Below are 72,089 nucleotides of genomic sequence, written 5' to 3' on the forward strand. Positions count from 1 at the left end.
TGAAGTCAATTCCAGTCTATTTTCGACAGTCAACTTGCAAGGCCCAAAACGTATACTTGTACTGCTCAGATGGGAATACATTCTTCATAAACGTTGTTCCAATGGGTGTCTATTATGACATATCCAAATTTGAGCCGCATTGGATACATATTGAAATCTCAGGCCTTCCTACACCAAGCCTGGTTCAAAAGAATCTTTTTTTTCCAGCAACCAAAAGAAAACCCACATGGGTTGGCAGCAAAAGGCAGCCACAATTGAACACCTTTGAAACCTATGTGAAGAAAGCTTGAGGTGCAGCAGCAAAAGAAGTATGGGATGGAATTAATTCCAACCACACTAACATAGACAAGATTAAGTGGGAGTTATGAATTGTATTAAAAGAGGAATGGTGGTGTTGGAATTCATCATGAAGTCTTCAAGCTTCAAAACACACCCCCAAGGGGGGGAGCTCTCAACCACTTCTCTAGAGCTCCCCTCCCTTCTCTCCCTCAAATTCTCTTAGTTTCTCTTTCTAGTTTTCAATTGTTGTAATGAAATCTTTGTGCTGAAATTCTCCTTAAGTTTTTTTTTAGTTCCACTTTAGTTTTCATTGTTATGTAAATTCTTTTCTTTAGTTTCAAGTTTGATTAGTTTCAAGTTTCAATTATGGTTTTTGTTCTTATTCATTATGCTTATAAGTTAATATGCTAGTTTGAATGATTGATCACCATTTAGGTTTGCATGTTAGCTATCTTGGTTTGAATTAAGAGTAGACACCATGCTTTAATTCGAATTGAACTATGAATATGAAGAGTATGTATGGACATTCGACAACAGGGATTAGATACATACTTGGTTGTTTAAAATGTTCTTCTATGCTTAATGGATTCCTAATGCTTAGTTTAGGTTAGACAACAGATAATCAAATTATAGGGAATTAGGAATACAAGGTTAGGACCAGACACCATGGCATAATCATACTTTAGCTAGAATCAATCCGTTAATCTAATTGAACTTGGGAACTTATCTGCTTGAGTTATTTTCTTTTCTTTCTTTCTTGTTTTATTTATTTATTTTCTTGTTTTTTCTGTTTTTGTATAGGAAAACTGAATTGGATTATTCAATCACCAATCCCTGTGGAATCGACCTCGCACTTACATATGCTATACTACCGAACGGCTCGTGCACTTGCGAGTATCAAAAGTTGAGGATGCAGCTGAATCCAATGTGAGTATTACTAGGATAGAACTAGATGACGACGATACTTAACTTGTTGCATGGCTTCTTGCAGAATGATGCACCCATGTGGGGAGTTGTAAAGCTTGTTTCACAACTCTGTCCAAGTGATGGTCATTGAGTTGTAAATCTCTTACTATTAAATACTTGGAAGATCATTCACCAAAAATAAATCCTTCAAAGCTCCTCTCTGCTTTCTATTTGGTGAAGTGTTCCTTTCATCGGCAAAAGGTTTTCCAACATGACGTGGCTTTTCCTCTTTTCCTAGCAATAGAAGAAATATGTTTAATTGTTGGTCAATTTTAGACAACAAGAAGCATATTTCTAATATCTTCAATCTCTTGATGTTCTAATCTCTGCATTGGGAGCTAACATCCGTTTATCTGCACTACTTTTGAGCTGAAACATTTGTCCACAAAATGCATGCCTCTGGAGCTGAAAGAAAATGGATATACCAAAGAATTTGGATGTTAAATTTTCATCACACATGTTGAATTGATTGTTTGTAGTGTTATAGTTTGAAATATGAAGGACTAAGAATAGCAAGGGAAACAGTACTTATGCTTTGGCATAGTGCTACCTTTTTTCTTACTAGGTACTTGAAATGCTTCTAGTGCATAAGCTTTTTGGTTGAAGTGTTGCTCTGGAAGCATACAACTTATTTTGGCCCCCTTGATTTGAGTTCTTTTGTCTTTTAGTGAAATAATTTCAGAATGATATATTTATTTATTTGTAATAGCAGTTGGTGAAATTGACATTTGAAAGATAATATGCTCACTGGTGACTTCTGAAATGGGATCATTATACTTATAAAATTTACAAAGTCAACATTTTTTAGGACAAAGTCAACTGGGTATCTTATTATTTTTTCACCATAGATTCTTTCACTATATTTCCAGTTTCAAAGTGCTAAATATTTGGTTGTTGATCAGAACTAAGCAATCATGAGCTAACTCCTCCCAAATATTAATATAATTGAATTAATGTTTGTATTTTTGGAAGGAAAAAAAAAATGGTTTGTAGTTAATTTAGGCTTAAAGTCACTTTTTGTACATATAAGGCACATCACCCCTTCTCTGTTGGTCGATGTGAGATCTTACATGTTTAGTGCGATCGTGTTGAAATGGATTGTGTGCAATGGATATTGCGGCCTTGTTGTAACAATGCAAGTGCATTTTTGACGTAGGTGCATATCAAATTTTTGTAAGCAATTTCTTTAATTACAAGTAGGTAGATTGCTAACCAAGAAGCAAGCTTGCTAACCAAGCTCAATATTAATTACAATTAGGTAGATTACAGTTGGTCTTGAGCTCCTAATCCTTGAGCCCCTAATCCTGGAGACTGTAGTAGCCTCCCAAAGTCAAGCCAACCACATTAATGTAGCCAACCTCATTAATGCAGCCAACCTACAACTAGTCTAGCTAACACTTTCTTCTTTTGCTATACTGTAACAGGCCTTTAATTATTCTTTTGTTATCGGACATGTTTTTTTTACCGCAAGTGTAAGACCCCTGTTTTGGGTATAATGCAATCAAATTTGATGAAAAAAAAATAAGCACTCAAATGTTCATTGTGAAATAGCAACCAGATTTAACAATCATAATAGAAAGATACTAAATTCTTGGTTGTTTTTATTTATTTATTAATTTTATAGAAAAATACTTCATTAGAAAAGCCCCAGAAAGGCCAAAGGAGGAAACAAGACAGAGATAAACAATCCTGCATAAATACAAAACAGAACCACCAGGCGATAGCAACTAAAGCCAAAGCCAAAGAAAACCGTAAGTAAAAGTACATAACACCAGCAAAGCCCTCCAACCATAGAAACAAGAGCGGCCACTATCTCCTTCAATTGCTATAGTTGCTATAGCCTGGGGTTTTGGTCTAACAAAATTGCCCCACCACATGGCTGCTCTATTAAAGAAGTGCCAAACTATCGCCGCCAAACTATAGGACCAAAAGACTTTTGGTCTTTAATTTAAATCCCAAATGGCTATGTATATAGAACCATGAGCACACATCTAAGCATCCACACAAGAAATGCAGTTCTTTACCAAACAAAACTTGAGCACACAAATTTGTCAATGGATTCTTCCGTATCCGAGATGCTTCAATTGCCATCCTTTTTTGTCTTCTTAGCTTCTCTTTTCTTCTTATTGATGCTTTTCAAATATTGGAAGAAATCTCAAGCCAAAGGCCTGAGCAAGTTGCCTCCTGGGCCAAAGCAGCTGCCTATTATAGGGAACTTGCACCAGTTGATTGGTGCCCTACCACATCATGCTATCACTGACTTGTGCAACAAACATGGTCCTGTCATGAAACTGCAACTGGGGGAAATTTTTGCCGTGATCATTTCATCACCGGAAGCAGCCAAAGAGGTCTTAATGACGAGCGAGATCAGCTTCGCGCAAAGGCCGAAAGACTATGTAGTTGAAATGATGTCATATGCTCATTCAAGCTTCGTGCTTGCTCCTTACAATGAGTACTGGAGACAACTGCGAAAGATATCCGTGATGGAGCTCTTAAGCGCTAAACGTGTCCGATCGTTCAGATCAATAAGGGAAGAGGAGGTGTGGAATCTTGTTGAGTTCATCGCCGCCTCTGAGGGACATACCATAAATTTGAGTGACAAGATATACACCATGACAAATAATGTGGTTTCTAGGGCAGCATTTGGTAACAAGTGCAAATCCCAACAAGAGTTTACATTATTGCTTGGGGAAATTGTACTTCTTGTTGGAGGCTTTAACATCGTTGACTTGTACCCTTCTCTTACATTTCTTCGTTCCATGAATGGGATGAAGTCTGCATTGATGAAAATTCAGAAAAAATTTGACGAGATTCTTCAAGATATTGTGAGGGAGCATAAGATGAAAAGAGAAGCTACTAGAAAAGGCTTTGGTAGGCTTGGTGAAGATGAGGAAGATCTGGTTGACACGCTTCTGAATTATGAGGAGGCCAATAAGCATGAGTTTCATTTGACAATCGATCAAATCAAAGACGTCACTATGGTACCATCTCTGCACTCTAGCACTAATTGTTTTTATTGAGTAGTGGGCTTGTACCTCGATTCGATAATAGAAATTATTTGTGCATTTGAGTTTTTGTGTCCGAATCCCTCCCCCAATATCTCTTGTATTTCTATACTCCTAAGTTGCCTAAAACATACTAAATCATCTAATACACTCACACAAGCTCTAATGAGCCTAAAAATTATTAAACAAGAACAAGGTGTCTAGAGATGGTGTGCTTAGTGGTTGTTTTTTTTTCTTCTTGGCGTATTGTGTTCTCTGTTGGATGCTCTCACTGTCTTGTGGCCGTGCAAAGGATTATCATTTCATAGCAGGACTCTTTTGACAGTTGGATTGTGTTGTAGTGTTCTCGTTGGAGGTCTTTGAAGGTTTATGTGTTAGCTTGATGTTTTATTTTATCTTGCTCTAGCATTGATCCTACGTGATTGTTTCAAACTCTTTTGTTAGTCTATGACATTTGTGGTACTCTTTCCCATTACAATAATGGTGCGATCTAACATCCAAATTAAGACAATCTGAGGCTCTTTCCACTAACGATCACGCATTATCGAAGAAACTCTTGCATAGGCATCCCAACTAAGAGTGCAAACTCAGAACCAATAGATAAAGCTTGAAAAAACCAAACCATAACAATACAAATAAAACTCTAACAATACAAAAGCCCTAAAGTTGCTTTTTAATATGTACTAACAAAACCTAATATTATTGTACAAGCATATAATTCATTGCAACTTCACAATGATTTCAGGATATATTTTCAGCAGGAAGTGAGACTTCAGCAACAACAATGGAATGGGCAATGTCAGAGCTTCTGAAAAACCCTAGAGTAATGGGGAAAGCGCAATTGGAGGTGCGACAAGTATTCGAAGGAAAAAACAAAATCGAAGAGGAAGATGTTCAAAAGCTACATTACTTGAAATTAGTCATGAAGGAAACTTTTCGGTTGCACCCTCCGGTTCCTTTAATCCCGAGAGAGGCAAGGGAAAGATGTGAAATTGGTGGATATACAATACCAGCCAAGGCCAAAATCCTCATCAATGCCTATGCAATAGGGAGAGATCCAAAACTTTGGGCTGATCCTGAATGCTTTCAACCAGAGCGCTTTGAAGGTTCTTCCATCGACTTTAAAGGCAACAATTTTGAATTGCTTCCATTTGGTGCAGGAAGGAGGATGTGTCCAGGCATCTCATTTGCTACTACAGACATTGAGCTTGGACTTGCTCAACTATTGTACCACTTTAACTGGAACCTTCCAAATGGGACTAAACTAGAAGCCCTCGACATGGCTGAGAATATTGGAGTAACGGCTAGAAGAAAGAACAATTTGCATTTGATTGCCACTACTTATATTCCTTTCAACAAATGAGACACTATCTAAAAGAATGATGTAATAAATAGAAGAATGATGTAATCTTATTTATCTTGTCCAAAGTATCAACTTATGTGATCCCCAAAGAGGAAAGTACAAACCTATTTGGTTAGAATTAAGAAATCAAATTGATGATCGGTTGCAGAAGCCAAATTGTGGGGTAAGCGAGTTAATTTTTTAAGGCTAATAATTGAAAAGCCGTTTGGATTTTACTAATTCTATATCTGTATGTAGAACAATAACCACATCTTGCCGTTTGCATCCACAACAGAGTTGGAGTTCTTTCCAATAAAAAGAGTGCTGCTATTTCCACCCACCTTATCTTTCCACCCACAACATAAATTTTAAAAAATACAATCTTATTTTTCCACCCACCATTATTCCTAAAATACCCCCTATTTCAGTGTTTTCTGAATACACGGAATGCATCCCAGCTACGCCAGCTCTCTCTCTTGACAACCGAGAAAACCATCATGAACAACACCCATCTCCTAGGACTCAGAAAAAATTAGGACCAACTCCAATGAAAACCAGCACGAACTCTTTTCACTTTCTCTTTCCACATCATCACAATTCTTTGGTGGAATAGCAGATTTGACATGCAGATTGAGAACTTTTTATCCCTCTATTTCATTGCTTTGTTTTTGCCGAAAAAGACCAGAAAATTTATCAGAGAATTGAGAGGCACTATAAATCTAGAGATTGCGACCAACAAACTCACTACCAAATTGGGCGGTGCAAGTTGGATATCACTGTGAAGCTTTGATAATGATAAAAAAGAAGAAAAGAAAAAAGGTTTCCTATGAGACCTGAGTTGTTTAGACGGAGAAAGTGAAGAGAGAGAAGATGAGACTTTCTTAATTTGTTTGGTTTAATTTTCTTTTACTGTTATTAATTATTGAAACGTGAAAATTTTTTGTTGGCCGGTTATGCATAGGGGGAAAAATGTACGATTTCTTCTTTAATTTCTTTTTCTTCTTTTTGTCAAACCCTAGAATAGATGGGATATGTTAGTTGAGTTTTTTTTCTTAAGTCCTTAAAAGTCATTGTACAAAAGAGTAAATTGTTTTTAAAATTTTGAAGATAAGGTGGGTGGGGAAATAGGATAAGGGGGTGGAAATAGTAGCACTCAATAAAAATAATACAAGTTTAATTCGGATATGCTATTTGAATTATTACGTTACATTTCGAGGGTTAAAATGAAGGAAACCAGACCATGCACACTCTTAATTTAAAGAAATACCTTATACAAACTAAAATGGGTTTACGATGCCCTAATGCGAAGATTGATTATTATTAGTTGTACATAACACGTACATCAACATCAACCGTCTATTTTGTTGTACACATGACATATATTATAACCTCTAGATTAGACTTCAGAATACAACTGATAATCTAAACTATAATGGGAGGAGGTTTCATCTCACAACCAATCAAATCAAAGCAGTCGCCATGGCAAGACCTGTATACAGTCAAACAATAAAACCTTTTTATCGTACAACAGTATAATCTATTGTAACTTCACCATGTTTTCTGGACATTTACTCTGCAGGCAGTGAATCTTCAGCAACAACAATCGAATGGGCAATGTCAGAGCTACTAAGAAACCCGAGAGTAATGGAGAAGCCACAATCCGAGGTGTGACAAGCATTCAAGGGAAAGAACAAAATTGAAGAGGAAGACGTTCAAAAGCTAGATTACTTGAAACTAGTCATCAAAGAAACATTTCGACTACACCCTTCGGGTCCTTTCATCCCAAGAGAAGAAAAGGAAAGATGCAAAATTAGTGGATATATAATAGCAGCTAAGGCCAAAATCCTTGTCAATGCATAGGCAATAGGGAGAGATCCAAAAAATTGGGCTGATCAGGAATGCTTTCAACCAGAACGTCTTGAAGGTTAGGCTTCAAAGGGAACAGTTCCGAGTTGCTCCCATTTGGTGCAGGTACAGGATTTGTCCAGGCATCTCATTCGCTACTTCAAACATTGGACTTGCTCAACTCTTGTACCGCTTCAACTGGAAACTTCCAAATGATACTAAATCAGAAGCCCTTGACATGGCTGAGAATTTTAGAATCACAGAGAGAAGAAGAAACAATCTGCATGTGATCGCCACCACACATATTCCTTTCCATAAATGAGACAAGCAATATTGGGGGAATCGAACCTTGGACCTCACATGCAGGGGTATGTCTTAACCACTTCAGCTACAAGCCCCTTGCTTTGTATGCACCTTCATTAGTATATGCAATATTAGAAAACATTTATTACTTGGCTTATTATCACAAAACGTCCCTAAGGTTTACGAAACTATCTTATTGCATCCTTAATATTTTTTTGTGTCATTCATGATCCTCAAGGTTAGTATGTGTGATCACAAATGGTCCCTGCTGTTAGGTTCCGTCAAAAACTTTGTTAGTTTGCTGATGTGGCATATATATGTATCACAAAACATCCCTTAGGTTCACGCACCTATCACAAATGGTCCCTGCAAATTTTTTTAATTTAAAATTCATAAAATTTTGGGTTTCTTTTTTAAATCTTATGAATTTTTAATTATTTTAAAATATATATTGTATTTTAAATACACATGACACTATATTATTGTAGATGTGGGCTCCACATATATGCCACATCAACAAACTAATGAAGTTTTTAAAAAATAATTTAAAAATCATAAAATTTAAAATTGAAAAAACCAAAGGTTTAGGGTTCATAAATGGTCCTCAAGGTTAAAATCCATCTATAAATGATTTTTTCATTTTTAAATTTTATGAATTTTAAATTATTTTTAAAATACTTCATTAGTTTGTTGATGTGGCATATATGTGGAGTCCACATCTTCAAAAATATAGTGCCATATGTATTTAAAATACAATATATATTTTTAAATAATATAAAAAAGAAAACCAAAATTTTATTAATTTTAAATTAAAAAATTAAAAAATTTCCCAGGGACCATTTGTGATAGATGTGTGAACCTCAGGGATGTTTTGTGATATATATACATGCCACGCCAGCAAACTAACAGAGTTTTTGACGGAACCTAACGGCAGGGACCATTTGTGATCACACATACTCACCTTGAGGACCATGAATGACACAAAAAAACATTAAGGATGCAATTTGATAGTTTCGTAAACCTTAGGGACGTTTTGTGATAATAAGCCTTTATTACTTAGCATTGATGTTCTTGTACATGAGAAGTTATTGCTCATAATAATAAACAAAGAAATAATGTGTTATCAGTTCTCTATTTACATTGAGCTCTCATTCTTGATTCATTAAAAGAAACCTCAGGGTAATAACAATTGCTGGAAACTATGTAAAGTCATTATGCAACTGCCAATGCCATTGCCATTGCTGGTGCAGCAGCTGCTGTTTGTTTTACAGAATATTCATCCATTGACTGCAAGAGCTTGGTACAATGGAATTCAATTTGTAGCCGATGATGAAGAGGTGTTGATGCCATCAAACCCTTCTTAAGATCCGCCAGCAATTCCCTTATACTGATAGCAGCCAAAAAGCTCTTAATATAATCTTTGCAAGCTTCTCTTCCTTTGCATACAACCTCCTCTTTCACATCACTGTTTTCAAAATCTTTCTGGCTCGATACAAGAGCCCCTTCAGCTTTAGTTTCCTTACAGTTGTTCGGTCGCACCTGATTTCCAGATTTCTCATCTGATGCGTTAGCCTCACTTGGTAATCTTTGGATTGTTGTGTCTTTGTCAAATTTCAGGATATAGGCCTGGTTGCAACCTTCATACAACCTCTCCCCTACTGTGTCAATTATGTAAAAAGCATCCTGCTCTACCTTTAGTATGAAGAAATGGTCGTTCCAACTCACAATGTAGACCAGAGGTTCACTATTGCATGCACATTCTGATGCAGATTGACTGATCTCATCCCATATGCTATCGAAGGACATGGCACCCTGAAGGAAGTCAAAATCCCTGTGTTCTAGTTCTTCAGGATGGAAGAATCCTATCAAAGTGCTTATCAGGGAAACGCTCTATGTAGGCCTCGTTATCTTATCACAGAGAGTTCTCCACTCTGATGATCCACCTCTAATGAGACTATCACATTCACACTTGATAGGCATCTCATTTCTGTTGGATTTCAACCTATCTGCAATGACTGCAACTAGGGCCGTGCATGCACTCTCTCCAGCAGCACATTCACTCCGCTGATCAATTGAAGTAAAAAATACATGAGTTTGAAGCTTCATATGTCCATCACGGCTTATTGATCGGTGCATATTTACATATCATTTTGTACCCTTCTAGCTTATGATTTGGTTATGTTTTTGAGTTAAACTTGTGCTTTTAATCTTTTTTGTGTTTATCTTTCAGTTCATTGAGCTTTAGGTAATAATGAGGGCTTTGGATAGTAAATGATGCAATCCATGCATGTTAGGGCCTAATTTGGATGAATGGATGAAGAGCTTAAAGACAAACTCAATTTTGGCTACAGTCCCCTGCCAGCCCAGTTTCGTAGGTCATATTGCAAGCTTTGTTTCAGCAACCTACATAGCTCGGATGAGGCCACATTCTTCATGAAAGTTGTTCCAATGGGTGTGTAATATAACATATCCAAAATTCAGCCCCATTGGATAAATATGGAGTCTGTTACCTAGCAAACACAGAGCCATGCTCAGGATGGATTTTATCAGCGCGCAAAATGAGTTAGCAATTTGTTTTGGCCTTAACTTCCTCCTCCGACCTTGGATTGGCCCAAATGATATATGGCTGGAAAGAAGACATTCTGAACTTCAATTTAGAGTGCTTAAAGTCCTAATTTGATTAAGAGAAGCCCAAGTTGTAAGCCCTTGAAGTTGCTGGTCATGCTGACCTCAGCATGTGCTGGTTGGATGCTTGGTCATGGTGAGCTAGGTATGAGCTATCATTTCTGGTTGGAAGCTTGGTCATGGTGACATGAAGATGAGCTAGGGCTGCTGGTGGGATTTAGTGGTGAAGTGCATCAACCAATTCAAGATTTTCTAATACAAGTGCATCACCCATTTCAGATTTTCTAATACAAGTGCATCAACCATTTCAGATTTTATAAAACAAGTGTTGTATGCATTAGCCATATTGAATTCAGATTTTCACTTCCCCTAGGCCTATAAATAGGGAAGTTCTCTAAGCTTGTAAAAACACCCCAAGGGGGGGAGCTCTCAAACACTTCTCTAGAGCTCCATTCCCTTCTCTCCCTCAAATTCTCTTAGTTTCTCTTTCTAGTTTTCAATTGTTATAATGAGATCTTTGTGCTGAAATTTTCCTTTAAGTCTTTCCAAGTTCTACTTTAATTTTCATTGTTATGTAAATTCTTTTCTTTAGTTTCAAGTTTGATTAGTTTCCAAGTTTCAATTATGATTTTTGTTCTTATTCATTATGCTTATAAGTTAATATGCTAGTTTGAATGATTGATCACCATTTAGGCTTGCATGTTAGCTATCTTGGTTTGAATTAAGAGTAGACACCATACTTTAATTCGAATTGAACTATGAATAGGAAGAGTATGTATGGACATTCGACAACAGGGATTAGATACATGCTTGGTTGTTTAAATTGTTCTTCTATGCTTAATGGGTTCCTAATGCTTAATTTTAGGTTAGACAACAAATGATCAAATTAGGGAATTAGGAACACAAGGTTATGACCACACACCATGGCTTAATCATACTTTAGCTAGAATCAATCCATTAATCTAAATTGAACTTGGGAACTTATTTGCTTGAGTTACTTATTTCTTTCTTCCTTGTTTTATGTTCTTTGTTTTTGTTTCTATTTTGTGTAGGGAAACTAAATTGGATCATTCAATCACCAATCCCTGTGGAATCGACCTCGCACTTACATATGCTATACTACCAACGGTTCGTGCACTTGCGAGTATCACAAGTTGAGGATGCAACTGAATCCATTTTGGTGCAGCTGTATCTACGCAACAAGTTTTTGGCGCCGTTGCCGGGGATCGGTAACATTGTTTGATTCTATTTAGCTTTCCTACTTTTTTTTTTTTTTTTTTCTTAACTAGACAATTTCAAGTTTTAAAGTTAATGACGTTAATGGACAAGTTGTGTTTGTAGTCCAACAGAAAAGGACAATTGCCCAACAAGCAAGAGAACTGGGTTTAAGTCCCAGCTTACACAACCCATTGGTGCTTGTTGCTTTGAAGCATGGAATTGGACTTGTGTTGATTTTTCCTTTTCATTTTTAGTTTTTTTTTATATTTCGTAATCCTTTAATTCCGTTTCAAGTTTTTGTGTGTGTTTGTTTTAGCAATGTAAATAGCTCAATAAAAATGGAGAGAGATGGCAACTTCAAAGATAGGAAGTGTGGAGTAGTGGGAGAAGTCGCGACCTCCAAATGCATCATGCTCGACCTAATCGCTTCAAGGGGAAGCATTTCAATCCTTTCTCTTCTTTGAATTCTGTTTATTTCCGTAGTTGTTTTTGCCTTTTGGTCCGCGATGAGTTCTTTGTTTTTCTATGCTGAATCCAACCATATAAAGAACATAAACTTTAGACTTACGGTTGGAAAGTTATAGCCTAAAAACTGAACATAGGTCGAAGCTGAAAAACATAGAAACGAATCTGTCCAAATGGTGATAAACGGGTGATAGAAAGTGCTGTTTGTTTTTTTTTTCTTTGGTTTCTTGGTTTGTTTCTTTTAGTACAACAATTTATGTTGTTTGTTTAAATTTGTTTACAGTACTTAGTTCATTTTCGTTTATGGTTTGTTGTTTCATTTTATCTTAATTTGTTTTTTTTTCTTATCTTAAAAATTTTTAAAAAAAGATTTTTCATATGAGCTGACTTATGGTAACCCCAGTGAGCACTTCCATTAATACAGTGTCTAGGAGTTCTTTAGGCGACACCTTCGGTGTCTAAGAAGTTTGGGTTTTAAGCGGGACCATTGTGACCCCTCCAACCTTCCCGGATCCCCTGGCTGTGTTTTCTGAGGCCCTTAACTGGTCATCCGTGAGTTGCTTGTATATTGTGTGTTTTTAAATTAAGTTTTTTTTTATTTTCTTTTCTGTTGAGTCTTTGTTTTTGTTTTGTTTCTGTTTTTGTGTTGTTATGTTAGTTTATTTATTTATTTACGTGGTATGGTTAGTTAGTTTATTTCTGAGTGTTAAAACACATTTTTATTTCAAACATTGCATAAAAAAAAATTAAAAACAAAACAAAAACAAAAATAAAAACAATAAAAATAAAAAACATCATCATCATCATCTTCTTCATCATCTTCTTCATCTTCTTCATCTCCATCATCATCATGGCTTGCCTCTATTTTCTCGCACTTGTAGAATCTGCAGCAGCTCCACATGGTCCTCATTTTTTCTCTGCAGTGCTTCCACGTGCTGATTGGCACAGTAGAGCCGCTTCTGCAAGTCCGCCACCATAGTCTTCAAGGAAGCTACTTCCTCGCTCAGCGCGGCACACTCACGTGTCCTCGCCAGTAATCGCATGCCCAAATTGGTAGCCGAGACCGCATGGAGCACAGATAAAGTGTGGGACTCCTCCACTGCCACCTTGTCCGACCGCTGTGCCACATGCAAATGATCTGCCGGTGTGAGTATACTGCCAATCATGCCACCCAGCAGCACTGCTCTGTTCGGCCTTCCCTCAACAAAGTTCGGTATTGCCTCAGCAAAGTTTGAGGCCGTGCCGTGATGATATGTGGAGTTTGGAAAGACAGTGTTTGGAGGAGCCCTTGTCTGGGCATTCGGTGGTGCAAGTGAGAGCTCAAGGTTGAGATCATCAAGGTAAGTGCATGAGGATGCCATTTGTTTTGCTTCTGAATTTTTTGATGTTTTTCCTTGAGTTTGCAGGAAGAAATGCTGGGTATCATCCGCTTGCAGAGGTGTGGTTTAAATAGACATATGCTGATGAGAGAGAGAGCCAACACCATTTCGGATTTCCCGGGCATGCTCGACCTAATCGCTTCAAGGGGGAGCACCTTTACTTTTACTTTACTTTTCTTTTTTCCGTGTTTTCTGGTGTTTAATGTTTTTGCCCGTTACTTTCATTTTCTAGAGCTTTGTGTTTTTGCTTTTCCCTTTCGGCTATCATCTTTATCTTATTTTAGTTAGGGAAATGTGTTTTCTTTTCCGTTTGTCGTCTTTGTTTTCTTTTTCTTTTTCTTTTTCTTTCTGCAACCTTACTCTTTTATTTCCGAAACAAAATAACGAAAATACAAAAACAACAAAATAAAATAAAAACAACAATAATGCAGTAGGAAATCATTTCTTCTCAGTGCTTGGTGTCTCGACCATTGGAGCTTTGAGTTTGGCCCTCTGGCTGTCCTCTTCCGGGGCTTCACGCACAGCTTCTTGGGGCTCATCACTTGAGCTCCCAAAGATCGCAATCTTAGCTTGAGCGTAACTACTCTCGCGATCTGCTTGTTTGCGTTTACCCGGTCGGTCTAGGTCTTCTAGCTGTTTTCGCATGTCGCGAGAGTACAACTCTACCATCTTTGATAGGTTTCTATTCTCGTCCCGCAATACTTCTAGCTGGTGTCGATTCACCTCCACTATCCTTGACCTCTCCCTTTTCAAGCTTTTTATAGCAGTCTGACACTCCTCAACCATACTTCGCTCCGCCGCCAACTGACCTTTCAGCACCTCTACCTCATGGGACTTCGCAAGTAGGCGATGACCCAAACTTGCGACTGTTGCCGTACTCTGCACGCTCAGTGCCAGGGCATCGCTCACGACCCGGTTGTCATCCCTTGTCCCCAGAACACGTATATCTTTAGGAGTCACTAAATTTCTAGCCACTCCAATGGCAACATCGTTGTCCAGGAGTATTGAGTCAGTTACTGTCACAGGCCCCCGTGCGGAAGCAAAGTAGGGCATCCATACTGGTGCCGCTGCTTGGCCTCGTGTCTGAGTCGGTGGAGCTAGGTTGAGATCCAACGAAAATGGGTAGTTAGAGGCCATTTGATTTCTCACTCTCTTTTCTTCTTTCTTTCTTTTCTCTTTTGTGTGTTTCTGAGTTTGCGTTTTTTTCACCCTTTCTTATAGACTTAGTATTTGACAAACCCTAGCCATTACAGCATCTGAGCATTTTCTGAATCTCCAGCATTCCTTGAGTCCCACAACCTTCTCGCCTTCCAACCATACCCAACTCATTTATCACGACGTGTCTTTTCTGAACGAACGCGTTCAGTAAAGTCTTCGCGCCTTTCCATGAGTCCGTAATTTTTGCTTGTGGAGTCTGCGGCGCCTCTATGCGTTGACACGTGTCTCACCCTGTCTGTTGGTCCCTTACACTGAACCGAGACATCATGACCCATGTTAAAATCCCGCTCTTTGTGTTGCTAATCACGGTTCGATAGTTTGTTTTTACAAAACTAAATAATAATAAAAAGCCGGAAATGAAAACAAATTGTGGGTCGGGTTTCACTTTAGTTTGGGTTTCAAAGTGGGTTAAATTCACCGTGGTTTGTGTTTCGAAATTGTGGGCTTTGGGCTTCAAAAAAATTTTTGGGTTTCAGAATTGTGTGATTAGGGTTTACTGTTTCATTTTTTTGTTTGTTTGTTTGTGTTGTAATTTTTATTTTATAATTATTTTGTTTTTGTTTTCTTTTGTGATTTTGTGATTTTTTTTTATTTGCTTTAATACCTTTCATTTGTTGTTATGACATTGTTTGTGGCTAATTTTTAAACATTGAGGACAATGCTCATTTCTAGGTTTGGGGGTATTGGAGTTTAGCAAGTAAACTTGGTTTTTCTTAAAATTTAAAAAATTAAAAAAAAATTAAAAAAAAATTAAATTTTTTTTTTTTTTTTTCTTTCTTGTTTTGAATCTTGTTTTGTTTAGTCACTTTCCGAACACATTTGATGAGATTGTGATAAATGTTGCATGACTTAAATAAAAAATTGAAATTTATTTATTATTTATTTTTTTTCCTTGTAAATTTTTATTGTAAAAAAATAATAATTAATTAATTAATTAATTTGGCATCGTTCTAGCATGACATGTTCGAAACCTTCTTTGCACTTGCCATTTGTTTCATAATTCTCCAATTAAAGGATTTGCATGACCCAAAGAATTGTATCAAGCATAAATTAGACTTATATAACCATAAATGTGAGCTTTTGAGCCTTGTGCTTCATTTCATGAGTGTTATACACATACTCTTATTTTCTTGTCATCAAAGTTGTTGTTTGATCTCATTATTCATTGATTTGGTTGAATACTTAAAAGTCATTCATTCTTTTGCAATTCGATTTCATGACATTTAAGAAATGATATTAAGGCCCTCTTTGGATCGTTTGTACCTTTCAAGCTAACCTTATGCATGCTTAAGCATGATTTTCCATTGTTAACCATTTTGAGCCTACATGTAAACCTTTTCTTTCATTTTACCAATTATATTTCCCCGCCTTAGCCCGAAAAACAAGAATTTACCTTTCTAAGGAACTCATGAGCTCTAATTCGGATGTGTTTTTCATGCTAAGTTTGGGAAGGGATATTACATAAAGAAAAAAAAAAAATTCACTCAATTGGTGAAAGAAAAGAAAAGAAAAGAGAAAAATTGTGATTAAGTGGTGGTTGAATGAAATTTCATTTTTGGGTTTCATTTTTGGGCCTTCTAAATAAATTGGTGTTTGTTCAATTCAAGGAAAGGAGTATGAATAATTGTAAATGAAGGTATAAGGAGTTTTGATCGTGTAAAAGAAAAAATCTAATCGTGATGATTCGAAGTCTTGTAAACAATTGTTTTATGCTCTTATATTTTGAGTTTCTTGGACTTTGTTTTATCCATACCCTTCATTTCTTACTCACCTTACACCCTTGGCCCCATTACAACCTATGTTAAAGACCTAAATTGATCTTAAATGTCATGTGGTTGAATTGCATTCATTTTTCTACTTTTAAGTGCTTGGCATCCTTCTTGAGATCATATTAATGCAAGTTCTTCATCTTTCTATTTCGAGTTAAGTCTTTATGGTTTAACTCTAATCTCATGTTTATAACTGAGTGTTGCATTATAGCCCTCTTCCGAGTGATTCATTTGTGAGAGGACAACTTTGGTGAGATTTGAAGTTGAACTTGTGCTTTGTATGATTTTTGAAATTGTGTGAAAACTAAGATTGGGGAATTTGTTGCATTTGGCTATCACACTACCACACTTTGAGCATATTATGTTTTGAACTTTGCCGCTTTGTGAATAATGTTTAAAATTGAGCTTTTATTGTTAAAACTTTTGAGTCATGTGCATGAGTCATTTCTCTTCAGAAAATGTTCGGAAAGATTGTTTTGAGTTCTTTTTATTTTTGTAATTTTTTTTGTTTTGTTTTGTTCTGTTTTTGTTAATGTAATTATTATTATTTTTATTTATTATTATTATTTTTTTTTTTTGCTTAAGGACTAACAATCTTTTAAGTTTTCTAATTACCTTGTTTTACAGAGTCAGTAAAACGTTTGTGGGTATCGTATCTGTTAAACCCTCAGGAGACACAACTCCTCCTACTAGGGATGCCTAGAGGTTTAAAGGCTTGTTGCATATGCTCAATGCAAATCGAGTTACCTACGAAAGTGGTCTAGTTAACTTCTTGTTTGTTTTTATCTTTGTTTTCCTTTTGTTTTGCTCGAGGACTAGCAAAATCTAGGTTTGGGGGTATTTGATCGGTGCATATTTACATATCATTTTGTACCCTTCTAGCTTATGATTTGGTTATGTTTTTGAGTTAAACTTGTGCTTTTAATCTTTTTTGTGTTTATCTTTCAGTTCATTGAGCTTTAGGTAATAATGAGGGCTTTGGATAGTAAATGATGCAATCCATGCATGTTAGGGCCTAATTTGGATGAATGGATGAAGAGCTTAAAGACAAACTCAATTTTGGCTACAGTCCCCTGCCAGCCCAGTTTCGTAGGTCATATTGCAAGCTTTGTTTCAGCAACCTACATAGCTCGGATGAGGCCACATTCTTCATGAAAGTTGTTCCAATGGGTGTGTAATATAACATATCCAAAATTCAGCCCCATTGGATAAATATGGAGTCTGTTACCTAGCAAACACAGAGCCATGCTCAGGATGGATTTTATCAGCGCGCAAAATGAGTTAGCAATTTGTTTTGGCCTTAACTTCCTCCTCCGACCTTGGATTGGCCCAAATGATATATGGCTGGAAAGAAGACATTCTGAACTTCAATTTAGAGTGCTTAAAGTCCTAATTTGATTAAGAGAAGCCCAAGTTGTAAGCCCTTGAAGTTGCTGGTCATGCTGACCTCAGCATGTGCTGGTTGGATGCTTGGTCATGGTGAGCTAGGTATGAGCTATCATTTCTGGTTGGAAGCTTGGTCATGGTGACATGAAGATGAGCTAGGGCTGCTGGTGGGATTTAGTGGTGAAGTGCATCAACCAATTCAAGATTTTCTAATACAAGTGCATCACCCATTTCAGATTTTCTAATACAAGTGCATCAACCATTTCAGATTTTATAAAACAAGTGTTGTATGCATTAGCCATATTGAATTCAGATTTTCACTTCCCCTAGGCCTATAAATAGGGAAGTTCTCTAAGCTTGTAAAAACACCCCAAGGGGGGGAGCTCTCAAACACTTCTCTAGAGCTCCATTCCCTTCTCTCCCTCAAATTCTCTTAGTTTCTCTTTCTAGTTTTCAATTGTTATAATGAGATCTTTGTGCTGAAATTTTCCTTTAAGTCTTTCCAAGTTCTACTTTAATTTTCATTGTTATGTAAATTCTTTTCTTTAGTTTCAAGTTTGATTAGTTTCCAAGTTTCAATTATGATTTTTGTTCTTATTCATTATGCTTATAAGTTAATATGCTAGTTTGAATGATTGATCACCATTTAGGCTTGCATGTTACGCGGGTGACCCGGGTTCGGTCCCCGGCAACGGTGCCAGAGTCATTTCTCTTCAGAAAATGTTCGGAAAGATTGTTTTGAGTTCTTTTTATTTTTGTAATTTTTTTTGTTTTGTTTTGTTCTGTTTTTGTTAATGTAATTATTATTATTTTTATTTATTATTATTATTTTTTTTTTTTGCTTAAGGACTAACAATCTTTTAAGTTTTCTAATTACCTTGTTTTACAGAGTCAGTAAAACGTTTGTGGGTATCGTATCTGTTAAACCCTCAGGAGACACAACTCCTCCTACTAGGGATGCCTAGAGGTTTAAAGGCTTGTTGCATATGCTCAATGCAAATCGAGTTACCTACGAAAGTGGTCTAGTTAACTTCTTGTTTGTTTTTATCTTTGTTTTCCTTTTGTTTTGCTCGAGGACTAGCAAAATCTAGGTTTGGGGGTATTTGATCGGTGCATATTTACATATCATTTTGTACCCTTCTAGCTTATGATTTGGTTATGTTTTTGAGTTAAACTTGTGCTTTTAATCTTTTTTGTGTTTATCTTTCAGTTCATTGAGCTTTAGGTAATAATGAGGGCTTTGGATAGTAAATGATGCAATCCATGCATGTTAGGGCCTAATTTGGATGAATGGATGAAGAGCTTAAAGACAAACTCAATTTTGGCTACAGTCCCCTGCCAGCCCAGTTTCGTAGGTCATATTGCAAGCTTTGTTTCAGCAACCTACATAGCTCGGATGAGGCCACATTCTTCATGAAAGTTGTTCCAATGGGTGTGTAATATAACATATCCAAAATTCAGCCCCATTGGATAAATATGGAGTCTGTTACCTAGCAAACACAGAGCCATGCTCAGGATGGATTTTATCAGCGCGCAAAATGAGTTAGCAATTTGTTTTGGCCTTAACTTCCTCCTCCGACCTTGGATTGGCCCAAATGATATATGGCTGGAAAGAAGACATTCTGAACTTCAATTTAGAGTGCTTAAAGTCCTAATTTGATTAAGAGAAGCCCAAGTTGTAAGCCCTTGAAGTTGCTGGTCATGCTGACCTCAGCATGTGCTGGTTGGATGCTTGGTCATGGTGAGCTAGGTATGAGCTATCATTTCTGGTTGGAAGCTTGGTCATGGTGACATGAAGATGAGCTAGGGCTGCTGGTGGGATTTAGTGGTGAAGTGCATCAACCAATTCAAGATTTTCTAATACAAGTGCATCACCCATTTCAGATTTTCTAATACAAGTGCATCAACCATTTCAGATTTTATAAAACAAGTGTTGTATGCATTAGCCATATTGAATTCAGATTTTCACTTCCCCTAGGCCTATAAATAGGGAAGTTCTCTAAGCTTGTAAAAACACCCCAAGGGGGGGAGCTCTCAAACACTTCTCTAGAGCTCCATTCCCTTCTCTCCCTCAAATTCTCTTAGTTTCTCTTTCTAGTTTTCAATTGTTATAATGAGATCTTTGTGCTGAAATTTTCCTTTAAGTCTTTCCAAGTTCTACTTTAATTTTCATTGTTATGTAAATTCTTTTCTTTAGTTTCAAGTTTGATTAGTTTCCAAGTTTCAATTATGATTTTTGTTCTTATTCATTATGCTTATAAGTTAATATGCTAGTTTGAATGATTGATCACCATTTAGGCTTGCATGTTAGCTATCTTGGTTTGAATTAAGAGTAGACACCATACTTTAATTCGAATTGAACTATGAATAGGAAGAGTATGTATGGACATTCGACAACAGGGATTAGATACATGCTTGGTTGTTTAAATTGTTCTTCTATGCTTAATGGGTTCCTAATGCTTAATTTTAGGTTAGACAACAAATGATCAAATTAGGGAATTAGGAACACAAGGTTATGACCACACACCATGGCTTAATCATACTTTAGCTAGAATCAATCCATTAATCTAAATTGAACTTGGGAACTTATTTGCTTGAGTTACTTATTTCTTTCTTCCTTGTTTTATGTTCTTTGTTTTTGTTTCTATTTTGTGTAGGGAAACTAAATTGGATCATTCAATCACCAATCCCTGTGGAATCGACCTCGCACTTACATATGCTATACTACCAACGGTTCGTGCACTTGCGAGTATCACAAGTTGAGGATGCAACTGAATCCATTTTGGTGCAGCTGTATCTACGCAACACTTATCACTTCCTTATGCTCCCAAATGCCAACAGAAAAATTATCATCTCCGAATTCAGATATGGAACTTTCTGTGTGATGTGATTTCCAAAGTAAAAAGAAAAGTTTTAAAAAATCAATACAGAAATGAAGACAAGCAAAAACATGTACAGAAAACAACAGTGAGAGGTTGCATACGTACCCCAAAACTGGATTCATCAGAGGAACTAAGCTGCCTGCGATCAAAATCAATATCATCTCCATAATGTTTCTTCAGAAGAGACTCCCCTTTGGCTTTAGGAGATCTGAAGCTCAATTTCCTCTTCTTCCATGGTAGGATTCCTCCCTTGCATCATCATCAAGTGAATCTGTGTCAAATGGATAGTTGGACGCAGCATCTTCACTTCTAGCAGAACTCCTGCTATCACTGCTATCTTCCTCGACACATGCCTTCTTTGATTTACCAAATGAAACATAATCTCTAAGGATTTTCACCTTTCTTAGTCCTGCTTTAAAAGGAGACAACTCATCCTTTTCTGTGGAAATAGCTTCGTCAGAAAGCAATGATCTCGGCACTGTCTGAGAAAGTTCTTGAGTGGCTCTCATTTCCAATATGCTCAGAGATATCTGCGGTTATCAAGGAACTTAACATAAGACAAATTATTCAAATTTAGAAAAGGCAAAACGTACCTTGTTGCGTCGATTCAGCTGCACCAAAATGGATTCAGCTGCATCTTCAACTTGTGATACTCGCAAGTGCACGAGCCGTTCGGTAGTATAAGATATGTAAGTGCGAGGTCGATTCCACAGGGATTGGTGATTGAATAATCCAATTCAGTTTTCCTACACAAAACAGAATAACAAGAAAGAAAATAAATAAAACAAGAAAGAAAGAAAAGAAAATAACTCAAGTAGATAAGTTCCCAAGTTCAATTAGATTAACGGATTGATTCTAGCTAAAGTATGATTAAGCCATGGTGTTTGGTCAAAACCTTGTGTTCCTAATTCCCTAATTTGATCATTTGTTGTCTAACCTAAAATTAAGCATTAGGAACCCATTAAGCATTGAAGAACAATTTAAACAACCAAGCATGTATCTAATCCCTGTTGTCGAATGTCCATACATACTCTTCCTATTCATAGTTCAATTCGAATTAAAGCATGGTGTCTACTCTTAATTCAAACCAAGATAGCTAACATGCAAGCCTAAATGGTGATCAATCATTCAAACTAACATATTAACTTATAAGCATAATGAATAAGAACAAAAACCATAATTGAAACTTGGAAACTAATTAAACTTGAATACTTAAGAAAGAATGTACATTACAAATAAAAGTAAAGTAGAACTAAGAAAACTTGAAGGAAAATTTAGTAAACTCATTTTGTTACAACAATTGACAACTTGAAAGGAAACTAAGAGAATTTGAGGGAGAGAAGGGAAGGGAGCTCTAGAGAAGTGTTTGAGAGCTCCCCCCCTTGGGGTGTGTTTTGAAGCTTGAAGGCTTCTCTATTTATAGGGCTAAGAGGGAGGAACATCATGATGGATTCCCACACCATCCTTCATCTTTTGCTGCTGCACCTTGTTGCGTAGATTTAGCTCCACCAAAATGGATTAAGCTGCATCCTCAACTTGTGATACTCGCAAGTGCACGAACCGTTGGTAGTATAGCATATGTAAGTGCGAGGTCGATTCCACAGGGATTGGTGATTGAATGATCCAATTTAGTTTCCCTACACAAAATAGAAACAAAAAAAAAAAAAAAAACATAAAACAAGGAAGAAAGAAATAAGTAACTCAAGCAAATAAGTTCCCAAGTTCAATTTAGATTAATGGATTGATTCTAGCTAAAGTATGATTAAGCCATGGTGTGTGGTCATAACCTTGTGTTCCTAATTCCCTAATTTGATCATTTGTTGTCTAACCTAAAATTAAGCATTAGGAACCCATTAAGCATAGAAGAACATTTTAAACAACCAAGCATGTATCTAATCCCTGTTGTCGAATGTCCATACATACTCTTCCTATTCATAGTTCAATTCGAATTAAAGCATGGTGTATACTCTTAATTCAAACCAAGATAGCTAACATGCAAGCCTAAATGGTGATCAATCATTCAAACTAGCATATTAACTTATAAGCATAATGAATAAGAACAAAAACCATAATTGAAACTTGGAAACTAATTCAACTTGAAAACTTAAGAAAAGAATTTACATAACAAAGAAAAATAAATTACAACTAAGAAAACATTAAGGAAACTAAGAGAACTTTGAGGAAGAAAGGAAGTGTTTGAGAACTTTGAGGAGGGAGAAGAAAGTGTTTGGGAACTTTAGAGAATTTTGGAAGAACATGTGTTTAAGACATGGGGAATTTGGAAGAGACTGTTTGAGAACTTGGAGGATTTGGAGAAGAAAGTAGAGAGGTGTTTTGAGAGCTTTGTGGATTTTGGAAGAGAGTGTTTAGGAACTTTGAGAATTTGGAAGAGAGTGGTTGAGAACTTGGAGGATGTTTGTGAACTTGGAGAATTTGAGAACTTAGGGAAGGAAGAGAAATGTGTTTGTGAAGTGTTTGAGACATGAAGACTTTTGGAAGAGAAGGGAAGTAGAGAGATGTTTGATATTTAGTACAAAGAAAATTTAATAGAATGATCTTATTACAACAATTGAGAACTACAAAGGGAAACTAAGAGAATTTGAGGGAGAGAAGGGAAGGGAGCTCTAGAGAAGTGCTTGAGAGCTCCCCCCCTTGGGGTGTGTTTACAAGCTTGGGAAACCTCACTATATATAGGCCTAAGGAAACTGAAAATCTGAATTAAGTATGGCTAATGCATACAACACTTGCATTATAAAATCTGAAATGGTTGATGCACTTCACTAATGCATACAACACTTCCATTATAAAATCTGAAATGGTTGATGCACTTCACTAATAAATCCCACCAGCAGCCCTAGCTCATCTTCATGTCACCATGACCAAGCTTCCAACCAGAAATAATAGCTCATCCTGAGGTCAGCATGACCAGCAACTTCAAGGGCTTACGAATTGGGCTTCCCTTAAGCAAATTAAGACTTTAAGCACTCAAACTTGAAGTTCAGAATGTCTTCTTTCCAGCCATATATCATTTGGGCCAATCCAAGGTCGGAGGAGGAAGTTAAGGCCAAAACAAATTGCTAACTCATTTTGCGCGCTGATAAAATCCATCCTGAGCATGGCTCTGTGTTTGCTAGGTAACAGACTCCACAATTATCCAATAGGGCTGAATTTCGGATATGTTATAGTATACACCCATTGGAACAACTTTCATGAAGAATGTGGCCTCATCCGAGCTATGTAGGTCGCTGAAACAAAGCTTGCAATATGACCTACGGAACTGGACTGGCAGGGGGCTGTAGCCATAATGAATTTGTCTTTAAGCTCTTCATCCATTCATCCAAATTAGGCCCTAACATGCATTGATTGCATCATTTACTATCCAAAGCCATCATTATTACCTAAATCTCAATGAACTGAAAGATAAACACAAAAAGGATTAAAAGCACAAGTTTAACTCAAAAATATAACCAAATCATAAGCTAGAAGGGTACAAAATGATATACAATTATGAACCGATCAAATACCCCCAAACCTAGATTTTGCTAGTCCTCGAGCAAAACAACACAAAACAAAGTTAAAAACAAAACAAGAAGTTAACTAGACCACTTTCGTAGGTAACTCGATTGCATTGAGCGAATGCAACAAGCCTTTAAACCTCTAGGCATCCCTAGTAGGAGGAGTTGTGTCTCCTGAGGGTTTAACAGTTACGATACCCACAAACGTTTTTCTAACTCTACAAAACAAAATGGTTAGAAAACTTATTAGATTTGTTAGTTCTTAAGCAAAACCAAAACCAAAAACAAACATAAAAATAAAAACAAAACACAAAACACAAAAAACAAAAAAAATCAAAATCAAAATAAAAACTCAAAACAATCTTTCCGAACATTTTGTGAAGAGAAATGACTCATGCACATGACTTAAATGTTTTGAAAATAAAAGCTCAATTTTAGACATTATTCACAAAGCGGCAAAGTTCAAAACATAATATGCTCAAAGTGTAGTAGTGTGATAGCCAAATGCAACAAATTCCCCAATCTTAGTTTCCACACAATTTCAAAAATCATACCAAGCATAAGTTCAACTTCAAATCTCACCAAAGTTGTCCTCTCACAAATGAATCACTCAGAAGAGGGCTATAATGCACACTTAGTTATAAACATGAGAATAGAGTTAAACCATAAGGGACTTAACTCGCAATAGAAATATGAAGAACTTGCATTAATATGATCTCAAGAAGGATGTCAAACACTTAAAAGTAGAAAAATGAATGCAATTCAACCACATGACATTTAAGATCAATTTAGGTCTTTAACATGGGTTGTAATGGGGCCAAGGGTGTAAGGTGAGTAAGAAATGAAGGATATGGATAATACAAAGTCCAAGGAACTCGCAATGTAAGAGCATAAAACAATTGTTTACAAGACTTCGAATCATCACAATGAGAATTTATTTTTCTTTTACATGATCAAAACTCCTTATACCTTCATTTACATTGATTCACTCCTTTCCTGAACAACCACCAATTTATTTTGAAGGCCCAAAAATGAAACCCAAAAATGAAATTTCATTCAACCACCACTTAATCACAACTTTTCTCTTTTCTTTCACCAATTGTGTGATTTTTTTTTTTTTTCCTTCAAAATGTAACACCAATTCCTAAACTTAGTATGAAAAACACATCCCAATTAAAGCTCATGAGTTCCTTAGAAAGGTAAATATTTGTTTTTCAGGCTAAGGCGAGGAAATATAATTGGTAAATGAAAGAAAAGGTTTACATGTAGGCTCAAAATGGTTAACAATGGAAAATCATGCTTAAGCATGCATAAGGTTAGCTTGAAAGGTACAAACGATCCAAAGAGGGCCTAATATCATTTCTTAAATGTCATGAAATCGAATTGCAAAAGAATGAATGACTTTTAAGTATTCAACCAAATCAATGAATAATGAGATCAAACAACAATTTTGATGACAAGAAAATAAGAGTATGTGTATAACACTCATGAAATGAAGCACAAGGCTCAAAAGCTCACATTTATGGTTATATAAGTCTAATTTATGCTTGATACAATTCTTTGGGTCATGCAAATCCTTTAATTGGAGAATTATGAAACAAATGGCAAGTGCAAAGAAGGTTTCGAACATATCATGCTAGAACGATGCCAAATTAATCAATTAATTAATTTTTTTTTTTTTACAATAAAAATTTACAAGGAAAAAAAATAAATAATAAATAAAATTCAATTTTCATTTAAGTCATGCAAACATTTATCACAATCTCATCAAATGTGTTCGGAAAGTGAATAAAATCAAAATCAAAATAAAAGCAAGACTTAACAAAATAAAATAAAAATAAAAACAAGCAAATAAAAAAAAATTAAATAAAATTAAGGAAAAACCAATTTTACATGCTAAACTCCAATACCCCCAAACCTAGAAATGAACATTGTCCTCAATGTTTAAAAATTAGGAACAAGCAATGTCATAACAAGAAATGAAAGGTACTAAAGTAAATATAAACCACAAATAAAATAAAAAATAAAAAAAACACAAATAAAATAAAATAATTACAAAAATAAAAATTACAAAACAAACAAACAAATAAACAAAAAAGAAAAAAAAAAATGAAACAGTAAAACACTCGAAACAGAAAGCCCTAAACAGACAAAACAGTAAGCCCTAAACAGACAGTCTTACGCAAACCAAAACCCAAACAATTGAAAGCCCAACCCAAAAGAAAGTTAACCCACCTTGAAACCTAAACAACGGTGAAAACCCGACCCACAATGAAATCCGAAGCCCACACGTTTTTTTATTATTATTTTTTATTTTTAAGAGAACATGGGTCATGATGTCTCGGTTCAGTGTAAGGGACCAACTGACAGGGCGAGACACGTGTTGACGCGTAGAGGCGCCGCAGACTCCACAAGCAAAAATTACGGGCTCATGGAAAGGCGCGAAGACTTTACTGAACGCGTTCGTTCAGAAAAGACACGTCGTGATAAATGAGTTGGGTATGGTTGGAAGGCGAGAAGGTTGTGGGACTCAAGGAATGCTGGAGATTCAGAAAATGCTCAGATGCTGTAATGGCTAGGGTTTGTCAAAGACTAAGTCTATAAGAAAGGGTGAAAAAAAACGCAAACTCAGAAACACACAAAAGAGAAAAGAAAGAAAGAAGAAAAGAGAGTGAGAAATCAAATGGCCTCTAACTACCCATTTTCGTTGGATCTCAACCTAGCTCCACCGACTCAGACACGAGGCCAAGCAGCGGCACCAGTATGGATGCCCTACTTTGCTTCCGCACGGGGGCCTGTGACAGTAACTGACTCAATACTCCTGGACAACGATGTTGCCATTGGAGTGGCTAGAAATTTAGTGACCCCTAAAGATATACGTGTTCTGGGGACAAGGGATGACAACCGGGTCGTGAGCGATGCCCTGGCACTGAGCGTGCAGAGTACAGCAACAGTCGCAAGTTTGGGTCATCGCCTACTTGCGAAGTCCCATGAGGTAGAGGTGCTGAAAGGTCAGTTGGCGGCGGAGCGAAGTATGGTTGAGGAGTGTCAGACTGCTATAAAAAGCTTGAAAAGGGAGAGGTCAAGGATAGTGGAGGTGAATCGACACCAGCTAGAAGTATTGCGGGACGAGAATAAAAACCTATCAAAAATGGTAGAGTTGTACTCTCGCGACATGCGAAAACAGCTGGAAGACCTAGACCGACCGGGTAAACGCAAACAAGCAGATCGCGAGAGTAGTTACGCTCAAGCTAAGATTACGATCTTTGGGAGCTCAAGTGATGAGCCCCAAGAAGCTGTGCGTGAAGCCCCGGAAGAGGACAGCCAGAGGGCCAAACTCAAAGCTCCAATGGTCGAGACACCAAGCATCGAGAAGAAATGATTTCCTACTGCATTATTGTTGTTTTTATTTTATTTTGTTGTTTTTGTATTTTCGTTATTTTGTTTCGGCAATAAAAGAGTAAGGTTGCAGAAAGAAAAAGAAAAAGAAAAAGAAAACACACTTCCCAACTAAAATAAAACAAAGACGATAAACGGAAAAGAAAACACATTTCCCTAACTAAAATAAGACAAAGATGATAGCCGAAAGGGAAAGGCAAAAACACAAAGCACTAGAAAATGAAAGTAACGGGCAAAAACATTAAACACCAGAAAACACGGAGGAAAAAAAAAAAGAAAATTAGAGTAAAGGTGCTCCCCCTTGAAGCGATTAGGTCGAGCATGCCCGGGAAATCCGAAATGGTGTTGGCTCTCTCTCATCAGCATATGTCTATTTAAACCACACCTCTGCAAGCGGATGATACCCAGCATTTCTTCCTGCAACTCAAGGAAAAACATCAAAAAATCCAGAAACAGAAAAAAAAATGGCATCCTCATGCACTCACCTTGATGATCTCAACCTTGAGCTCTCACTTGCACCACCGAATGCCCAGACAAGGGCTCCTCCAAACACTGTTTTTCCAAACTCTTCATATCATCACGGCACGGCCTCAAACTTTGCTGAGGCAATACCGAACTTTTCTGAGGCACTGCCGAACAGAGCAGTGCTGCTAGGAGGCATGATTAGCAGCAAGCTCACTCCGACAGATCATCTGCATGTGGCACAGAGGTCTGACAAGGCAGCGGTAGAGGAGTCCCACAATTTAACTGTGCTCCACGCGGTCTCCGCTACCAATTTGGGCATGCGATTACTGGCGAGGACAAGGGAGTGTGCCGCGATGAGCGAGGAAATAGTTTCCTTGAAGGCTATGGTGGCGGACTTGCAGAAGCGGCTCTACTGTGCCAATCAGCACGTGGAAGCACTGCAGAGAAAAAATGAGGACCATGTGGAGTTGCTGCAGATTCTACAAGTGCGAGAAAATAGAGGCAAGCCATGATGATGATGGAGATGAAGAAGATGAAGAAGATGATGATGAAGATGATGATGATGTTGTTATTTTGTTATTTTGTTTTTTTTGTTTTTGTTTTTTTTTGTTTTTTTTGTTTTTTTTTTTTTTTATGCAATGTTTGAATTGAAATAAAGTTTGTTTTTAACACTCAGAGAAAAAAAACTAACTAACTAACCATACCACGTAAATAAATACATAAACTAACTTAACAAAACAAAAACAAAGACTTAACAGAAAAGAAAACAAAGAAAATAAAAAAAAAAAAAAAAAAAAAATAAAAATAAAAATAAAAAAAAAAAAAAAAAAAAAACTTAATTTAAAAACACACGAATATACAAGCAACTCATGGATGACCAGTTAAGGGCCTCAGAAAACACAGCCAGGGGATCCGGGAAGGTTGGAGGGGTCACAATGGTCCCGCTTAAAACCCAAACTTCTTAGACACCGAAGGTGTCGCCTATAGAACTCCTAGACACTGTATTGACGGAAGTGCTCACTGGAGTTACCATAAGTCAGCTCATATGAAAAATCTTTTTAAAATTTTTAAGATAAGAAACAAAAACAAATTAAGATAAAATGGAACAACAAACCATAAACGAAAATGAACTAAGTACTCTAAACAAATTCAAACAAACAACATAAATTGTTGTACCAAAAGAAACAAACCAATAAACCAAAGAAAAACACAAACAGCACTTTCTATCACCCGTTTATCACCATTTGGACAGATTCGTTTCTATGTTTTTCAGCTTCGACCTCTGTTCAGTTTTTAGGCTATAACTTTCCAACCGTAAGTCCAAATTTTACGTTCTTTATATGGTTGGATTCAGCACAGAAAAACAAAGAACTCGCGCGGACCAAAAGGTAAAAACAATGACGGAAAGAAACATAATTCAAAGAAGAGAAAGGATTGAAATGCTCCCCCTTGAAGCGATTAGGTCGAATGTGATGCACTTGGAGGTCGCGACTTCTCCCATTGCTCCACACTTCCCATTCTTATGATTGAGGTTGCCATCTCTCTCCATTTTTATTAAGCTATCATAAATTGCTAAAACAAACACACAAACTTGAAATGGAATTAAAAGGATTAGGAAATAAAAACTAAAATGAAAAGGAAAATCAACACACATCCAATTCCATGCTTCAAAGCAACAAGCACCAATGGGTTGTGTAAGCTGGGACTTAAACCCAGTTCTCTTGCTTGTTGGGCAATTGTCCTTTTCTGTTGGACTACAAACACAACTTGTCCATTAACGTCATTAACTTTAAAACTTGAAATTGTCTAGAAAAACATGAAAATGAAAAATAAAAATAAAACAAGTAGGGAAAAGAAATAGAACCAAACTATGTTGCCAATCCCCGGCAACGGCGCCAAAAACTTGTTGCGTAGATTTAGCTCCACCAAAATGGATTAAGCTGCATCCTCAACTTGTGATACTCGCAAGTGCACGAACCGTTGGTAGTATAGCATATGTAAGTGCGAGGTCGATTCCACAGGGATTGGTGATTGAATGATCCAATTTAGTTTCCCTACACAAAATAGAAACAAAAAAAAAAAAAAAAACATAAAACAAGGAAGAAAGAAATAAGTAACTCAAGCAAATAAGTTCCCAAGTTCAATTTAGATTAATGGATTGATTCTAGCTAAAGTATGATTAAGCCATGGTGTGTGGTCATAACCTTGTGTTCCTAATTCCCTAATTTGATCATTTGTTGTCTAACCTAAAATTAAGCATTAGGAACCCATTAAGCATAGAAGAACATTTTAAACAACCAAGCATGTATCTAATCCCTGTTGTCGAATGTCCATACATACTCTTCCTATTCATAGTTCAATTCGAATTAAAGCATGGTGTATACTCTTAATTCAAACCAAGATAGCTAACATGCAAGCCTAAATGGTGATCAATCATTCAAACTAGCATATTAACTTATAAGCATAATGAATAAGAACAAAAACCATAATTGAAACTTGGAAACTAATTCAACTTGAAAACTTAAGAAAAGAATTTACATAACAAAGAAAAATAAATTACAACTAAGAAAACATTAAGGAAACTAAGAGAACTTTGAGGAAGAAAGGAAGTGTTTGAGAACTTTGAGGAGGGAGAAGAAAGTGTTTGGGAACTTTAGAGAATTTTGGAAGAACATGTGTTTAAGACATGGGGAATTTGGAAGAGACTGTTTGAGAACTTGGAGGATTTGGAGAAGAAAGTAGAGAGGTGTTTTGAGAGCTTTGTGGATTTTGGAAGAGAGTGTTTAGGAACTTTGAGAATTTGGAAGAGAGTGGTTGAGAACTTGGAGGATGTTTGTGAACTTGGAGAATTTGAGAACTTAGGGAAGGAAGAGAAATGTGTTTGTGAAGTGTTTGAGACATGAAGACTTTTGGAAGAGAAGGGAAGTAGAGAGATGTTTGATATTTAGTACAAAGAAAATTTAATAGAATGATCTTATTACAACAATTGAGAACTACAAAGGGAAACTAAGAGAATTTGAGGGAGAGAAGGGAAGGGAGCTCTAGAGAAGTGCTTGAGAGCTCCCCCCCTTGGGGTGTGTTTACAAGCTTGGGAAACCTCACTATATATAGGCCTAAGGAAACTGAAAATCTGAATTAAGTATGGCTAATGCATACAACACTTGCATTATAAAATCTGAAATGGTTGATGCACTTCACTAATGCATACAACACTTCCATTATAAAATCTGAAATGGTTGATGCACTTCACTAATAAATCCCACCAGCAGCCCTAGCTCATCTTCATGTCACCATGACCAAGCTTCCAACCAGAAATAATAGCTCATCCTGAGGTCAGCATGACCAGCAACTTCAAGGGCTTACGAATTGGGCTTCCCTTAAGCAAATTAAGACTTTAAGCACTCAAACTTGAAGTTCAGAATGTCTTCTTTCCAGCCATATATCATTTGGGCCAATCCAAGGTCGGAGGAGGAAGTTAAGGCCAAAACAAATTGCTAACTCATTTTGCGCGCTGATAAAATCCATCCTGAGCATGGCTCTGTGTTTGCTAGGTAACAGACTCCACAATTATCCAATAGGGCTGAATTTCGGATATGTTATAGTATACACCCATTGGAACAACTTTCATGAAGAATGTGGCCTCATCCGAGCTATGTAGGTCGCTGAAACAAAGCTTGCAATATGACCTACGGAACTGGACTGGCAGGGGGCTGTAGCCATAATGAATTTGTCTTTAAGCTCTTCATCCATTCATCCAAATTAGGCCCTAACATGCATTGATTGCATCATTTACTATCCAAAGCCATCATTATTACCTAAATCTCAATGAACTGAAAGATAAACACAAAAAGGATTAAAAGCACAAGTTTAACTCAAAAATATAACCAAATCATAAGCTAGAAGGGTACAAAATGATATACAATTATGAACCGATCACACCTCAAGCATCTTCACATGGGTTCAAAGGTGATCAGATGTGGCTGCCTTTGCTGCCAACCCATGTGGTTGCCTTTTGGTTGATGAAAAACGAGTTTTCTGAACCAGGCTTGGTGTAGGAAGGCCAGAGGTTTCAAAACGTATCTAATGGGGCTCAAATTTGGATATGTTATACTAGACACCCATTGGGACAACTGCTATGAAGAAAGTATTCCCATCGGAGCAGTAGAAGTGGGTGTTTTGGGCCTTGCAAGTTGGCAGCCGAACAGAGACTGGAATTGACTTCATTTCATCTTTTCTTTCCTTTTTGATTCACATGCATGCACATGCTTCCTCTTTCAATTAAAACCTGATTTCCAGCTCCAAAGTGATCTGCCAATTCAATTCCCATGTTCAAAGGCTGAAGTAAAATGCCTCTCATCATTCCTCATTCTTCTCTCTCTCCTTTCTCTTTGCTTCCCATGCATGCACATGCTTTCTCTATAATAACTCCAGCATGTACCAACTTGCTCATTCAGAAATTCATAGCTGGAAAGCCTCCCAACTTCACTCATTATGTTGGGTACAAAGTCAGTTGTAGCTGGGGTGAGGCACATGGCTAAAAGGAGGCACATGACTAAATGCTGGCAGCTGCAAATCTTGCTGAGCAAGGTTGGGTGTTGGACGGGCTGAGCACTCCACAAATGTCCAATTGGGCTGAAATTTGGATATGTTGTAGTAGACACCCATTGGAACAAGTTTCATGAAGATCTTCACCTCATTCGAGCCCCATAGCATGCTGATCCAAGACCAAGAAGTTGACCTACGAAATTGGGCTGGAAAGGGGTTGTAGCCAAAATTAGTTTGTCTTTAAGCTCTTCTTCCATTCACCCAAATCAGGCCCTTAACATGCATGGATTGCATCAAATGTTATCTCTTGCTATCTTAACCTACAAAACACACAAACATAGGTAAGTGACTCAAAATAAAGAGAAACTAAGCAAAATCACTAAGTAAAGAAGGCATGCAAGTGTATGAAATTATGGACTTATCAAAATAGAAAATGAATTAAAAGCACAAGTTTAACTCAATAACATAACCAAATCATAAGCTAGAAGGGTACAAAATGATATACAATTATGAACCGATCAAATACCCCCAAACCTAGATTTTGCTAGTCCTCGAGCAAAACAACACAAAACAAAGTTAAAAACAAAACAAGAAGTTAACTAGACCACTTTCGTAGGTAACTCGATTGCATTGAGCGTATGCAACAAGCCTTTAAACCTCTAGGCATCCCTAGTAGGAGGAGTTGTGTCTCCTGAGGGTTTAATAGAAACGATACCCACAAACGTTTTACTAACTCTACAAAACAAGGTGGTTAGAAAACTTATTAGATTTGTTAGTCCTTAAGCAAAATAAAATAAACAGAAAAACCAAAATAAAAATAATTACAAAACCAAAATAAATAAATAAATAAATAAAAAATATAAAAAGTAAACTCAAAACAATCTTTCCGAACATTTTCTGAAGAGAGATGACTCATGCACATAACTCAAAAGTTTTAACAATAAAAGCTCAATTTTAGATATTATTTACAAGGCGGCAAAGTTCAAAACACAACATGCTCAAAGTGTAGTAGTGTGATAGCCAAATGCAACAAATTCCCCAATCTTAGTTTTCACACAATTTCAAAAATCATACCAAGCACAAATGCAACTTCAAATCTCACCAAAGTTGTCCTCTCACAAATGAATCACTCAGAAGAGGGCTACAATGCAACACTTAGTTATAAACATGAGATTAGAGTTAAATCATAAGGGACCTAACTCAAAAATAGGAAGATGAAGAACTTGCATTAATATGATCTCAAGAAGGATGCCAAACACTTAAAAGTAAGAAAATGCATGCAATTCAACCACATGACATTTAAGATCAATTTAGGTCTTTAAGATAGGTTGTAATGGGGCCAAGGGTGTAAGGTGAGTGAGAAATGAAGGGTATGGATAATACAAAGTCCAAGGAACTCAAAATGTAAGAGCATAAAATAATTGTTTACAAGACTTCGAATCATCATGATTAGATTTTTTTTCTTTTACATGATCAAAACTCCTTATACCTTCATTTACATTGATTCACACTCCTTTCCAAACACCAATTTATTTTGAAGGCCCAAAAATGAATTTTCAATCAACCACCACTTAATCACAACTTTTTTTTTTTTCTTCTTTTCTTTCACCAATTGTGTGAATTTCTCTTCTATTTTTTTTTTCTTTTTCTTTATGTAATATCCCTTCCCAAACTTAGCATGAAAAACACATCCGAATTAGAGCTCATGAGTTCCTTAGAAAGGTAAATATTTGTTTTTCGGGCTAAGGTGAGGAAATATAATTGGTAAAATGAAAGAAAAGGTTTACATGTAGGCTCAAAATTGTTAACAATGGAAAATCATGCTTAAGCATGCATAAGGTTAGCTTGAAAGGCACAAACGATCCAAAGAGGGCCTTAATATCATTTCTTAAATGTCATGAAATCAAATTGCAAAAGAATGAATGACTTTTAAGTGTTCAACCAAATCAATGAATAATGAGATCAAACAACAACTTTGATGACAAGAAAATAAGAGTATGTGTATAACACTCATGAAATGAAGAACAAGGCTCAAAAGCTCACATTATATGGTTATATAAGTCTAATTTATGCTTGATACAATTCTTTGGGGTCATGCAAATCCTTTAATTGGAAAATTATGAAACAAATGGCAAGTGCAAAGAAGGTTTCGAACATATCATGCTAGAACGATGCCAAAATTTTATTTTTTTCATAATTAAATAATAATAATAAAATGAAATCCAATTTTAAGTCATGCAAACATTTATCACAATCTCATCATAAGTGTTCGGAAAGTGACTCAAAACAAAACAAGACTCAAAATAAAACAAGCAAGAAATTAATTTAAATTTGTTGTTTTTTTTTTTTTTAAAGAAAAACCAAATTTACTTGCTAAACTCCAATACCCCCAAACCTAGAAATGAACATTGTCCTCAATGTTTAAAAATTAGGAACAAGCAATGTCATAACAAGAAATGAAAGGTACTAAAGTAAGTAAATATAAAATCACAAAACACACAAGAATTAAAATACAAAAATAAAATAATTACAAAATAAAAATTACAAAACAAACAAACAAATAAAAAAGAAACGAAACAGTAAAACACTTGAAACCAAAAGTCCTAAACAAACAATCTTACGCAAACCAAAACCCAAACGATTGAAAGCCCAACCCAAAAGAAGGTTAACCCACTTTGAAACCTAAACAACGGTGAAAACCCGACCCACAAAGAAATCCGAAGCCCACACAATTTTTATTATTATTATTTTTTATTTTTAAGAAGAAACGTGAATTGGGAGCGCAAAGGCGGGATTTCTGAAAAGAGAAAATGTGGTCCCTAATGCCTCGGTTCCTGGGAAGTCACGGGCAAAAGAGGTGAGGGATGTGTCGGCGCGCAGAGGCCGCTTTCACATCCCCCAAGCCAGAATTATTGGCCTCTTGGGTGAAGCGGGACGACTTTTTCACTTTGAAGGTTGTGAAAGGTGAAAATGCAATTAAGGGGAGGTTGGGAAATGGGTGCGGCGATATATAGAGATAAGCAGACTAAGTCTATAAAAAGGTAAAAAGAACGGGTGAAAAACACAAACTCAGAAACACACAAAACAGAAAAGAAAGAAGAACAAAGAGTGAGAAATCAAATGGCCTCTTCCTACCCTTTTTCCTTGGATCTCAACCTAGCTCCACCGACTCAGACACGAGGCCAAGCAGCGGCACCAGTATGGATGCCCTACTTTGCTTCCGCACGGGGGCCTGTGACAGTAACTGACTCAATACTGAAGGAAATGAAACAGACTGATAAGATAAAGGTAAGGCTCTTTTCTTATATTGAAAATGTTTGTTACACAGTGAGTGTATATATACACTTATCAGAGATTGTTCTAGAATTCTCATAAAATTACAGAAAGGGTGCTAGGTTTGTATATGATGGAATGAACGGTGTGATCATCAACCATTGTCCTTGCTATCAGAAAGTGCTGGCAGGTTGTTATGGGTGTGTAGAGTAATTGGTTGGTGTTTGGGTGTGCTGGGTTTTCTGGTGTGAGAAATGGTACTGTTATCAGCCCCCCGCAAGCTGATATGAGGGTGGTGAATAATCAGCTTGGAACTGAGCAGTTGGAATCTAGGTGTTGGGAGATTTTTTGTGAAGATGTCAGCAAGCTGGGCAGAGGAGGAGACATGGTGAATAGAGATTGCCTTGGATGTAAAAAGCTCTCGAATGTAGTGATAATCAATTTCTATATGCTTCATTCGGGCATGAAAGATTGGGTTCGCAGCTGAGGCAATGGCACTGATACTGTCACAGTAGAAGGTGGGTGCTTGTGAGAGATGAACATGAAGGTCCTTGAGAAGAGCGCAGATCCAGATGGCTTCAGCAGCAGAATTGGCTAAAGCGCGATACTCGGCCTCGGTTGATGAACGAGCAACGGTGGGTTGCTTTTTAGCAGACCAAGAGACAAGATTAGATCCCAAAAAGATGCAAAAACCAGATGTGGAGCGGCGGTCAACCGGGCAACCAGCCCAATCAGCATCAGAAAAGATAGTTAGAGAGTTGCTGCCTTTTTTGAATTGTATACCAGAATTAGGTGTGTGTTTGAGGTACCGGAGAATTCGTTTGGCAGAAGTGAGGTGTGGAGTACGAGGATTGTGAAGGTACTGACATACTTGGTTAACAGAGAATGAAATATCTGGTCTGGTCCAAGTAAGATATTGGAGAGCACCGACAAGAGACCGATAGGAAGTGGGATCCAGAAGGAGATCACCTGTGGTGGAGTCAAGTTTGGTTGTGGATGCCGGGGACGGAAAAGGTTTGGCATCAAGCATGTTATGCTTGGCAAGGAGATCGTAGGTGTACTTGGATTGGGAGAGAAACAACCCATTGGTGTGGCGATGAACTTCAAGACCAAGGAAGTAATGAAGGGGCCCAAGATCTTTCATGGAGAATTTGGAGCCGAGTTGAGAGATGAGCTGCTGGCAATAGGAGGCAGAGCTGCCTGTCAAGACAATGTCATCAACATATACCAAAAGAAAGGTGATGTGGGAATCAAACTTGACAAATAATGTGGGGTCAGCCGTAGAGGGAGAGAAACCCATAGTCAGGAGAGCATTTTGGAGTTCTTCATACCAAGCCCGTGGGGCCTGTTTCAACCCATATAAGGATTTGTTTAATTTGCAGACATAGTTGAGCTTGGTGGGATCTTGAAAGCCAGGAGGCTGGGTCATGAAGACATCCTCATGTAAGTGGCCATGCAAGAAGGCATTAGATACATCAAGCTGGGAGATAGGCCAATCATGTTGAACAGCGAGAGACAGAATGATGCGGATCGTGGTGGGCTTTGCAACAGGGCTGAAAGTGTCAGTAAAGTCCACTCCTTCTTGTTGATGGAACCCTTTGGCTACTAAACGGGCTTTATACCGCTCGATTGTTCCATCGGCCTTTTGCTTGAGACGAAAAACCCATTTACAGCCCACCAAGTTGTAGGTGGGGCTTGGGGGAACCAAGGTCCAGGTCTGAGTTTGATGGAGAGCCTCAATTTCTTTGTGCATTGCAGCTGACCAGTGGGGATCTTTGGCTGCCTGAAGATAGGTGGATGGAGTGGTGGAAGATTTAGTGGTAGTGAGGGCATAAGGGAAGGGATGTCGGGTAGTAAGGGCTTTGGGTTTGGTTATGCCACTTTTGGATCGGGTTTGCATAGGATGGGCATTAGTAGGTGGCAGTGGCGGCGGCGGCGGTGGGGGGGTGGTGGGGGGGAAGGCGGGGTTAAGGGTGGAGTGGGTGATGGTTGTAAGGGTATAAGCGAGGAGGAAGGGGCTGGGATTGTGGGTTGGGTTGTGTTTGGAATAAAGAATGGAAATGGCAAAAGATGAGGTGTTGTGGTGGAGTCAGGGCAAGGAGAGGACAAGGGAGAAGGGGAAATTTTGAAAGGGAATTGGGATTCATCAAAGGTGACGTGTCTGGAGATATAAACTTTGCCAGTGGATAAGTCAAGGCAGCGGTAACCTTTGTGCTGGATGGCATAGCCGATAAGGATACATCTGGCACTCCGAAAACTCAGCTTGTGTGATGTGTATGGCCTGATCCAAGGAAAACAAAGGCAACCATATGCTTTGAGAAAGGCATAGTCAGGAACACAATTAAATAATGTTTGTAAGGGACTAAGGTGATGTAGCAAAGAAGAGGGTAATCGATTGATCAAGTAGATAGATGTCTGAGCAACTTCCACCCAATACTTGATAGGCAATGCAGATTGCGCAAGGAGGGTTCGAGTCAGCTCAAGTATGTGGCGATGCTTTCGCTCACCAATCCATTTTGCTCAGGCGTATGCGGGCAAGAGAATTGTTGAGCAATGCCTTGATTGGCCAAAAAGGTTCGAAAAGAGGAGCTGGTGTATTCACCGCCATTATCACATCGCAAAGCTTTAATATGTAAATTAAATTGTTTTTCAACAAGAGATTTGAATTGTTGAAATGTAGGAAAAACTTCTGATTTGCAGTGTAAAGGATAGAACCAGGTAAATCGAGACCAGTCATCAATAAATGTGACATAATATTTAAAGCCAGTTACAGAAGAGATAGGGGCAGGACCCCATACATCACTGTGAATGAGTTGTAATGGAGAAGAGGTAAGGCTAAGGGATCTAGGGAAGGGTAACTTGGTGTGCTTTCCTAATTGACAATCAGTGCAGACAAAAGAAAATTTGGTGGGAATGGACTTGAGTTGTTGGTGAGATAAGATATGATGAAGAGTCGCAGGGGAGGGATGACCAATGCGCTGATGCCAGAGAAGGGGAGGAGCGGTGCTGAGAAGCGCAGCTGGAGGAGGAGGTGAGGAGACATGGAGATGAATGGGATAGAGATTGCCATCAATACGGCCCTGAAACAGAGCTTTCCCCGAACGTAAATCCTTAATCACACAATCAGAAGGAGTAAAAGTTATCAGACAGTTGTTATCACGAGTGAATTGACGAACAGATAATAAATTATGCTTGATAGTGGGAACATGAAGAATGTTGGTGAGAGAGAAGGAAGAACTAGAGGAGGAAGATGGTGTGACAGTAGATTGACCAACGTGGTGGATGTCAAGACCCTGACCGTTGCCCACAGTGACTCGTTCGTGGCCAGGATATGGGGAATGAAGTGTAAGATTGGACAGGTCGTTGGTGACATGGTTGGTGGTGCCGGTGTCAGCATACCATGTAGAGCCAGAGGTATGAGGTGAAGTGCCGGAGGTAGCAACCATGGCTTGAAGTGTGGCGGGGGGAACCCTTCCTTGATACGCATGATTCATGCGTTGATGACAGTTAATGGCAGAATGATTGAGAGTATGACAAATTTGACAGCGAACTCTGGAGGAGTTGGGAAAGCGATGGGACGGGGTAGAGCGAAAGAAAGAGGGGGGGTTGGTGGGGTGATTAAAGAGTGGGCGTTGAGGTGGGGAGAAAGAGGGCCTGAAAGTTGGATTATGGCCACGAGAGGGTCTGGACGTGTGGGGGTTGGGCCTGGAAGTGTTGGTGAGGGCTGAAAAGGCCTGAGTTGGAGTGGGGCCCACGGGGGTAGGTAAAAGAGCTCCAGAGCGCTTAGTGAGTTCAATTTCCTCGCTGAGAAGGAGGCCGTGAAGAGCATCGGGGTGAATCGGCTCATATCGAACACGGATCGAGGTAGCAAAAGCGTCATAATCGGTGGGTAAACCATGGAGCGTGTGAGCCACCAAGTCAGAGTCAGAGAGGGCTTCGCCGGCGGCGGTGAGAGCGTCAGATATGCCTTTGAGGTCCTGGAGATAGTCAGTCATGGGGCGGTCATGCTTTTGGATGGTTTGGAGGCGACTCTTCAACTGAAGAACATGAGATCTAGATAGAGAGGAGAAGCGGCGTTCGAGGGTGGTCCAGAGGGCATGAGCAGTAGTGGAGCCGACGGTGTAAGAGAGAACAGATTCGGATAAAGAAGCATTGAGCCAGATCTTGCAAATACGATCCCGTTTGAGCCAAGTGAGGTACGCAGGGTTGATGGTGTACTCAGGGTTGATGGTGGTGGTACTCAAGGTTGATGGTGGGGGTAGATATTGGGGAGGACAAGGGTGAGAGCCGTCAATAACATCAAGGAGGTCATAGTTTTCAAGAATGGGGGTGAGAACAGATTTCCATAGCAAAAAATTGGACTGGGTAAGTTTGAGAGGAATAAGATTGGCGATGTGATGGGGAGAAATGGTTGAGGGGTCAGTCATGGAGGGGTTGGGAGGAGAGGAGGAGGCAGGGGGGTGGGAGGAGAGGAGGAGGCAGAGGAAGTGGGCATAGAGGGAGAGGTACCGTGAGGCTGTGGCTATGATACCATGAAGGAAATGAAACAGACTGATAAGATAAAGGTAAGGCTCTTTTCTTATATTGAAAATGTTTGTTACACAGTGAGTGTATATATACACTTATCAGAGATTGTTCTAGAATTCTCATAAAATTACAGAAAGGGTGCTAGGTTTGTATATGATGGAATGAACGGTGTGATCATCAACCATTGTCCTTGCTATCAGAAAGTGCTGGCAGGTTGTTATGGGTGTGTAGAGTAATTGGTTGGTGTTTGGGTGTGCTGGGTTTTCTGGTGTGAGAAATGGTACTGTTATCAAATACTCCTGGACAACGATGTTGCCATTGGAGTGGCTAGAAATTTAGTGACTCCTAAAGATATACGTGTGCTGGGGACAAGGGATGACAACCGGGTCGTGAGCGATGCCCTGGCACTGAGCGTGCAGAGTACGGCATCAGTCGCAAGTTTGGGTCATCGCCTACTTGCGAAGTCCCATGAGGTAGAGGTGCTAAAGGGTCAATTGGCGGCGGAGCGAAGTATGGTTGAAGAGTGTCAGAGTGCTATAAAAAGCTTGAAAAGGGAGAGGGCAAGGATAGTGGAGGTGAATCGACACCAGCTAGAAGTATTGCGGGACGAGAATAAAAACCTATCAAAGATGGTAGAGTTGTATTCTCGCGACATGCGAAAGCAGCTGGAGGACCTAGACCGACCGAGTAAACGCAAGCAAGCAGATCGCGAGATACGTTACGCTCAAGCTAAGAGTGCGATCTTTGGGAGCTCAAGTGATGAGCCCCAAGAGGCTGTGCGTGAAAATCCAGAAGAGGACAGCCATAGGGCCAAACTCAAAGCTCCAATGGTCGAGACACCGAGCACTGTGAAGAAATGATTTCCTACTGCATTATTGTTGTTTTTATTTTATTTTGTTGTTTTTGTAATTTCATTATTTTATTTCGGAAATAAAAGAGTAAGGTTGCAGAAAGAAAAAGAAAAAGAAAACACACTTCCCAACTAAAATAAAACGAAGACGACAAACGGAAAAGAAAACACAAAGCACTAGAAAATGAAAGTAACGGGCAAAAACATAAAACACCAGAAAACACGGAAAAAAGAAAAGTAAAGTGAAAGTTAATGTGCTCCCCCTTGAAGCGATTAGGTCGAGCATGCCCGGGAAATCCGAAATGGTGTTGGCTCTCTCTCATCAGCATATGTCTATTTAAACCACACCTCTGCAAGCGGATGATACCCAGCATTTCTTCCTGCAAACTCAAGGAAAAACATCAAAAAATTCAGAAGCAAAACAAATGGCATCCTCATGCACTCACCTTGATGATCTCAACCTTGAGCTCTCACTTGCACCTCCAAATGCCCAGCCAAGGGCTCCTCCAACTCCTGTCTTCCCAAACTCCACATATCATCACGGCACGGCCTCAAACTTTGCTGAGGCAATACCGAACTTTGCTGAGGCAATGCCGAACAGAGCAGTGCTGTTGGGTGGCATGATTGGCAGTATACTCACACCGGCAGATCATCTGCATGTGGCACGTAGGTCTGACAAGATGGCAGTGGATGAGTCCCACTCTTTATCTGTGCTCCATGCGGTCTCGGCTACCAATTTGGGCATGCGATTACTGGCGAGGATGCGGGAGTGCACAGCGCTGAACGAGGAAGTGGCTTCCTTGAAGGCTTTGGTGGCAGATTTGCAGAAGCGACTTTACTGTGCCAATCAGCATGTGGAAGCACTGCAGAGAAAGAATGAGGACCATGTAGAGCTGCTGCAGATTCTACAAGTGCGAGACAATAGAGGCAAGCCATGATGATGATGAAGATGAAGATAAAGAAGATGAAGAAGAAGAAGAAGTTTTTTTTTTTTTGTTGTTGTTGTTGTTGTTGTTTTTTTTTTTTTTTTGGTTTGTTTTTGTTTGTTTTTAATGCAAAGTTTGAAATAAAATAAAAATGTGTTTTAACACTCAGAAATAAACTAACTAACCATACCACGTAAATAAATAAATAAACTAACTTAACAAAACAAAAACAAAGACAAAACAAAAACAAAGACTCAACAGAAAAGAAAACAAAGAAAATAAAAAAAAACTTAATTTAAAAACACACAATATACAAGCAACTCACGGATGACCAGTTAAGGGCCTCAGAAAACACAGCCAGGGGATCCGGGAAGGTTGGAGGGGTCACAATGGTCCCGCTTAAAACCCAAACTTCTTAGACACCGAAGGTGTCGCCTAAAGAACTCCTAGACACTGTATTGACGGAAGTGCTTACTGGAGTTACCACGAGTCAGCTCATATAAAAAATCTTTTTTTTTATTTTCTTATAAAAGAAATAGAAAATTAAAATTATTGAAATAATAACAAAACAACTAAAGAGAAAGGATTGGAATACTCCCCCTTGAAGTGATTAGGTCGAGCGTGATGCATTTGGAGGTCGCGACTTCTCCCACTACTCCACACTTCCTATCTTTATGATTGAAGTTGCCTTCTCTTTCCCTTTATTATTGAGCTATAATAAATTGCTAAAACAAACACAGAAAACTTGAAATAGAATTAAAAGGATTAGGAAATAAAAACTAAAATGAAAAGGAAAATCAACACACATCCAATTCCAAGCTTCAAAGCAACGAGCACCAATGGGTTGTGTAAGCTGGGACTTAAACCCAGTTCTCTTGCTTGTTGGGCAATTGTCCTTTTCTGTTGGACTACAAACACAACTTGTCCATTAATGTCATTAACTTTAAAACAAGAAATTGTCCAGTTAAGAAAAAAATAAAATAAAGTAGGAAAGCCAAATAGAATCAAACAATGTTACCGATCCCCGGCAACGGCGCCAAAAACTTGTTGCGTCGATTCAGCTGCACCAAAATGGATTCAGCTGCATCTTCAACTTGTGATACTCGCAAGTGCACGAGCCGTTCGGTAGTATAAGATATGTAAGTGCGAGGTCGATTCCACAGGGATTGGTGATTGAATAATCCAATTCAGTTTTCCTACACAAAACAGAATAACAAGAAAGAAAATAAATAAAACAAGAAAGAAAGAAAAGAAAATAACTCAAGTAGATAAGTTCCCAAGTTCAATTAGATTAACGGATTGATTCTAGCTAAAGTATGATTAAGCCATGGTGTTTGGTCAAAACCTTGTGTTCCTAATTCCCTAATTTGATCATTTGTTGTCTAACCTAAAATTAAGCATTAGGAACCCATTAAGCATAGAAGAACAATTTAAACAACCAAGCATGTATCTAATCCCTGTTGTCGAATGTCCATACATACTCTTCCTATTCATAGTTCAATTCGAATTAAAGCATGGTGTCTACTCTTAATTCAAACCAAGATAGCTAACATGCAAGCCTAAATGGTGATCAATCATTCAAACTAACATATTAACTTATAAGCATAATGAATAAGAACAAAAACCATAATTGAAACTTGGAAACTAATTAAACTTGAATACTTAAGAAAGAATGTACATTACAAATAAAAGTAAAGTAGAACTAAGAAAACTTGAAGGAAAATTTAGTAAACTCATTTTGTTACAACAATTGACAACTTGAAAGGAAACTAAGAGAATTTGAGGGAGAGAAGGGAAGGGAGCTCTAGAGAAGTGTTTGAGAGCTCCCCCCCTTGGGGTGTGTTTTGAAGCTTGAAGGCTTCTCTATTTATAGGGCTAAGAGGGAGGAACATCATGATGGATTCCCACACCATCCTTCATGTTTTGCTACTGCACCTCAAGCATCTTCACATGGGTTCAAAGGTGATCAGATGTGGCTGCCTTTGCTGCCAACCCATGTGGTTGCCTTTTGGTTGATGAAAAACGAGTTTTCTGAACCAGGCTTGGTGTAGGAAGGCCAGAGGTTTCAAAACGTATCTAATGGGGCTCAAATTTGGATATGTTATACTAGACACCCATGGGGACAACTGCTATGAAGAAAGTATTCCCATCGGAGCAGTAGAAGTGGGTGTTTTGGGCCTTGCAAGTTGGCAACCGAACAGAGACTGGAATTGACTTCATTTCATCTTTTCTTTCCTTTTTGATTCACATGCATGCACATGCTTCCTCTTTCAATTAAAACCTGATTTCCAGCTCCAAAGTGATCTGCCAATTCAATTCCCATGTTCAAAGGCTGAAGTAAAATGCCTCTCATCATTCCTCATTCTTCTCTCTCTCCTTTCTCTTTGCTTCCCATGCATGCACATGCTTTCTCTATAATAACTCCAGCATGTACCAACTTGCTCATTCAGAAATTCATAGCTGGAAAGCCTCCCAACTTCACTCATTATGTTGGGTACAAAGTCAGTTGTAGCTGGGGTGAGGCACATGGCTAAAAGGAGGCACATGACTAAATGCTGGCAGCTGCAAATCTTGCTGAGCAAGGTTGGGTGTTGGACGGGCTGAGCACTCCACAAATGTCCAATTGGGCTGAAATTTGGATATGTTGTAGTAGACACCCATTGGAACAAGTTTCATGAAGATCTTCACCTCATTCGAGCCCCATAGCATGCTGATCCAAGACCAAGAAGTTGACCTACGAAATTGGGCTGGAAAGGGGTTGTAGCCAAAATTAGTTTGTCTTTAAGCTCTTCTTCCATTCACCCAAATCAGGCCCTTAACATGCATGGATTGCATCAAATGTTATCTCTTGCTATCTTAACCTACAAAACACACAAACATAGGTAAGTGACTCAAAATAAAGAGAAACTAAGCAAAATCACTAAGTAAAGAAGGCATGCAAGTGTATGAAATTATGGACTTATCAAAATAGAAAATGAATTAAAAGCACAAGTTTAACTCAATAACATAACCAAATCATAAGCTAGAAGGGTACAAAATGATATACAATTATGAACCGATCATACCTAACCTGGCAAAGAGACGTGACAAAATGGGATGAACATAGAAGTTTAATTTAAACATAGGCAGTACATACAGAAAGTGATGGCTTAGACTCTGAGGCCACAACAAGAACATTAAGAGGAACGTTGAGTCCAAGTTCCTTCTCCTCAGACACCGAAGCATACTGCGCTAGGTTCAGTGATGCAGTTCCATAAACACCGACTCTGTTTCTCAAGAAATCACATGATGGATGAGGCAATGGTTAATGACAAACCTTAAACAAAAGAATCGTATAAACAAACAAATACAACATCACAATATGATCAATCTCAAAAAGGAAAAAGAGACAACCGAGCTACAAAAAAATTTCCTGCTGCTACCGAAAAAACAGAACAAAAGAAGAAAAAAAAAACAAGAAGATGAATTGAAAGGCAGAGAGACTCACATCGAAGACTGTAAATGAAAGCTCCCAAGCGTAAAACATACCCTCTTTATAACCAGAAAAACTGCACAAACTCCTAAACTCCCTTGCAATTCCACCCCCCCCATCATCTCTAATTCCACCTTCTTTGGTGAAATTCCTCTTCACAGATCGTCTCAAAGACCCCAAAGCCTTACCCTTCTGGCCCTTCCATTTAACCTCAACCAAAACTCTTCTCTCACCTTCAAATTGAGTTTTATCCAATCCCTCAAGCCTGCCTGCAACAATAACTACCTCAAATTTCTTGGTGGAAATTGGTGGCCAAGGTGGCCACCTCATCATCTTCACCACTCTTGCCTACTTGGATGCCAATATATACCAAGGATTAGGCTAAAACATGACAAATGGATATAAACAAAAAGAGTCTACATTGGGTGGTAGAATTTGAAATTTAAAGAAATGGGTAATGAAGATTAAACAGAGAGATTGAAATTTGAAATATAAAATGGAGTTTCGAGATGAGAATTGGAAATGGGTTTTGAATTTGTTTAGGATTGGGATGAAGGAAATTGGCAGAAACTGAAACAGACAGATAAAAGAAGTGCAATGGAGTTAGAATTTAAATGCACTTCTATAGTTGGAATTTGCCGTCTGTGGAATGGACAAAATAACTATAGGGAGAGTGAGAGAGAGGGATGCCGGCAGTCCTAAGAACCAATGTCTCTTTTTCTACTTAGAATTCAAGTGGAATTGCACAAGGTGTCCTTCAACTAGTGCATATTTCTACTTTTACCTCTGGTATCTGTTCCCGCCCAAGTGGAACCAACGTCTCTTTAATAATTTTTTAGGGTTTTTTTTTTTTAACAATTCAAGTTAACAGTGTTATTTATAGTTAAGTGATTGGACACATGGAGAAATTAGACAGGTGACATAAAGGACAGAAAAACTTGCATGGCACGGGTATGCGAAGGTAAGCATTCCACCTAAGTATCCCCAACCCAATTATCTTTCGACACGTGTCAACCGCTTAACATTTTAAAGAAAATTTGGTTAGACCATTAGTCAAGCCATTCTCTTCCCCATCGCAGCCACGGGCATCGGCGTCAACATTGACCCTGCCATTCTCCGTCGTCCTTCCTTTGCGTCCCCATCCCCTCCTCCATTGTCCTTGGCATCATCTTCCTCTTCTCACCAGCTCTCTCACTCTCATCTCTCCCTCTCCTCTCTCTTCACATCAACAACAATGGAGGCAGTGGCTTTGCCTGCATTTAAGAGCATCTACAATCATGCTCTCTATTTTTTAGTTAAAATTTATTTATTTTTGGTGAAATGGGGGGAAACCCCCATAGAACAACAACAAAACACAGCGCATGAGTCGAGGCCTAGCAAGACCAAGCAAGTCATCCACTAACAAAGAGATAACCTAGATAGGAGCCTCATCAAAGAAGTAGATTCCCAGGTCCAGATTATAACTCCAATTTGCCAAACAATCAGCAACACAATTCTTTTCCCCGTAAATGTGGACAAGGTGACAATTTCCAATTTGAATCATGAGATCACAACAACTATGCACCAAAGCAGCAAGAGGATGGCATTGCAATGAATTGATTTGTTGAATAAGTGAGACAACAATAGCAGCATCCATTTCAATAGCAAGGTTAGTAATACCTTTCTCAATAGCAAGTTTTGGACCAAAATATAGACCCCAAAACTCAGCCTCCAGGATATGACCTTGGCCCAAATTCACAGCAAAACTGGCAATCCAGTCACCTGAGGAGTCCCTAATAACACCTCCTGCTCCAATAATATTAGTGGCAGCCTTTTTAGAACCATCCACATTCAGCTTAAGTTGGTCAATTGTGGGAGGTTCCCAAGCCAAAAAAATATGTATTCTGTCAGGTTTCTCGCCAAAGCCATTAGCGGCTTTAACCCACTCAACAACCACAATAAAAATGGAATTCCTGGAAGTAAAAGGCATATCCACTTCAACATTAAAAATATGCTTGTTACGCCAATTACAGAAATACCAACATGTAATGGTAAAAATAACATTCCGTCCAATACCATCAGGGCATTTAACCTTAGAGAGCATATTGCCTAAGAACCAAGGTTTTAGCTTAGAGAGGAAGAAATGAGGAGAAGAGTGTAAATTTAAAACAGAATTCCATACCATCATAGCCTTGGGACAGTCCCTAAGAATATGAATAACATATTCAGTTTGCCAACCACAAAGAAGACAAGAAGGTTTTGAAGTTAGATTCCTATTGGCTCTTTGCTCATTGGACAAGATTTTACCTAGATAAGCCAGCCAAATGAAGATATGTATTTTAGGAGGGATTTTCATTCTCCATAAGTCCTTCCAAAAGGATCAGCATCTCCCAAGTTTTCTCAACTTGTTTTTGTGCATTCCACTTATGCAATTAGATTCCACATATTTAATTACCCGCTTTCTGTCTGTCAATTGGATATTTGTAAATTCAATTGCATTTCAAGTTTGTTGAGTATGCATAATTTTGTTTTTATATTCCGTTAATCTAAGTGCATGCTAAGTAAGTAAATCCTTGACAATTTGATTGAGTGTTGGGAGAATGTTTAGTTTTTCTCAACTTGTTTTGTGCATTCCACTTATGCAATTAGATTTGACATATTCAATTACTGCATTTCTATCTGCCAATTGGAGTTTTGTAAATTCAATTGCATTTCAAGTTTTCAGAATATGTTGCGTGGAAAGTGTTATTGTGACTAATTCAATTTTGGGCTTCTTAGATGTAGGTCCAATTTTGTTAAGATATAATGGATGCTGGACATCAATATTAACTCCTCAATAGAAGTTCTCCAAGCCAATGCGTGGATAGATAAGCAATTGATTTGTCTTTCCTTTTTAACATATTTACTTCCAGTACCATTAAATAGAAAAGGAAAACAAAGCAACACATCCTAGCAATCATGGCGACTCTTACAATCATACTCATTCTCAATCTCTGCAGATTTCTTACATCAGTAAAGGATTTTTTTTTTTTTTGGTATACAAATTATGGGAACCATAGTAAGCTTAAAACGTCAAAAAATGTCCTCCTTGCAAGAATTGATCTCCGAAGAAAGACTTGAACTTGGAAAAAAAGTACACAAAAAGCCAAAAACAAGTGAAACATAGAGAAAGACTTGCACCAGATTAATCTATAGCTATGCTCCCTATACACATATGCCATGATCGAAAAAGTTACGATTTTTCCAACCACAAGGCTCAAAAGCCTCTCATGAGAAAAGATTCATCATAAACACCTACCTGGAATTTTCATATTATACCTATAACAAGTGTTTTCTACCCACATAAATACCTATATAAAATACATACCTAGGGCCGGGATAAGTCATATTATACCGATAGCATAGGTGTATCTCATTATACTTGCCGAATAGGTAGCTGATTCATATACCTATACGATGGATGAGTTATATTGTACCTATGTAGAATGAGATACGTGTTGATTAGGTAGCTCATATTATAACTATACAACAGATAATTCATATGTACCAATACGACATATTAGTCAAGGTAAAGGTAGGACGAGATACCTATCGAATAGGTAGCTAAGAGAAGTAAGAAATCAGTAGATTGGGATGGAAGAAGCATGATTGTAGGTAAAAACGTGATTTTTGGGATATGTCTGCTGTATTTGCCTTTTCTATTTAATGTCAAACATTGTAAACGGCTAATTATTATCACATAAATAACTATTACTCGATTCAAGTCATAAGGGGCATCATTGGAACAAAAAATGATTTTATAAATTAAAAACTAAAAAGATTATATAAGATAATATTTAAAAAGGAATGTAATCCTATGTGGCAAAAAAGTAAAGGATTTGGATCAAAGTCACCAAGTCTGAGGATTAAACTCAACTACTCAAAGCGAATTTGGATCTATATCAACTTTTCTATTCAATTTTTGACACTTGCAGAATTCGAGTAGCCACATTAAGGGATGCGGAAATGACAAACTTTGTGGTTTATGGTTTCAAAATTGTTTGCCTGGTCCAGTGAAGGATAATGTCAAAGCAGTGGGGTTTCCATTAGTTCCGGGGTTTTCATTAGTTCCCAAATTTACTTGCAAGAAAAGGAGGGAGAGGCAAACACCTCATTACGACATTGGCGGAGTGTTGGTGGGACAATACCTATACATTCCATTTAGATGAGGTCGGGGAGCTTACAATTACCCCGATGGACTTTAGTGTGATCACAGGTTTACCTGTTTGTGGGAAGCCTTTAAAATATGACATGGAGGCCCACAAAAACACTAAAGAGATAGTGAGGCTATTCAGGAACCCTATTGCAAGCATAATTTATACCAAGATAAAATACAAGGACATTGTGGATAAGTATAAGGAATGGAAGTCGTAAACCGCTGTACAAGAAGACCAGTTAACTTATGTCTTCATTCTCGCATTGATCAGCAGCACTATATGCAATGATAAGAGCAACCCTATTTATCTATACTACATGTCCAGCCTGGCTAAAGTTGATGAGATTAAACAATTGGGGCGGGGCTAGGTTGTCATGCTTGTATCTATCGATGGATGCTTATACTTCACATACTCATTTCGACACACTCGATAATCAGTGGATTCAGCAAATCAGTCATCTGCCTTAAATCCCTCAAGTGATGCTTTGGTTTCATTGTCCATGAAATACACTTTCATGTCTTTAAGTATGGTTCGACGGGGAATTTTTGGGATCCGATGATCTGGTTGTACCTAGGCTTTACATAGATATGTTTGTGCCTAATAAATCACGGCCATGAACTGATCGAAGGAGCCCCTTTTCTCGGCCCTAGCCCTAGCTCGTAAAACTAAAACGCGGCGTTTCGCCAAGATGTTTGGCCTTCCTAAAAACAAAGGAAAAATTGTGAAGGCATGATCATCTCGGCCTCGATTATAGGCCGAGGTCGAAGCTGAACAAAATCACGGCCAAAGATATTAAAAGTCAGATCATGAAGTGGCAGCAAGGTCCCACGCTTCATTTAATGAAGTAGTGCCTCTGTTTATTGCAGCAAACCCACTGGCCACGAATAAGCATTTAATGCACGAGAGAAAGTGGGAAGTGACTGAAGTCAGGATTTGGTGACAGGAATCAGAATGATTAGACGCAAACATTCTCACAAGAATTCTTGCAGCTTGAGAGATTAGGTCACCAGCTATTAGAACAATAAATGCGTCCCCACGGCCAGAAGCGCAGAACCCACGATCAGGGCGGCGGCCGAGATCTACCAAGATTTATGGGGTCACACCACCATGCTTCACGATCCCAAATGTCGATTGGACTACCCACTTGCTCTAACCAGGCTCCACCATGCAGATTTTCAGCCTCGATTACTCCTCCAAGAACTCTTCCTATAAATACAAGGCTCAAGCTACATTCAAAAGGTTCAAACACCAAACCAAAGCCTCCCACGGAGCAAATTATATTTTCCTGTAATGCACTTTCAATATCTTTACTTGCTTTCCTAGGAGTAGTGTTAGATTGTAAGGAAAATTCATTCATCAATATATCATACGACCCTTGATCTTCAAGGCGCCGGAGCACCATCTCTGTTACTCTTTCATTCACCCCATATATCATACGACCGTCGCTCACTGAGCAACGCGCCGGAGCACTGCCCAAAACCCACCACCAACACCACCACTAAACGGCCTTGTAGCTCAGGTCGTGAACCTGACGACCGAGATCAGTTCCTCTCTCGACCACAATCGTTGGATTAGAAGTCGAATTCAAATAGGCGCACCACTTAACCATTTCTACCCAAACCACATCTCGACGCACGGTAGACCGTGCTGGCACGCCCGCGCACAACCGCACCGCATCCAAAAGAAGGAAGCCACGTGTCAACGCACATCCCCTCGGCCCGGATCACCAGGCCGTGAGATTTGCGCGTCAGACAAGATACTGTTTTCCCTAAATACCAGGCATACCCGGCTGGTCCTTCGAGTAGAATTCTTTGTTTTGTAGATGGAATGCTGCTTTGCACATAATGTTGTAGGGTTGTATCATCAGTTTCCCATGGATGCCAATTAACTTGATTAGTAGTGATATATCTCATAGTTATCCTAAACTGCTCCAAGTTGTGGGATGTTTCCCGCACATCCAGGCCACCCAACCACCGTAACGCATGCGGCCATTGACTGTTTTCATCGGTAAATGGTTGATTTAAAGTAAGTGGCTTCAAGTACTCACACGCCCATACCTATAAACAAAAAACGTACCACTATTAGTTATGACAACCAAAATACCCAATCGCAAGGAATTATAATAATCATTTAGTTTGTCAACATGAAATTATTCACCTCCCAAGCCCGCCAATACCCTCGTGAGCTTGACACAATCCTTCTGGAAATAGCATCCATCGACAGATACAAGCATGACAACTCAGCCCCACCCCAATTGTACTCTTTAATCTTATCGACTTTAGCCAGGCTGGGCATGTAGTATAGATAAACAGAGTCACTTGTATCATTGCATATAGTGTTGCTGATCAATGCAAGAATGAAGACACGAGTTAACTGGTCTTCTTGCACAGCGGTTTGCAGCTTCCATTCCTTATCCATAATGTCCTTGTATTTTATCTTGGTATTAATTATGCTTGCAATGGGATTCCTGAATAGCTCACTACCTCCTTAGTGTTTTTGTGGGCCTCCATGTCATATTTTAAAGGCTTCCCACAAACGGGTAAACCCGTGTTCACACTAAAGTCCATCGGGGTAATTATAAGCTCCCTGACCTCATCCAGATGGAATGTATAGGTACTATCCCACCAACACTCCGCCAATGCCGTAATGAGGTGTTTGCCTCACCTTCCCTTTCTTGCAAATAAATTTGCAAACTAATGAAAACCCTGCTGCTTTGACTTTATCCTTCACTGGACCAGGCAAATGATTTTGAAACCATAAACCATAGAGTTTGTCGTTTCTACATCCCTTAGTGTGGCTACCCAAATTATGCAAGTGTCAAAAATTGAATTAGTCACAAGAGCACTTTCCATGCAACATATGCTGTAAACTTGAAATGCAATTGGATTTACAAAAATCCAATTGACAGACAGAAAGGCAGTAATTGAATATGTCAAATCTAATTGCATAAGCGGAATGCACAAAAACAAGTTGAGAAAAACTAAACATACACCCAACACTCAATCAAATTGTCAAGGCTTTATTTACTTAGCATGCACTTGGATTAATGGAACATAAAAACAAAATTATGCATACTCAGTAAAACTTGAAATGCAATTGGATTTACAAATATCCAATTGGCAGACAGAAAACTGGTAACTGAATATGTGAAATCTAATTGCATAAGTGGAATGCACAAAAACAAGTTGAGAAAAACTAAACATATGCCCAACACTCAATCAAATTGGCAAGGATTTGCTTAGCACGCATCTAGATTAATGGAACATAAATAAAAACAAAATTATGCATACTCAGCAAACTTGAAATGCAATTGGATTTACAAATATCGAATTGGCAGACAGAAAGCAGGTAATTGAATATGTGAAATCTAATTGCTTAAGTGGAATGCACAAAAACGAGTTGAGAATACCTAAACATAGTACCAACAAGCAATAGAATTGCCAAGTATTTACTTAGCACGCAGCTGGATTAATTGAACATAAAAACCAAAATGATGCTTACAAAATATTACATAAAAACAAAAATTAATCAAATGAGCTGACAATAATTACCAATATCTACCTTGTAAGATAAATGATCAGTGACTTTGACATATAGCACGAGATCAGATGCGCTATGGTTCCTGTTTATGTATCGTCTCACCCGGAACAATGAGTGATCAGGGCTTTTGTGTTTTGGTTGGGAACCGTGCCCTTACTTAGTGATTACAATAGAACTGATGTTGTTTTACTTTGCTTTTTTTTTTTTTTTTTTTTTTTTTTTTCTAAGGGGCACCCCAGTAGTCGTCTTACCCTTGTGTTTGCAACGTGCCTGGGAAGTTGCCTTGTTATTGGCCAAACGCTCCCTCCCCATGCCCTCATGTGTTTAACCCATTATTTTAATTAAGCAAAAATTTATTAAAATATATAATACCAATTATATTAAGAAAAGCTAAAGGCACAAAGGTTAATAAATACTTTAACAATAAATATAATAAGTAAAATCTAACCAAAATGATAGGACCCGCCCCGAATTCCTTGGAACTTGGGATGAATCCGGTGGTATTTCCGACATCAAACTGATACCGAGCTCACTTACTAACGTCATAGTCTCTCTTCCAAATTAAGGAAGAGAAATGAGACTTTCTGTCGAAATTTCGGCAAAGTTTCCCTTAAAAAATGGTCATTTCCCAAATTTTTAACCTATCAAAAACACATTTATAATCTCAACCGGCAGTATGCACAAGATAATAACATGTAATTCACATAATAGGCCTCCGGCCTTACATCCAACCCAAGTATGGGCGATAACAAAGCATTTCTAAAGGAAGACTGCAGTTTACAACCAAAATGAAGTTCAACGAAATTTAAACAAATGGAAATGCCCAACTAAAGTAATAGTTTAATTCATGGCTGCACCTAGGTGGAACCCCAGGCTACATACGTACCCCTTGGTGAGGGATCAAGCCACACGTAGTTCTTTCATCAACACTCACGATTCAGAAAATATTCGATTGTTTAAAATAATGCCAATGATCTAATTTAGATTCATTACAACATCAAATTCGACAAGGCAACCCTTGAACACTTTATGAGTTCCTTTCCTTTTATCAGTTCTTTCCCGCAACCATACCCTATCCAAGGCGTATGTTGCCGAACAACACTTTCCAAACTATAAATCAAACGTTCATAACTGTGTAGATACTCACGAAACACCAGTTCAAGAATCTCAACCGAAAACGAACATATATATATATCAATATACACACCTCACACCATCATCATGTACCAAGGGAAGACAATCCAATTTGGGGATCATTTGACTAGACCACATGGAGGAATCCTCAACAACCAAGTGGCCAAGGACGAGCCGTCTATCTGGGGGACTGGGCTAACCAGCACGCACAGTAGAATCCTCAATACTCGTGCCCTGTGACAAATCCTACGCGCGCAGACTAACCAGCTATCCATTTCCATGTATCCAAGTATCCATGTCCACTGTTTCCAAGTATTAGTATTCAAGGGGAGGTACATATGACAGTACACATCATGTACCGAGGAAAACAATCCAACGCAGGAATCGTTTGGCTGAACCACACGGAGGAATCCTCAACAACCATATGGCCAAGGACGAGCCGTCCAACCGGGGGATTGGGCTCACCAGCACGCACATTAGAATCCTCAATACTCGTGCACTTGTGACAAGTCCTACGCGCACAGACTATCCTGCTAAGGGTCTACGGTAACACCCCGCCAAGGGTGTCCGGGTTTCGACATACCCAAACCATCTCCATAGTTTTCGAAGTATCCATCAATTCCAAAATCAGTAATCAAGGAAGCCCACACGTCGAAAAGTCCAACGCCACGTGTGGGTATAGTGACCAGGGAAGGTACATATGATGGTGAGGTTTATAACCCTTATATAAATATTATAAAAATAATATTCCATTCCTTAATTCAATTTTCCAAAATATTTATTCATTGTATAGAAAATAAACTCTCAAGCATATATTCTATAAAGACCCAAAAATAATTCAAATAGTAATCAAAACTTGTTTACACTTCATTTCCATAAACATACTATATTCCACAATTAAAATAATAGGCTTTCGTAAATAACCTGATATCACCCAATCCATATACTTTAATAATAATCATAATAATATTAAATAATGATAAATAATTAACCCTTAGAGATCCCATATCCTCATTAACCCATATTAAATCCATTTTCAATCAAAGCTCATTATGCAAGAAATTCCATATTAGAAGAATGAAGTACACTTAAAAACAAACGTCCACTCATTTCCTAATAATCATAGCCGAGACCCAAGACTCACTTTCACAACCCATCAGTCAAGTATCAAACTAATATCCAAGAATTCCATAAGATATCACAAAACAATCTCATAATCCCAACATAATCAACATAACTCAAATAACAGTAAAGACTCGTTATTAAGGTCATTCTAGTACTCCTCGAAGGGTGAAACTACCTTGGAAGACTCACGGTCAACCGAGGAGTCAAACTGCCCAAACTTGGTCAATTGGGCCCGTGGGGCCCACGACCTCCGATTTCCGATCAGAAAGTTCCTATGGGTTCAACAAGATTTATTATACAAGTCCTGCAAGTTTGGTCCAAATCGAACAGTCAAATCGCTCGCGATCGCACCATCGGACGGTTACCGTTTAACCTAATCTTTGAATAATTGAATCAAAACATTTGGGACTCCAATTCACGATCCGTGAATACCTACATGATCCTAGAGATGCCTAGATCAACATATTTGAAATTGGAGTTGATCCAACGGTCTGAACATATTGAACCCGGATAATATCTAATATGCGTAATCCAATCGACAGTCAAATGATAACCAAATTCAAATCAGAGTATACCGTCGTGCTCGGGATGACATGGGGATCATTTTAGGACCAAATGGGTCACCCAAACAATGCCCACGAGCTACCAGCATGTGGGTGCCTTGAGAAATTTTGGCGACCGGAAAATTCTCGAAACACCCAACAACACCTATATCTAGGACCATGGCCAAAAAGTGACCGGAACTTGCCGAAAACACGAGCTGAAAATCGGCCAAACTTTAAGCGATAAATCGAGTTCCAAAACTCAAAAATCGATCCTAATCAACCCAACCATCAGCTAGAACACATTGAGAGGATGAAAAAACATACCTAGATCGAAGAAATTGGTGGCTGGAATCGCTGAAACGAGTGGTGGAAACTTTACGAAAAGTCCAGCCTTTTTTGAGCAAATTTCAGCGGTTGGAGCAGTTGTCGGCGGTAGGGAAGGGGTGGGGCTGGAAAAGGGATGTGAGCTGGTCAATTTAGTGGTCGGCTATAGCTGCGAGTCGCGAAGAGGGGAGGAGGGCTCAGGGAGAGAGAGAAGAAATAAAAATTTGGTTTTTAAAACTAAACTTCGAAATATTTATGATTATACCACTGGGCTTCCGTAGCTCGTAACTTCTTCGTTACAACTCTGATTTGAGCCCACTACGTGTCTACGAACTTGTATTGACGCGATCTACGTCATTGTACCATTCATTTACCCAAAATCCTACCGGATTAAAAAGTGACCAAAATAACCCTATCCATAAGGGCAAAATTGTAAATTGTAAATTTATTACAATAATTAAATTAAACGAATACTTAAATTTGGGTCGGGATGTTACACAAAATAACAAAAACCTCAACCTATTAACAAAATAGGCAAAATGTAAAAAATAAAAACAAAACAAAATAGGCTTATGAAACTAATCTTGTGGAATATATAACTTATATTCAACATAAATAACCCCCTCTGTTTTAGAAAATAATGTCAAAACACCGTGCAATAGATGTTTTGGGTAAACGTACAAAAATATCAACAACTCCGGGCAAAACCTATACCAACACATTCAGACTAACAAGAGGAACAATTTCCTGTCGCCGACAAAGATGGGTGCCTTGAGAAATTTTCGGTGACGGAAAAATTATCAAAACTCCAGTCAAGACCAATACCAACATGATTAGACTAAAGTAGTGTTTGGGAGTGCTTAAATTTTTTAAAAATCAGCTTAAATTTTTTTTTTCAAAACTAAGGTGTTTGGTAAACGTCAAGAATCAGTTTTTTTTTATAAAAAAATTGCGGTCAGTGACCTTTGTTTTTTCAAAGCAAGGAGAAGGCAACTTTCAAAAGCTGCTTTAAAAAAATTAACCAGTGGTTTTAATGAAAATTTGGCTTTCCCATAATGCGCTCACTTATTTTTTAAATGGACAATCCTTATCCCTCCAATTACACAACTCCCATCTACAAACTCCTCGAATCAAAGTGCATAGAGAAAGGAGAAGAAGATAAAATTTTCGAAAAAAAGTGCAGAGAGAAAGGAGAAGAAGAAGCCCCATCAAATCAAAGAAGAATTCATACTCAAGCAAAGAAGAAGCACTACAACCTTGAAGAATAGTTAAAGAATCTAAGATTTGAGAGCAAGAGAAAACCAGAGAAGTGAAGAACTCTATAAACATATAAATTATAAAATAAACAATAAAGCAACCATACCTTCAATGATTTTACCAACTACCAAACCATGCAACCACAAAAGATCCAAACCCCAACTTTCCCACTCCATCAAGGCCAACCAAAGAAAATCAAACCCCCAGCTTCCCACCAAAACAAAATCCAATCTTACAATCCCACTCACATACATAGAGCAAAGGACCATGAACTCAAACCTCTCTTGATATGGGTTTGGATTGAGTTTTTGGTTTTAAAATTCTTAATATGGGTTTTTTTTTTCTTGGTGTTTTGAGGAGAGAGAGAGAGAGAGAGAGAGAGAGAGAAGAGAGAGAGAGAGAGATGGGGTGGGTACGATGATGGGTTTGTTTGTTTTTAATTTTAATTTTGAATATATATTTTTATATTTTTATATTTTATTAATATAACAATATTTTTTAGATTAAATTTTTTGATAAAAAAGTGTAAATTAAAAAAAGACACAAATTTAAGCTGTGAAGTTGGTTTTTTATTTTTATTTTTATTTTAAGTATCAAAAGAATGAAGAAAAAAGAAACATTTTCGTCATCATGTCTTTCTTGGTCATTATACACATTTTCGTCATCATGTCTTTCAGCAGTCTTGTGGTAGACACCAAACTTGGCCAGAAGCTTATCATAACTATGGAAGAAGTCAGCATTCTTATGCTCAAGATGAAAGTAGGCCTTTTTTCGACTATGCATGCCGACAGCAGAAGAGTCGAGTTCACTGTCCTTCTTAGCAAGAGAACTCTTCAACTAAGATATAATATCCTTCAGTTCAAACATCTTCTTTTCATAACGGATCTGCTCGACCGAGAGCTTGCTAGTCAAATCAGCATTCTTCTTCTCCAAGTCGCTGAACTGAGCAGAAGAGTGGGCAACAATAGACGAGTTTCGGATGGCCTCAACAACAAAAACTACTTATTTTTTAAGCAAATGAACAACCACTTCCTTTTGCTTCTCCAAGGAAAGACTTGAGAATGTGCTAAGGTCACCAACCTGATCGACATCATCAACCAGCTTGATAGGAAGTTCGTCTTAAGCAGATCAGACACACCGACATCCCCTACAGGGTTGGACTTGTCAACCTTGGGATCAGTTGCTTGCATTGCCGAATAACCTTTTCTCCCGAGCAGAGGACTCTCTGACCCTCTTAACTGCCACCATCCTCCCTTCCAAGGTAGTCAACGACGCCAAATCAACTCCATGCTTGACTGCTCGCGACTCAACAGCTGGATCACGATGGTTACGCGGATCAGCAGACATCCCAGTTCGATCTTCTTCCTTTGACCGGTGCAAACGACTTGAATTTTGGAGAGCATCTCCTTGGCTCTCGGAAAGTAAGCTGGTTATGGAGTTGACCTTTTCACGGGGCAGATCACAGTATTTGAGCTTGTCAGTAGGAGACTTGAGTGGAACTTCCCGAATATTTCGCATACTGCCAACCTTTTTGCTATTTGTGCTGACGAGATGCTTAACCCTAGCAGATGATGGGGGAGCAGATCCTACTTTAGTCTTCTCAGCAGAAGGGACCTCTTTCAAGGAAGACTTGGTCACAGCAGAAGGAAGTCTTGGCTTCTTTCTCAACGGAGACACATCCCTTGCCCACGAAGTCACAACTTCATCTCTTGAGGACTTGATGTCAGCCTTTCTTTTTAAGGGGATTCGACAGAACACTCCTCCTCTTCAATAGGTAGATCATCAAAGTCTGAACCATTCTGCTTTCATCTCTCGACATCCTGGGCAGGGGGCAGACCACCAGCTTTCTCCCGATACTTGCTCCATGAAATCTCGTAGGGATGTTCAGAGCCCGACCGACCTTAATCATGTCCGACCCAAGGTCTAGTCTCTTGCAAAAATCATTCTCTGCAAGCAGAAGATAGAAGTTAGTCAGTCACACTTCAAGAAATTCAAACAAAAAAAAGGAAGCATATCGAAACAACAATATGACGTACCGTCACAGTAAGTGATGGGAACAAGTGGACCATCGCCAACATCACCTTTCCACTGTCTGCTGACTTCTAGTACATTGACATGCCATAAATGATCTCCTTGGCTAAGACTGTCAAACAGCTTGGCATTGCACACACAGATTTGAGCATACTTCTTGTAGCGCCTCACTTCGAAGAAGTTAAAGAACTCTTGCACTATCAAATCTAACTTGAAGAAGGGGCTTAATTTCTCAAAGCACATGATTGCCCGGTAGACGTTCAGAGTACACTGACTTGGAGCACACTCCATGGCGCAAAACACCTCTTCGAAAAAATTTCACAGCGGGAACATGAAGCCTACGAAGAAATAGAAGGGATGGAAGCTGATGATTCTAGCATCTAGATCATTCACATCCAAACCAGGTGCATCGTCAGTTGAAAACTCCACCAACTTAATATGCACATCATCAAGTATGGCAGAGGCATAAGTGGCACCCCACTTCTGTCTGCCGCGCAAATCTCACGGCCTGTCGATCCGGGCCGAGGGGATATGCATTGACATGCGGCTTCTTGCTTTTGGGTGCGGTGCGATGCGGTTGTGCGCGGGCGTGCCAGCACGGTCTACCGTGCGTCGAGATATTTATGTGGATGGAAATGGTTAAGTGGTGCGCCTGTTTGGACTTGACTTTCAATCAAACGATTGTAGCCGAGAGAGGAACTAACCTCGGCTGTTAGGTTCACGGCCTGAACTACAAGGCCGTTTAGTGGTGGTGTTTATGATGGGTTTTGGGTGGTGCTCTGGCGCGCTGCTCAGGGAGCGACGATCGTATGATATATGGGGTGAATGAAATGGTAACAAAGATGGTGCTCCGGCACCTTGAAAATCAAGGGTCGTATGATATATTGATGAATGGATTTTCCTTACAATCTAACACTACTCCTAGGAAAGTAAGTAAAGATATTGAAAGTGCATTACAAGAAAATATAAGTTGCTCCGTGGGAGGCTTTGGTTTGGTGTTTGAACCTTTTGAATGTAGTTTGAGCTCTGTATTTATAGGAAAAGTTCCTGGAGGAGTAATCGAGGCTGAAAATCTGCATGGTGGAGCCTGATTAGAGCAAGTGGGTAGTCCAATCGACATTTGGGATCGTGAAGTATGGTGGTGTGACCCCATGAATCCCGGTAGATCTCGGCCGCCGCCCTGATCGTGGGTTCTGCACTTCTGGCCGTGGAGACGCATTTATTGCTCTGATAGCTGGTGACCTAATCTCTCAAGCTGCAAGAATTCTTGTGAGAATGTCTGCGTCTAATCACTCTGTTTCCTGTCGCCAAATCCTGACTTCAGTCACTTCCCACCTTCCCTCGTGCATTAAATGCTTATTTGTGACTAGTGGGTTTGCTGCAATAAACAGAGGCACTACTTCATTAAATGAAGCATGGGACCCTGTTATCACGTGATGATTTGACTTTAATACTTTTGGCCGTGGTTTTGTTCGGCCTCGGCCTCGGCCTATAATCGAGGCCGAGATGATCGTGCCTTAGCAACTTTTCTTTTGTTTTCAGGAAGGCCAAGCATCTTGGCGAAACGCTGCGTTTCATTTGATGAGTAGGTGCTAGGGCCGAGGAAAAGGGCTCCTTCGACCGTGATTTATTAGGCACAAACATTGCCCCCACATCCATGGATTCTTTGGCCGCGGCCTGGGTATAGGCCGAATGGATTCCAAGGGATGGACCCTTTGCATTCCTTCTGAAGTGATTGACAACTGGGGCATTAAATGCGCAGGTCAGTCGGCGCATTTAATGCTTCAGGCACGCCGTGCAGGTCATTATTGCCCAGGCTTAAGCGAGGCGTCGCTTCGCCTTGTCAAAGGAAACGACGGCCTCTGGGCTTTCGACACGTGATCGTTCTTTTTGAGCACGCTGTCAGAGCGGTACATCTCTCGAGAGGGACACACCCTTTCGTTTCGAATTCTAGCGCCAATATAAAAGCCCAAACTCCTTCGTTTCTTCTTTACGCTTCTAGAATTCTCAGACGCCCAAGCTTTGCCAAAAAACCCCTCTCAATCCTTCAATCCTACCAAGCTCTCGAGTCTCCGAGTTTACCAGAGGACCTTGCCTGTAACCACGACTTCCTTTCATCTTTGAGTTTCGTCCTTTCAAAAATCAATAATCCCTCATCCTTTTCTGGGCTTTCTTCCGGTGTTCTTCACGCTCATCGCCTTTTCTCTGCATTTTCCCTCCAAACACCCGACTTAGATATGTTTTAATGGCCTCCAGTACCTCCACATCCGTTGAGGCTCGGTCCCAAGCCTTCCAGACTAAGTTCGAGGATATCTGCCGAGAAATCCAAGGCTCGGTCCTACCCAATATCATCACACCTTGGGCTGATGATGACCGCGTTGCCACTGATTCCTGCGTTCTCGGCCCCTCTGTTGATGGCGGAATGCCAGAGAGGCTAGTGGCCCATTTGAAGAACAATCTGGTGGACCTCTCGGCCTTCGATGGGGGGGACTTCCAAGATTGGAATGTCATCAGGCCGCAGCAACAATGGCCAACTATGACCCCGGATTGGGAGAAGTGTCTGCCGAGGATGGAGCACTTTTTCGGCCAGCAATGGAAAGATCAAGGCATCTACCACTTGATCAAGCTGTTCGATCGGCCGCTTGTCATGGACTGGTCGTAGGAGGGGCCCTTTTTCTCAGCCGCTCTAATGCCTCCGCCTTGACCGCGACACTTTCGGCCGGAGCGGCCTCAACTGCTGCGACCTCGGCACTCGCAGCCTCTCTACCCCTCTTACGACTTGGGGCTGTATATACAAAGAAAAAGAAAGAAGGAAGAGAGGTAAATAAACGAAGTCAAAAGTGGCTCAGAGAGATCGAAGAAAGAGCATAAAGAGAAGAATACTTACCGACAGCAGTGATCGGCCGAACCAAGGTCTTTCGCGCCCCCACCACAGCCGTCGCCCTGGAGGGTGGGGTCGCAGTTGAAGTCACGGTCGTTCCTCCGGTCGTAGGAAGGGCCGTCATTCTGGACACGGCCGCAACCGGGGCACTCGGCCGAGAAAGCACGGCTGAGGCCTTCTTCCCTTTACCAGACTTAGGAGGGAGTGGGTCCCAATCGGCATTCTTCAGAGCCCCCCTCACGGCCTCTTCGACGGGCCTAATAAATTTGGCCAAGATAAAGTCCTCGTACCAGACCCTTCCATCTTCGTCAAACGCATTCCAACGCATCCACGGCCTCAGGGTGAGAAAGGTCATCCCCTTTTGAAGCTGGAAGGAGATCCCAGCCACGCCATGGTTCTGGGGGACATCGGCCCTCTAGGACGAGAGCCGGTTGATTGACAGAGGGAAGAGCGGGACCGTCTGAATCAGACCGAATTGCCGCGCCACGCAATGCGGCAAATAAACTTCGACCCCGGCCTTGGACATGCCGCAGTGAAGGTCGCGCGCGACCAGGAAGGAGCCCCAGATCTCCCTCAGATTATTCTCCATTTCACCGTCAAGAATTATGGAGAGGTCGTGCGCTAGGAACAAGGGAAACGGCCGAGCAAGGCACACGCGGAACTGCGACCCAGTCCTCTCGGTCAGCCCATAGAAAAACTTGAAGCAGAAGGCCGTTGCGTTGTGCTTCCTGGGGGCCCTAGCGAGGGCGTTGGCCAGCGGCTCAGTATCAGCGACTGTGGCTGCACCCCTCAGTTCTGGGAAGTAGGCCTGGAGCCAGAACTGGAAAGCCCAGAGTGGGCCACCGTGCTTCGGCTTCATCCCATCAGTAATGACGTCGTGAAGTGTACGGTAGATATGGCTGAGGAGGAATGGGCCGAGCGCTAGCCTCCCGCCCTGCGCAAGATAATCAGCCAGATGGGCGAACTCCAGGGTAACTTTGTTCGCCTAGGTGCAGAACACAAACTTGCACAACCAGTACAGCAAGAATGCGGCGTGCTCAACTTCACCGAGGGGGCGATGGCGTCGTCTTCAGCGCTGTCTTCTACCCCGAAGTTATTATAAAAACTGGAGTAGTTGAGCATGTTCTTCGCCTTGCTCCCAGCTAGCCTCGCGACCGTAGGCCACGCAACTTTGAAACTCCCTGCGGCCTCAGGAGCAACCAGCGCTGCACTCACCTCCACGCTGGGAGGAGAAAGGCCAAATAGAGCGGCCATATCAAGCACAGTCGGCGTCATCATGCCGAACCGCAGATTCATTGTGTTTGTGGCTGAGGACCAAAAGCTGAGAGCCACGGCCAGAAGTGACCGATCCATGACAATCAGCCGGTCGAAAAGCTTGATCAGGTGGTAGATCCCCTGAGCCCTCCATTGCTAGCCAAAGAAGTGCTTCATCCTCGGCAGCCACTTCTCCCAGTCTGGGGTCAAGGTCGGCCATTGCTGCTGCGGCCGTATGACAGTCCACAAAGTTGTCCTTCAAGTGGACTGCCAGCCTCTCTGGCATGCCCCCTTCCAAAGAAGGGCCGAGGAGACAAGAATCATTGGCAGCACCATCGTCATCAGCCAAAGGCACGATGATGTTGGGAAGAACCGAGCCTTGGATTTCTCAGCAGATATCTTCAAAGCCAGTCTGGAAGACTTGGGACCGAGCTTCAATAGATGTAGAGGTGCTGGAGGCCATTGAGATAGATTAAAAGTTAAGTGTTTGGAAGAAAAGTGTAGAGAGAACGAAGAACACCAGGAAGTCGAAAACTCAGAAAAAAGGGGCGAAGAGTTCGTGAGTTTTCTGAGAAATGCAGAAGAAATGACTAAAATCGTTGGTTACTAATGAGAGGATGACTTGGCGCTCGAATACGAAACGAAAGGGCATGGCTTTCTCGAGAAACATAACGGTCTGACAGCGTACTCTAGTGCGCGATGACGTGTCGAGACCCCAGAGGCCGTCGTTTCAATTGACGAGATGAAGCGACGGCTCACGTGACTCAAGGCAATGATGGCCTGAACGACGTGCTTGCGTCTTGAAGACGCCGACCGACTCGCGCATTTAAGGCACCAACTATCAATCACTTCAAAAGGAATGCAAATGGTCCATCCCCTGGAATCCATTCGGCCTCTACCCATGCCGCGACCGAAGACTCTGGGGATGTGGGGGCAATGTTTGTGCCTAATAAATATCGGTCGTAAACTGACCGAAAGAGCTTCCTCTCGGCCCTCGCACCAGCCCGTAGATTGAAACGTGGCGGTTCGTTAGGCATTTGCCTTCCTAAAAACAAAAGAAAAGCTGCGAAGGCGGGATCCTCTCGGCCTCGCAACCGCGGTATTATAGGCTGAGGCCGAAGAGCGTAAGAGACATGGCTAAAGATATTAAGGTTAAATCACCACGTGGAAACAGGGTCCCACACTTCATTTAATAAAGTAATGCCTCTGACTGTTGCAGCAAACCCACTAGCGCCTAAAAAAACATTTAATGCAAGAGGGAAGAAGGGAAGTGACTGAAGTCAGGGTTTGGTGATGGAAATCAAAGTGGGTAGGCGCAAACATTCTCACAAATATTCTTACAACTTGAGAGGTCAGGTCACCAACCACCAGACCAGGGCATTAAATGCGTTCCCACGGCCAAAGGCGCAGAAACCCACGATCAGGGCGATGACTGAGATTTACCAGGATTTATGGGGGTCACACCACCATGCTTCACGATCCCAAGTGCCGATTTGAGTACCCACTTGCTCTGATCAGGCTCCACCACGCAGATCTTTCAGCCTCGATGGTCCCTCCAGGACTCCTCCTATAAATACTAAGCTCAAGCTAGATTCAAAGGGTTCAAACACCAAACCAAAAGCCTCCCAGGGAGCAAATTATATTTTCCTGTCATTTATTTCTTGTAATGCACTTTCAATACCTTTACTTGCTTTCCTAGGAGTAGTGATATATCGTAAGGAAAATCCATTCATCAATATATCATACGACCCTTGATCTTCAAGGTGCCGGAGCACCATCTCTGTTACTCTCTCATCCATCCCATATATCATACGACCGTCGCTTTCTGAGCAACGCGTCGGAGCACCACCTAAAACCCACCATCAACACCACCACTAAACGGCCTTGTAGCTCAGGCCGTGAACCTGACGGTCGAGATCAGTTCCTCTCTCGGCCACAATCGTTTGGTTAGAAGTCAAACTCAAACAGGCGCACCACTTAACCATTTACCCAAACACATCACTCTCTCGACGCATGGTAGACCGTGCTAGCACGCCCGCGCACAACCGCACCGCATCCAAAAAAAGGACATCACGTGTCGACGCATATCCCCTCGGCCCGGAGCACCAGGCCGTGAGATTTGCGAGCCCAACACTCGCCAAGGTAGGAAAAAAAGAAAAAAAAACTTGTTGCAGGCGTTGCCACTGTGGCACCACCGCTGTCGTCGATGCCTCTAGTCACGGTGACAACCAGCAGGATACCCAACTAGTCCTCGCCGCAAAGAAGAAAAGATGAAGAAAAAAAAACATGCTTGACTTACCTTGGGATGCACGACAACTCCTCTCTTCGACAAGCAGTACAAATTCTCCAAGATCTCTCTCCAGCTAGAAAGTAGAGAAGACAAGTTTACAATTTGAAGAAGAGTGAAGAGAAACCTTGTATTTATACAGGTTGGGCATCCTAGGTCAAGGTGGAATCACAAGCCTATTCCCATTGGGAACCCAACTCCAAGGAAAGTCAAAAGCCTACTCCAATTGGGAGCCCAATTTGCGAAAAAGAGTCAAACTCACAGATTAGAGAACATTTTTCATCTCCTACATACCTCACAAGTGCCATGCAGAAGTTGGGGGGCATTTGTCAAAGTAAATAATTTGGCTTCCAATCACAAGACGCCATGTGGACAAGAAGAATATCTCCTAGGTCAATTAATTGAGCCAATTTATGTGGCAAATTAATTGATACTAAAAATAGGGATATTATCTTAAATATGGGATATCCTAATTTGGAGATATCATAATCAAATTAGGAGATTTGATCCCAATTAAATCCCTAAGAGCAACTCCACCCATTTGCCCCTTGCCATGGCAAAGGGGGGGTGCTAGGGCAGCCACTATTCACGTGAATAGTGGTTGCCCTTGCAAATAGTATATTTTGTGTTTCCACCCGTTGCCATGGCTAAGGGCAATTACTATTCATTTTTTTACCTCAATAATTAATTTGGATAATATTTTCGGATAAGATTTTTGGTGTGGGAAGTGAAAAATATGACTAAGTATTTATTTTTAAAAAATCTGAATTTTTCTGGCTTTTTTTCGATTTTTTTTATATTAAAAAATTGTTGCTGACGTCAGCAGCCCTCGTTTTGGACCTCAGGCTGAACTGCGTGGGACCCACTCCAGCCTGTGCTTGGGCTCACCGCTGGAAACCAGTTTTTGGGAAAAACTCCCCCAGCCCAAGGCAAGGGGGCCTCGGTGGAACTGCTCTAACGGATTCAATCTCTACAATTTGGGGAAAGAATAAATTCCTTCCAAATAGGAATTATTCTTTGAAAAACCCTAGATGCCTACAGCCCTATAAATACATGGCCCGAACTCATATGGGCTTGGGCCAGGATTGATGATTTTCCTAAATGGTTGGGCCCGACATGGCCCGTTTATTAAATGGGCCGACTCTAAATGCGGATAGCTTGTATTCCTCGCCTCCTTCCCGATGTATCTATAAAGTTTTGGAGAGACTACAACAGGGAGATGATAAATTCTTCACACCTTATGTAGTCTCTGTAGGCCCACTTCACCCTGGAAAGGAACACTTAAAGGCCATGAAGGTTCATAAAAAGATGTACCTACAAGATTTTCTAGAATGAAACCAGCTAAGCATGGAGGATTATCTAGAGAAAGTAAAGAAGCAAGAACAAAAGCTAATAAGTTCTTATGAAGAAGCCATTGCCTTTACCAGCAATAAGTTTGTAGAAATGGTTCTAGTGGATGCTACCTTTATTATTGAGCTCTTGGTGAAGTCAAGTTTTCAACAATTCTGAAATGAAGAAGACTGCATATGCAGTAAACCATGGAGGGTCCGTGATGTATTGTTTGACCTGTGGATGCTTGAAAATTAGCTACCACTCTTCATTCTCGAGGATCTCTTCCAAACAATTAGTTTGAATCTACTGCTTTCAATAATTTTCCTCTCGTATCATTACTCAATTTCAAAAAATATGACGAGAAGACCAAAGAAGAATTGAAGGAGATTGAAGAACTTTTTTCTGGCAGAGAAAGACATCATTTTGTTGATATTATAAGAACTTACAACACTGGGGAAGACTCGGAGGGAACTTGAATATGTATTTCTACTACAAACGTAACACCTTCATCTCCACCTAGTATGACCGAGTTAAATCAAGAAGGCCTCAAATTTCAGGTGGGCCAAAATCAAAGCTTATTTGAAATGCAATTTTATCGTCATCATGGGATTCTTAAGATTCCAAAGTTGAGAATCAACGATTTTGCAGAGGTGTTCATTAAAAATCTGATTGCATATGAGCAATGCCATTACAAGGACGAGACTTATATAAGTGAGTTTTTTTTGTTCATGGATTGCTTAGTGAATACCCCAAGGGATGTGAAGCTGCTGGTGGAGAATGACATCGTTGAACATGGCCTTGGTGAAGAAGAACAAGTGGCTGCTATCTTTAATAGATTTGGAAAAGGGGTTGATATAGTAAGCAATTGTTTTGTTGAGGTTTGTAATGATCTCAACAAATTCTACTAAAAACCCTGGAACAAATGGAAGGCAAATTGGAAGAAAAAGTATCTCCACCCGCCTTGGGCAATTATTTCTCTTGTCGTAGCTGGTTTTCTCATCATATTAATTGTCATACAGACAATGCTCTATTATTTTTGTAAAGCATCAATGACAACAGTCTCTCTGTCCAAGTATTCTACTTATCCGCTTTCAATAGTTAGGAAACATTTTACTTCAACCTTGAAGGGCATTATCCATATTGATATATTACTTTAGCAATTGTTAATTAATAAGATCAAATTAGTATATCCACATTGGATGGAGAGGTGTCAAACGGACTAGGCTGGCCTGAGCACAGCTTGAGCACAACACAAGCATGACCAGTTTAAATAAGGCCCAGCACGACACGACCCGTATCTTTAGGCCATGCCGGGACGACGTAAAGGTCCAATAGGCCGGGTTGGGCCGTGGCTCGTCGTGGGCTGTGCTGGCCCGAAATCCAACGAACTGGCCCGTTTAAAGCCCATTTATTAAATTGTACTGGTTTTAGAGAAAAATAATACATAATATTATTACATATATATCTTAAATTCAAGTCTAATTCTTTTCTCTAATAATATATATTAAAAATTAATGTTTTCTTTATATATAAAATAATGATTTTGTTTTTCAAGTTTCAATTTTTAAAACCCAAACAATAATCTAGCAATTTTCTATTTATATGTACTTTAAATAAAGTTAATAAATCTTATTAGTATATACATAATTGTAAAAAAGATTTAAATGAAGTTGTAAAAAAAATGAAAAAAAAATGCAATACATAAGTCAAATTTGGTGTGGGCCCATATCAATCCTTTTAATGGCCCGGCCCGAGCCCATATGGGCTTGGTCCGTGGATTTAGGTCGGGATTGATGATTTTCCTAAATGGGCCTAACAAGGCCCGTTTGACACCTCCACCCTGACTAGTTAGGTGTTTCATTTTATGTTTATTAATGGTATTCATTCGTATCGTCGAGTTTTTAATGTAAGCTTCGCCTACTTGACTTTTGAATCTCGGATGGAGGCGTTACTCTTGGAGCGTGCTTTCAATGCAATCCAAAAGTTTCAACACAATTTTAAAGCTTGAAGTCTCTCCTCCATCCACTTCGATAGATTCTCATACAACCACAAAAGAATGTGACTTGTAAGTCTTTACACCAAGCTTGTTCTTGAGATGAAGATGAGTACTCTAGAGATGGTAGTGCTAGCAATTCTCTCCCTAGAGTAGCCCATTTTATCTTGACAGAATACAAGATCTGGATCTCAATCTCTCAATCTCAAAGATGCCCCAACTCTAATGTGAGCAGATGTATAAAGTTACTTTTATAGTGATCTAACATGTGCGAGAATTATATCCTCCCCTATGCCGTCCATGCCTTGTTATTGTTCTTATTGGACTTTATTGGATTTAAGTTGTCATACAATTTCAATTATAAGTACAATGATTCTAAGCCCAATGAACCTAAAGCCCCAAAGTTGGGGTCGGGATCTAGTGAGAACGCCTATGTGAGAACATAACATGAGAACACCGTTGGATCCAATCTAATGGCTGTATGAAAAGCAATTGTAAGTGTAAGTGTTGTATTAGAACGAGGCCTTCTTCTCTCTTCTCCCTCCAAAACGTCCCCTCTAAAACAGAAGTCCCCTCCAAACCAGCTGTTCGCTCAGTTCAATGAGGAGGCCATTTTTTTATCAGCTTTGATTGAGGAAGAACTGTAACATTGAAGAGAGAGCACCCCTGTTAATCGTTTTTCGGTTTGAGGAAGAACACATAAACGGTACCCTCATTTTTCTGGGTTTCCCATTCAGGCGAAACAAAGGAATCTTGGATTTTATAATTTCATCTTTGTGGTTGGGTTTTTGGGGTCGGGACATACGTCAATCCTTGAGCAACGTTGAAACTGGCGTTGAGTTGGAAAGTGATGACCGTACCGTTGTGGTTCTACTCTGTTAGTTTTGAAATCCTTGAGCGCGGGCGAAACAGGGGTTGAGGAAGAAGAAAAGTTTTTGGGGTTGACGTCCAGATCTAAAAGGGCTACATTACGTTGTCATATTTGTTGAAAATTTGAATACGAGGTAAGCCATATACTGTATTTGTCAATTTCATTATTGGGCATCAGCATGAGTCAATTTAGGTTGTATGTATGACTTTAATGTTTCAGCGGAAAGTCATTTGCATGTCATATGTTAGTTAATATATATTGTAAAGCTGTTTGAAAGCATGTGCCAAATATTGGGCATCAGCATGAGTCAGATTAGGTTGTATGTATGTCTTTAATGTTTCACCAGAGAGTCATTTGGATGTCATATGTTAGTTGATATATATTTTAAAGCTGTTTGAAAGCCTGTGCCAAATATTGGGCATCAGCACGAGTTACGTTAGTGTGTATGTAGGTCTTTAATGTTTCACAGATAGTGATTTTAATGTCATATATGATGGTGGTGATGTGATATTCAGGGTGAAATGGAGTGCGAAGGACAGGTGACACCGGAAGTTAGTTCGGACTTGAAACCAAAATTGGGACTTGAATTTGATTGCTGTGAGGATGTGTTCAATTTCTATAATATGTATGCCGCGAAAGCCGGATTCGGCATTAGGTGTTCTACAACGAGAACGTGCACATTCACAGGAGAGGTAACAAGGAAAGAATATGTATGCTGTAAACAAGGGTATGTGTTGACAAGCACTGTTAGTCGTAAGAGAAGACAACGAGGTTGTACTCGAACTGGGTGCAAGGATAAACTTGCGATTTTGAAGATAAACGAGAAGAATAAGTACACTGTTGTAGGATTCAATGAGGTACACAACCATGAAATGACCACAGTTGATAAAGTCCATCTATTGAGATCTCACCGTAACTTAACAGAGTCTACAAAGGCCTATAGTGCACATATGAGCAAAGTTAATATCCCTGTACATAAACAGGTAAGCCTTCTTGAGGTGCAAGTAGGGGGATTGGAAAATGTTGGGTTTGTTAGGAGAGATGTCTATAATTATGCAAGGGACGTGCGTGGGGAGGTGATTGGGCATGATGCAGAGCTGCTGAAGGAGCATTTTTTGGCTGTGCAAGGAAAAAATGAATCATTTTATTTCAATATGGAAGTAGATTCGGAAGGAAGGATGGGAAATGTTTTCTGGGCAGATGCAAGGTCAAGACGAGCTTATGGGTTTTTTGGGGATGTGGTGGTATTTGATACGACGTTCAACACGAACTGCTATGGGATGGTCTTTGCGCCTTTGTTAGGCGTTAATAACCATAGGCAGACAGTGTTGTTTGGTTGTGCATTCCTAACTAGTGAAACCACAGATTCATTTGTATGGTTGTTCGAAGAATTCAAGAAAGTCATGCCAGGTGAGCCACCCAATATGATCATCACTGATCAAGATGCAGCCATGTCAAAGGCAATTGCTTTAACTCTCCCAACAACATTCCATAGATATTGCATATGGCATATCTTGAATAAGTTTATGGAGAAACCCGGCATTGGGGAATGTTTTTCGGAAATGTGCAAATGCATATGGGGTATGGACACGAAAGAAGAATTTGATATCAAATGGGATGAAATCGTCACAAGCAATGGGCTGAAAGACCATCCATGGCTGAGCTCCTTTCATGCTTTGCGGGAGA

The 72,089-nt window shown here is 39.5% G+C and overlaps 3 protein-coding genes and 1 pseudogene across 3 annotated transcripts in view; 3 read left to right on the plus strand and 1 right to left on the minus strand.

Moving 5' to 3' along the window:
• Positions 1–560, plus strand: part of LOC148296609 (uncharacterized) — a 3,525-nt gene extending 2,965 nt beyond the window's left edge. The window contains exon 6 of the mRNA XM_088248580.1: positions 1–560. This exon is cut by the window's left edge and continues 958 nt beyond it. The gene's annotated coding sequence lies outside the window, so the exon portion shown is untranslated.
• Positions 561–3,224: 2,664 nt separating this feature from the next.
• LOC110773837 (melianol synthase CYP71BQ17-like) lies at positions 3,225–5,769 on the plus strand. The gene is made up of 2 exons (XM_088247981.1): positions 3,225–4,226; positions 4,996–5,769. Exons 1-2 carry the CDS (start codon positions 3,225–3,227, stop codon positions 5,611–5,613), a joined length of 1,620 nt encoding a protein of 539 aa, XP_088104107.1. The 3' UTR covers positions 5,614–5,769.
• A 3,183-nt stretch (positions 5,770–8,952) lies between these two features.
• On the minus strand, positions 8,953–45,984 carry LOC148296610 (uncharacterized; annotated as a pseudogene).
• A 21,570-nt stretch (positions 45,985–67,554) lies between these two features.
• The window catches only part of LOC148296611 (protein FAR1-RELATED SEQUENCE 5-like), a 5,709-nt gene continuing 1,174 nt past the window's right edge, over positions 67,555–72,089 (plus strand). The window contains exons 1-3 of the mRNA XM_088248581.1: positions 67,555–67,699; positions 68,281–68,417; positions 70,919–72,089. The exon at positions 70,919–72,089 is cut by the window's right edge and continues 17 nt beyond it. Coding sequence (XP_088104707.1) covers positions 67,555–67,699; positions 68,281–68,417; positions 70,919–72,089 — 1,453 coding nt within the window. The remainder of the gene's footprint in view (positions 67,700–68,280; positions 68,418–70,918) is intronic.

This window comes from Prunus avium, chromosome 2 (genome assembly GCF_965620075.1).
Source record: "Prunus avium chromosome 2, drPruAviu1.hap1.1, whole genome shotgun sequence".
Lineage (NCBI taxonomy): Eukaryota > Viridiplantae > Streptophyta > Magnoliopsida > Rosales > Rosaceae > Prunus > Prunus avium.

Coding starts and splice junctions, on each gene's coding strand:
- LOC110773837 (XM_088247981.1), top strand. CDS start 3,225: ATGAGCACACATCTAAGCATCCACACAAGAAATGCAGTTCTTTACCAA. Junction 4,227..4,995: donor AAATCAAAGACGTCACTATG/GTACCATCTCTG, acceptor CAATGATTTCAG/GATATATTTTCAGCAGGAAG.